At 45.9% G+C, this 72,089-nt stretch overlaps 1 protein-coding gene across 4 annotated transcripts; it reads right to left on the minus strand.

Annotated features, from left to right (window-relative positions):
• Window positions 1-23,365: 23,365 nt before the first annotated feature.
• Window positions 23,366-57,751, minus strand: FBXW9 (F-box and WD repeat domain containing 9). Of its 4 annotated transcripts, none has more exons than XM_056570332.1 (11): window positions 57,617-57,751; window positions 50,508-50,969; window positions 48,079-48,215; window positions 47,810-47,938; window positions 41,261-41,373; window positions 30,091-30,182; window positions 28,870-29,018; window positions 27,311-27,424; window positions 26,781-26,870; window positions 26,364-26,429; window positions 23,366-23,808 (listed from the first exon to the last, which is right to left on the minus strand). In XM_056570332.1, the coding sequence occupies exons 2-11, from the start codon at window positions 50,920-50,922 to the stop codon at window positions 23,734-23,736; spliced, it is 1,380 nt and encodes a 459-aa protein (XP_056426307.1). In that variant the 5' UTR covers window positions 50,923-50,969; window positions 57,617-57,751; the 3' UTR covers window positions 23,366-23,733. The 4 variants fall into 4 exon arrangements, with proteins under 4 accessions (XP_056426307.1, XP_056426308.1, XP_056426310.1 ...); XM_056570333.1 differs by having other exon boundaries at window positions 57,545-57,622; XM_056570335.1 differs by lacking the exon at window positions 57,617-57,751 and adding an exon at window positions 57,551-57,612.
• Window positions 57,752-72,089: the final 14,338 nt, after the last annotated feature.

Consider the following 72,089-nt stretch of genomic DNA (forward strand, 5'->3'; position numbering starts at 1 on the left):
TTGTTCATGGTTGTGTATCTGATGGCTTCTTCAGGGGTAGAGGAATTGTCTGCTGTATCGAAGTGGGTGGAATTTGGCTTAAAGTCACAAGGGGTGATGTTTTCTGGGGACAATGTGGCCTGTATTGTTTGTTCTGTATATGTCTTGTCTTGGGTTCTTTTGTGAGGGGGTTGGTTTAAGCATTTGTGGTGGTGGTGGTGGGGGGGGGCTAGCCTGTGTGTTCCTTATGTTACATATATGGAGCTTTTCATAGGAGTATGCATGTTGGATCCTTTGCTTCTCTTAAATGGGCACAGTTGCTATTGCACTCCTTATGGTACATAAAAAAAAATCTTTCTAATGTACTTTGTTTAAATAAATTAAGTTTTCCATGAACTTTAGGAAGGCAAAGTTTGATCAACTCAGAGAAGCCCTTAACAATATAAAATGGGATAATGTCCTCAAAAACAAGAATACGGACACTAAATGGGAGACTTTTAGGAATATCTTAAATTCTCACTGTAAGATGTATATACCTTATGGGAATAAAAGGGTCAGAAATAAAAGAAAGTCAATATGGATGAATAAAAATGTTAATGGGGCAATAAATGACAAAAATAAAGCATTTAAACTACTAAAACAGGACAGCAGTGAAGAAGCATTAAAAAGCTATAGAGAAAAATTTTAAATATGTAAAAAACAGATAAAAGCCGCAAAAATAGAGACAGAAAGACTCATTGCCAAAGAGAGTATAACTAATCGCAAAATGTTCTCTAACTATATAAATAACAAAAAGGTTAAAAATGAAAGTGTAGGCCCTTTAAAAAATGATGAGGAAGAAATTATAAACGGGGATCAGGAAAAAGCAAATATATTAAACAAATTCTTCTCCACTATATTCACCAAGGAAATTGAAATGCCAGGTGAAATACAGCGAGATAAGGTAAACTCCCCAGTACAGGTCACCTGTCTAACTCAGGAAGAAGTACAGGTCACCTGTCTAGCCCAGGAAGAAGTACAGGTCACCTGTCTAACCCAGGAAGAAGTACAGTGCAGCCAATCATAGCTCATCTCACACTGAACTACTCTAGGCTGTGTGTAGCAGAGTGAGGGAGGAAGTTCTCCCCTGTATGGCTTCAGATGATGTCACACCTGCTGGGTAACCCACCTTCCCAGTCTGTGAACCTGACTGAGACTGAGCAGAAAATACAGAGCAACATAAAGGTAGAAAACTCACAAATAATAAAAATTAAGACAGGGGGTGGTTTATCATGATGGGGGCAGTGAACTGGGAGGATTATAGCATTTAACAAGATCCTGAGAGATACTCTTTAAATTGAAATGAAAACAATACTTAAAAAACAATACTATCACTACCAAAGTGACAACCTTACTTCTAGATGTGCCCTCTTTTCTCATTTTACCCAACAGTCTCTGCAAGACCTGAATATCACCTTTGCCACCATGTTCCTTGGTAGAATCCTGGCAGATCTTCCATTTTCTCTTGTAAAACTGGTCATACACCTTCACCAGACCCCTCTGATGGTGGCTTATCTCTAAGAACAAAAGATTGGGCTGTTGTAATCCAACATACCTGATCCTTCTCTTCCTGATAATATCTGTCAGGGTAGAATTGGGAAACCACAATAGACAGTTGGCTGCTCCCCCCCCCCCCACACATCTTTCCCTGACTCTAATCCTACCTTATTTTATTTATTTCTAAAACCCCTTTTCCTACCTTTTTCAATCCCTTGTTTTGTGCTAATTTTGCTGCCCTCTGTGAGAGAGAAAGGGAGAGTGGTCCATTCCGCCCTTCCTCTGCCGTCCTGCTTGAAATCACAGGGGGTAGGGGTGTTGACAGGCTCTGTGGGCCGTCCTGCCTGCCATGCACAGTGCTGCTACCGCCTGTCTGATTGACAGGCAAGTAGTTGTACTGTGCTTTTCAGTGTCCCGGCTGCACTGAGAGTTTGGACTCATGCTGCCTGGCCGGCATGAGTCCCAAATCAATGAGCCCCCTGAGACCCCTGGTGGTCAGTTTTTAAAAGTAAAAAAAAAAAAAATATATATATATATATATATATATATATATATATAAAGATACATTATTGTTACACATATGGTATTAGAAAGTTGTTTCTAATACATTGATTTATTTTTTTTTTGGTGACAGGTGCACTTTAACCCCTTAAGGACCAGGCCATTTTACACCTTAAGGACCGGAGCGTTTTTTGCAATTCTGACCACTGTCACTTTAAACATTAATAACTCTGGAATGCTTTTAGTTATCATTCTGATTCTGAGACTGTTTTTTCGTGACATATTCTACTTTAACTTAGTGGTAAAATTTTATGGTAACTTGCATCCTTTCTTGGTGAAAAATCCCAAAATTTGATGAAAAAAATGAAAATTTAGCATTTTTCTAACTTTAAAGCTCTCTGCTTGTAAGGAAAATGGATATTCAAAATAAAACATTTTTGGGTTCACATATACAATATGTCTACTTTATGTTTGCATCATAAAATCAATGAGTTTTTACTTTTGGAAGACACCAGAGGGCTTCAAAGTTCAGCAGCAATTTGGAAATTTTTCACAAAATTTTTAAACTTGCTATTTTTCATGGACCAGTTCAGGTTTGAAGTGGATTTGAAGGGTCTTCATATTAGAAATACCCCACAAATTACCCCATTATAAAAACTGCACCCCCCAAAGTATTCAAAATGACATTCAATAAGTGTATTAACCCTTTAGGTGTTTCACAGGAATAGCAGAAAAGTGAAGGAGAAAATTCACAATCTTCATTTTTTACACTCGCATGTTCTTGTAGACCCAATTTTTGAATTTTTGCAAGGGGTAAAAAGGAGAAAATTTTTACTTGTATTTGAAACCCAATTTCTCTTGAGTAAGCACATACCTCATATGTCTATGTTAATTGTTCGGCGGGCGCAGTAGAGGGCTCAGAAGGGAAGGAGCATCAAATGGTTTTTGGGGGGCATGTCACCTTTAGGAAGCCCCTATGGTGCCAGGACAGCAAAAAAAAAACACATGGCATACCATTTTGGAAACTAGACCCCTCAGGGAACGTAACAAGGGGTAAAGTGAACCTTAATACCCCACAGATGATTCATGACTTTTGCATATGTAAAAAAAAAATAAAAAATGTTTTACCTAAAATGCTTGGTTTCCCAAAAATGTTACATTTTTAAAAAGGATAATAGCAGAAAATACCCCCCCAAAATTTGAATCCCAATTTCTCCCGATTCAGAAAACACCCCATATGGGGGAGAAAAGTGCTCTGCTGGCGCACTACAGGTCTCAGAAGAGAAGGAGTCACATTTGGCTTTTTGAAAGCAAATTTTGCTCTGGGGGCATGCCGCATTTAGGAAGCCCCTATGGTGCCAGAACCGCAAAAAAAACCCACATGGCATACCATTTTGGAAACCAGACCCCTCGGGGAACGTAAAAAGGGGTAAAGTGAACCTTAATACCCTACAAGTGTTTCACGACTTTTGCATATGTTAAAAATTTTTTTTTTTTTACCTAAAATGCTTGGTTTCCCAAAATTTTTACATTTTTAAAAAGGGTAATAGCAGAAAATACCGCCCAAAATTTGAAGCCCAATTTCTTCCGATTCAGAAAACACCCCATATGGGGGTGAGAAGTGCTCTGCTGGCGCACTACAGGTCTCAGAAGAGAAGGAGTCACATTTGGCTTTTTGAAAGCAAATTTTGCTCTGGGGGCATGCCGCATTTAGGAAGCCCCTATGGTGCCAGAACAGCAAAAAAAAAAACACATGGCATACCATTTTGGAAACTAGACCCCTCGGGGAACGTAACAAGGGGTAATGTGAACCTTAATACCCTACAGGTGATTCACAACTTTTGCATATGTAAAAAAAAAAAAAAAATTTTTTACCTAAAATGTTGGTTTCCCAAAAATTTTAGATTTTTAAAAAGGGTAATAGCAGAAAATACCCCCCAAAATTTGTAACACAATTTCTCCCGAGTACGGTGATACCCTATATGTGACCCTAAACTGTTCCCTTGAAATACGACAGGGCTCCAAAGTGAGAGCGCCATGCGCATTTGAGGCCTGAATTAGGGACTTGCATAGGGGTGGACATAGGGGTATTCTACGCCAGTGATTCCCAAACAGGGTGCCTCCAGCTGTTGTAAAAGTCCCAGCATGCTTGGACAGTCAGTGGCTGTCTGGTAATACTGGGAGTAGTTGTTTTGCAACAGCTGGAGGCTCCGTTTTGGAAACAGTGGCGTACCAGACGTTTTTCATTTTTATTGGGGAAGGAGGGGGGCTGTGTAGGGGAATGTGCATATGTAGTGTTTTTTACTTTTTATTTTATTTTGTGTTAGTGTAGTGTAGTGTTTTTGGGGTACAGTCGCACGGGCGGGGGGTTCACAGTAGTTTCTCGCTGGCAGTTTGAGCAGCGGCAGAAAATTTGCCTCAGCTCAAACTTGCAGCCGGATACTTACTGTAATCCTCCGCCCATGTGAGTGTACCCTGGGGAACATCCAGCTGTTGCAAAACTACAACTCCCAGCATGTAGGGTCTATAAGTGCATGCTGGGAGTTGTAGTTTTGCAACAGCTGGAGGCTCCGTTTTGGAAACGGTGACGTACCAGACGTTTTTCATTTTTATTGGGGAGGGGGGCTGTGTAGGGGTATGTGTATATGTAGTGTTTTTTTACTTTTTATTTTATTTTGTGTTAGTGTAGTGTAGTGTTTTTAGGGTACAGTCACACGGGCGGGGGGTTCACAGTAGTTTCTCGCTGGCAGTTTGAGCTGCAGCAGAAAATTTGCCGCAGCTCAAACTTGCAGCCGGATACTTACTGTAATCCTCCGCCCATGTGAGTGTACCCTGTACATTCACATTGGGGGGGGGGAACATCCAGCTGTTGCAAAACTACAACTCCCAGCATGTACAGTCTATCAGTGCATGCTGGGAGTTGTAGTTTTGCAACAGCTGGAGGCACACTGGTTGTGAAACACCGAGTTTGGCAACAAACTCAGTGTTTTGCAACCAGTGTGCCTTCAGCTGTTGCAAAAGCTACAACCCCCAGCATGTACGGACAGCGGAAGGGCATGCTGGGTGTTGTAGTTATGCAACAGCGGGAGGCATACTACTTTGGCTGGGGATGCTGGGGATTGTAGTTATGCAACAGCTGGAGACACACTGGTTTGCTACTTAACTCAGTGTGCCTTCAGCTGTTGCAAAACTACAACTCACCGACAACCAACGGGCATGCTGGGAGTTGTAGTTATGCAACCAGCAGATGCACCACTACAACTCCCAGCATGCACTTTAGCTGTTTGTGCAAGCTGGGAGTTGTAGTTACACAACAGCTGAAGGTACACTTTTCCATAGAAAGAATGTGCCTCCAGCTGTTGCAAAACCATAAGTCCCAGCATGCCCATAAGTGCATGCTGGGAGTTGTGGTGGTCTGCCTCCTGCTGTTGCATAACTACAGCTCCCAGCATGCCCTTTTTGCATGCTGGGAGCTGTTGCTAAGCAACAGCAGGAGGCTGTCACTCACCTACTGCTGCTGCTTGATCGCCGCACAGGTCAGTCCCGCCGCCGTCGTCGCTCCTGGGGCCCCGATCCCAACATTAACGCCGGGGATCGGGGTCCCCAGCACCAGGGAGGGGTGCATGTTCCGCACCCGCTCACGTCCTCCGGAAGAGGGGCGGAGCGGGTGCGGGAGTGACACCCGCAGCAGGCGCCCTGATTGGTCGGCCGGGAATCCGGCCGACGAATCAGGGCGATCGTGAGGTGGCACCAGTGCCACCTCACCCCTGCAGGCTCTGGCTGTTCGGGGCCGTCTCTGACGGACCCGATCAGCCAGTAATTCCGGGTCACCGGGTCACTGGAGACCCGATTGACCCGGAATCGCTGCAGATCGCTGGACTGAATTGTCCAGCGATCTGCGGCCATCGCCGACATGGGGGGGCATAATGACCCCCCTGGGCGATATGCCGCGATGTCTGCTGAACGATTTCAGCAGGCATCGGGCACCGGCTCCCCTCCGGCTAGCGGCGGGGGCCGGGAATGGACAGGACGTACTCCTACGTCCTTGGTCCTTAAGGACTCGGAAACGGGGGCGTAGGAGTACGTCCATTGTCCTTAAGGGGTTAAAGGAAATCTGTCATCAGAATCCCCCGCACTAAACCTGTTACACAGGCTTGTAGTGCGGGTGATCCTGATTAAAACGCTCCTTACCTGGTTAAAAATGGTTCAGCGGTTCTTCAGATATCTATATTTTTAGTTTTCTGTTATTCCCTGGCTTGGGACTCAGTGGGAGGTGTTATCATCTCGGACTCGGCCACACGTCATTCTAGCTGGGCGGAGCGGGCGCCCGGCTCATGAATATTCATGAACTTATCCTCCTGGTCTAACTCCTTTTTCTAGGTCTGGTGGGGAGGGCCGCGCATGCGCCGCGTTCCGTACACCCGGAAGCGGCGTTCTCCCCCCGGCTTTTCACTCATGCAGCCCGTCTTCTTACTTGTATTGGGCCGCAGCGCGAGTGAAGCCGGGGGGAGAACGCCGCTTCCGGGTGTACGGAACGCGGCGCATGCGCGGCCCTCCACACCAGACCTAGAAAAAGGAGTTAGACCAGGAGGATAAGTTCATGAATATTCATGAGCCGGGCGGCAGCTCCGCCCAGCTAGAATGACGTGTGGCCGAGTCCCAGATGATAACACCTCCCACTGAGTCCCAAGCCAGAGAATAACAGAAAACTACAAATATAGATATCTTAAGAAGCGCTGAACCATTTTTAACCAGGTAAGAAGCGTTTTAATCAGGATCACCCGCACTACAAGCCTGTGTAACAGGCTTAGTGCGGGTGATCCTGATGACAGATTTCCTTTAATGTGTATAGAGACCTTAAAGGGGTACTCCCCCGGAAAACATTTTTTTTACGTTCAATAGTTTTTTTATTAATATTTTTGAAAGTATATAAAACAAACAAAGAAAAATAAACAATGACAGACGCAGCTGTCCAAAGTATTCCAAAGTGCAGAAAGCATAAATCTATAGTAAAGAATTACAATAAACAAATAAAGAGAACAGTAAAAGGAAGGACCACATGTTTGTAATCAGTGAGCGGAGGCAGCACTCATATGCGGAGTACGAATAGAGAGTAATGGGATATGGAAGAAAATATTTTTTTTAATCAACTGGTGCCAGAAAGTTAAACAGATTTGTAAATTAGTTCATGAAAGTGCAAGATGGAGTCAGCTCATCACAGTCCTCCGCACGGCATGGAGCCTCCAATAATAGAAATAGAAAAACAGGTGCCAGCGGTAAGATGACATTCTCCTTTATTGTATCCAAATTCAAACATCGACATGGACAGTCTCAGAAACATTAGCAGCTTGATAAAACCCAGGAAACACTCTGCAGGACGCGTTTCAGGTCATGTGACCTTTCTTCAGATGAATGATAGGTAGTGGAGAGGTGTGGATTTATATATGGCTAAAGGAAACCCGTGCACTCAAAGCACACAAGGGATTAACCCTATTCATTCCTAAGCCTGATTCACCTGTCCACTTAAAATCATGTCTATAGTATGACAATATGTTCCATAATGGAATCATAGAATATAAGCTCAAAAGAGAAAGAAACAAAACACATAACAAGGCAAAACATATAGAAAGTGCATCTTATACAGTGGTCCCTCAAGTTACAATATTAATTGGTTCTGGGACGACCATTGTATGTTGAAACCATTGTATGTTGAGACCATAACTCTATGGAAACCTGGTAATTGGTTCTGAAGCCACCAAAATGTCATCCAAAAATAGGAAAAAATGAGGATTAAAGATAAATAAGTAGATAACTAATACAGATAAAACAAGTCCTTACATATAAAAGTAAGAAAGGTCTGCTGGGAGCTGTAAATCACTGACTATTTCAGTGTTTCCCAAAAAGGTTGCCTCCAGTTGTTGCAAAACTACAACTCCCAGCGGCCAAAGGCTGTCCGGGCATGCTAGGAGTTGTAGTTTTGCAACAGCTGGAGGCAACCTCTTTGGGAAACACTGGTCTATGTAGAGGACAGAAGCTTCTTCGGGGTCCTGTACAGTACAGGCAATGTCCTAAAAAAAGGAAAATGGAGCCGCCCTCACCTGATGCCCAAAGGAGCAGCTAACCCTGGCAGAGGTAAAGAGTACAGAACATGTAATACCTCCCAGTACTGTAGGGGGCGCTACCAGACACCAGTCAGTGCATGCACTTTAGGAATACAGGGATTTTACCAGTGAAATATCCATTCTGATTGGTCGGTTCTTCCAGCCATTGACACATTTCGCAGATTCCATAGCATTGTATGTTGAGTCTGGTTTCAAGTTACAATGGTCCAGAAAAGACCATTGTATGTTGAAACTATTGTATGTTGAGGCCATTGTAAGTTGAGGGATCACTGTAGTAAAAATACATCTAATAGTGCAAAATAACATCAGATCTTAGATTGAGTCCGTGAGGCTGGAACGTATGTGGTGAATAAATCCAAAAAAACTCTCTATTATGGAGGATTTTAATTCGGTCCCCTCCCCTATCAGGTAAATGTACAATTTCAATGCCATGAAACAGAAAATCCGAAACATTACCTGAGTGCACCATTATGAAATGTTTGGATACATTGGAATAATTAACATGTACCGTACTATATACTGTCACGATGCCGGCTGGCAGGTAGTGGATCCTCTGTGCCAGAGAGGGATTGGCGTGGACCGTGCTAGTGGATCGGTTCTAAGTCACTACTGGTTTTCACCAGAGCCCGCCGCAAAGCGGGATGGTCTTGCTGCGGCGGTAGTGACCAGGTCGTATCCACTAGCAACGGCTCAACCTCTCTGACTGCTGAAGATAGGCGCGGTACAAGGGAGTAGACAGAAGCAAGGTCGGACGTAGCAGAAGGTCGGGGCAGGCAGCAAGGATCGTAGTCGGGGGCAACGGCAGGAGGTCTGGAACACAGGCTAGGAACACACAAGGAAACGCTTTCACTGGCACAATGGCAACAAGATCCAGCGAGGGAGTGAAGGGGAAGTGAGGTATAAATAGGGAGTGCACAGGTGAACACACTAATTGGAACCACTGCGCCAATCAGCGGCGCAGTGGCCCTTTAAATCGCAGAGACCCGGCGCGCGCGCGCCCTAGGGAGCGGGGCCGCGCGCGCCGGGACAGGACAGACGGAGAGCGAGTCAGGTACGGGAGCCGGGATGCGCATCGCGAGCGGGCGCTACCCGCATCGCGAATCGCATCCCGGCTGGAGACGGTATCGCAGCGCACCGGGTCAGTGGAGCTGCCCGGAGCGCTGCGGTAGCGAGAGAGAAGCGAGCGCTCCGGGGAGGAGCGGGGACCCGGAGCGCTCGGCGTAACAGTACCCCCCCCCTTGGGTCTCCCCCTCTTCTTAGAGCCTGAGAACCTGAGGAGCAGACTTTTGTCTAGGATGTTGTCCTCAGGTTCCCAGGATCTCTCTTCAGGTCCACAGCCCTCCCAATCCACCAAAAAGAACCTTTTTCCTCTGACCGTCTTGGAGGCCAGTATCTCTTTCACTGAGAAGACGTCAGAAGAACCGGAGACAGGAGTGGGAGAAACTAATTTGGGAGAGAAACGGTTGATGATGAGTGGTTTAAGAAGAGAGACATGAAAGGCATTAGGAATACGGAGAGAAGGAGGAAGAAGAAGTTTGTAAGAGACGGGATTAATTTGGCACAAGACTTTGAAAGGACCAAGATAGCGTGGACCCAGTTTGTAACTGGGGACACGAAAGCGGACATATTTAGCGGAGAGCCATACCTTGTCTCCGGGAGCAAAAATGGGGGGAGCTCTTCTTTTCTTATCGGCAAACTTTTTCATGCGAGATGAAGCCTGTAAAAGAGAATCTTGGGTCTCTTTCCATATGGTGGAAAGATCACGAGTCACTTCATCTACAGCGGGCAAACCAGAGGGCAAGGGAGTAGGGAGGGGGGGAAGAGGGTGACGGCCGTACACCACGAAAAATGGGGATTTGGAGGAAGATTCAGAGACTCTAAAGTTATACGAGAATTCGGCCCATGGTAGAAGATCTGCCCAATCATCCTGGCGGGAGGAAACAAAATGTCGTAAATAATCACCCAAGACCTGGTTAATTCTTTCTACTTGTCCATTGGATTGAGGATGATATGCAGAAGAAAAGTTTAATTTAATCTTGAGTTGTTTACAGAGAGCCCTCCAGAATTTTGACACGAATTGGACGCCTCTATCCGAGACTATCTGTGTGGGCAACCCGTGAAGACGAAAAATGTGTACAAAAAATTGTTTAGCCAACTGAGGCGCTGAAGGAAGACCAGGAAGAGGGATGAAATGTGCCATCTTGGAGAATCGATCAACGACCACCCAAACAACAGTGTTGCCACGGGATGGGGGTAGGTCTGTAATAAAATCCATACCAATCAGAGACCAAGGCTGTTCAGGGACAGGCAGAGGATGAAGAAAACCAGCGGGCTTCTGGCGAGGAGTCTTATCCCGGGCACAGACAGTGCAGGCTCGCACAAAGTCCACGACATCCGTCTCCAGAGTCGGCCACCAATAGAAGCGAGAGATGAGTTGCACAGATTTCTTGATGCCTGCATGACCTGCGAGATGGGAGGAGTGACCCCATTTGAGGATTCCGAGGCGTTGGCGTGGAGAGACGAAGGTCTTTCCTGGAGGAGTTTGCCTGATGGAGGCTGGAGAAGTGGAAATCAGGCAGTCAGGAGGAATGATGTGTTGCGGAGAGAGTTCAACTTCCGAGGCATCCGAGGAACGAGAGAGAGCATCGGCCCTAATGTTCTTATCGGCAGGCCGAAAGTGAATTTCAAAGTTAAATCGGGCAAAGAACAGAGACCACCTGGCCTGGCGAGGATTCAGCCGTTGGGCAGACTGGAGATAGGAGAGGTTCTTGTGATCGGTGTAAATAATAACTGGAAATCTTGATCCCTCCAGCAGATGCCTCCATTCCTCAAGTGCTAATTTAATGGCTAGAAGCTCTCGATCCCCGATGGAGTAGTTCCTCTCCGCCGGAGAGAAGGTCCTAGAAAAAAAACCACAAGTAACAGCATGCCCGGAAGAATTTTTTTGTAGAAGGACCGCTCCAGCTCCTACAGAGGAGGCATCAACCTCCAATAGGAAGGGTTTAGATGGGTCAGGTCTGGAGAGCACGGGAGCCGAAGAAAAGGCAGACTTGAGCCGTTTAAAGGCGTCTTCCGCTTGAGGAGGCCAAGACTTGGGATTGGCATTTTTTTTGGTTAAAGCCACGATAGGGGCCACAACGGTAGAAAAATGTGGAATAAATTGCCTGTAATAATTGGCGAACCCCAAAAAACGTTGGATAGCACGGAGTCCGGAGGGGCGTGGCCAATCTAAGACGGCAGAGAGTTTGTCTGGATCCATTTGTAGTCCCTGGCCAGAGACCAAGTATCCTAGGAAAGGAAGAGATTGGCATTCAAACAGACATTTCTCTATCTTGGCATAAAGTTGATTGTCACGAAGTCTCTGAAGAACCATACGGACATGCTGGCGGTGTTCTTCTAGATTGGCAGAAAAAATCAGGATATCGTCCAGATATACAACAACACAGGAGTATAAGAGATCACGAAAAATTTCATTAACAAAGTCTTGGAAGACGGCAGGGGCGTTGCACAGGCCAAAGGGCATGACCAGATACTCAAAGTGTCCATCTCTAGTGTTAAATGCCGTTTTCCATTCATCCCCCTCTCTGATGCGGATGAGATTATAAGCACCTCTTAAATCCAGTTTGGTAAAGATGTGGGCACCTTGGAGGCGATCAAAGAGTTCAGAGATGAGGGGTAGGGGGTAGCGGTTCTTTACCGTGATTTTATTAAGACCGCGGTAGTCAATGCAAGGACGTAGAGAGCCATCTTTTTTGGACACAAAGAAAAATCCAGCTCCGGCAGGAGAGGAGGATTTACGGATAAAGCCTTTTTTAAAATTTTCCTGGATGTACTCCGACATAGCAAGAGTCTCTGGGGCGGACAGAGGATAGATTCTGCCCCGGGGTGGAGTAGTGCCCGGGAGGAGGTCAATAGGACAATCATAAGGCCTGTGAGGAGGTAGAGTCTCAGCTTGTTTTTTGCAAAAAACATCCGCAAAGTCCATATAGGCCTTAGGGAGACCGGTTACAGGGGGAACCACAGAGTCACGGCAAGGGGTACTGGGAACCGGTTTTAGGCAGTCCTTGAAACAAGAGGGCCCCCAACTCTTGATCTCCCCAGAGGACCAATCCAGGGTTGGGGAATGGAGTTGAAGCCAGGGTAGTCCAAGGAGGATTTCGGAAGTGCAATTGGGGAGGACCAAAAATTCAATCTTCTCGTGATGAGGTCCGATGCACATTAGAAGGGGCTCCGTGCGGAAACGTATGGTACAGTCCAATCTTTCATTGTTTACACAATTGATGTAGAGGGGTCTGGCGAGACTGGTCACTGGGATGTTGAACCTGTTGAAGAGAGAGGCCAAAATAAAATTTCCTGCAGATCCGGAATCCAAGAAGGCCATAGTAGAGAAGGAGAAGGCAGAGGCAGATATCCGCACAGGCACAGTAAGACGTGGAGAAGCAGAGTAGACATCAAGGACTGTCTCACCTTTGTGCGGAGTCAGCGTACGTCTTTCCAGGCGGGGAGGACGGATAGGACAATCCTTCAGGAAGTGTTCGGTACTGGCACAGTACAGGCAGAGATTCTCCATGCGGCGTCGTGACCTCTCTTGAGGTGTCAGGCGAGACCGGTCGACCTGCATAGCCTCCACGGCGGGAGGCACAGGAACGGATTGCAGGGGACCAGAGGAGAGAGGAGCCGGGGAGAAAAAACGCCTTGTGCGAACAAAGTCCATATCCTGGCGGAGCTCCTGACGCCTTTCGGAAAAACGCATGTCAATGCGAGTGGCAAGATGGATGAGTTCATGTAGGTTAGCAGGGATTTCTCGTGCGGCCAGAACATCTTTAATGTTGCTGGATAGGCCTTTTTTAAAGGTCGCGCAGAGGGCCTCATTATTCCAGGATAATTCTGAAGCAAGAGTACGGAATTGTACGGCGTACTCGCCAACGGAAGAATTACCCTGGACCAGGTTCAACAGGGCAGTCTCAGCAGAAGAGGCTCGGGCAGGTTCCTCAAAGACACTTCGAATTTCCGAGAAGAAGGAGTGTATAGAGGCAGTGACGGGGTCATTGCGGTCCCAGAGCGGTGTGGCCCATGACAGAGCTTTTCCAGACAGAAGGCTGACTACGAAAGCCACCTTAGACCTTTCAGTAGGGAACTGGTCCGACATCATCTCCAAGTGCAGGGAACATTGGGAAAGAAAGCCACGGCAGAATTTAGAGTCCCCATCAAATTTATCCGGCAAGGATAGTCGTAGACCAGAAGCGGCCACTCGCTGCGGAGGAGGTGCAGGAGCTGGCGGAGGAGATGATTGCTGAAGCTGTGGTAGTAGCTGCTGTAGCATCACGGTCAGTTGAGACAGCTGTTGGCCTTGTTGCGCTATCTGTTGTGACTGCTGGGCGACCACCGTGGTGAGGTCGGCGACAACTGGCAGAGGAACTTCAGCGGGATCCATGGCCGGATCTACTGTCACGTTGCCGGCTGGCAGGTAGTGGATCCTCTGTGCCAGAGAGGGATTGGCGTGGACCGTGCTAGTGGATCGGTTCTAAGTCACTACTGGTTTTCACCAGAGCCCGCCGCAAAGCGGGATGGTCTTGCTGCGGCGGTAGTGACCAGGTCGTATCCACTAGCAACGGCTCAACCTCTCTGACTGCTGAAGATAGGCGCGGTACAAGGGAGTAGACAGAAGCAAGGTCGGACGTAGCAGAAGGTCGGGGCAGGCAGCAAGGATCGTAGTCGGGGGCAACGGCAGGAGGTCTGGAACACAGGCTAGGAACACACAAGGAAACGCTTTCACTGGCACAATGGCAACAAGATCCGGCGAGGGAGTGAAGGGGAAGTGAGGTATAAATAGGGAGTGCACAGGTGAACACACTAATTGGAACCACTGCGCCAATCAGCGGCGCAGTGGCCCTTTAAATCGCAGAGACCCGGCGCGCGCGCGCCCTAGGGAGCGGGGCCGCGCGCGCCGGGACAGGACAGACGGAGAGCGAGTCAGGTACGGGAGCCGGGATGCGCATCGCGAGCGGGCGCTACCCGCATCGCGAATCGCATCCCGGCTGGAGACGGTATCGCAGCGCACCGGGTCAGTGGAGCTGCCCGGAGCGCTGCGGTAGCGAGAGAGAAGCGAGCGCTCCGGGGAGGAGCGGGGACCCGGAGCGCTAACATATACCTTCTCAGGTGTTCCTGGATTCTTTTTTCAATGGCCTTTTCGTGCTGCCAATATAGGAGATGTTACAGCTTCTGCAACATATCCTATATACAACATATGTAGACTGGTAATTTATGAATTGATGGATGGCAAAGGTTTTGGACGTGGTCATGTTAATGGTGGTGGTTTTAACTGTGTGTTCACATACAACACACCTCGCGTTGCCGCATTTGAAAAAAAACCCTCATAGACAACCGGGATTGGAATTGAGTGAGGACGGAAGTGCGCTTGAAGATAGCAAATTGGCTAGATTAGTGGCGCGTCTGCTGGAAAAATTTATTCCAGACTGTAAGTATTTGGTTTTCTTGATCTTATTGAATTCCAAGCTGTAAGACGTCACAAAAGTTGGTTTGAAAAGGGAAGGTGAGGAGGGAGAACATAGAGGTTTAATAGTAAGAAGATCTTTTCTGGACTTACAGTGGGGATCAAAAGTTTGGGCACCCCAGGTAAAAATTTGTATTAATGTGCATAAAGAAGCCAAGGAAAGATGGAAAAATCTCCAAAATGCATCAAATTACAGATTAGACATTCTTATGTGTCAACAAAAGTTAGATTTTATTTCCATCATTTACACTTTCAAAATAACAGAAAACAAAAAAATGGCATCTGCAAAAGTTTCAGCACCCTGAAGAGTTAATATCTTGTACTGCCCCCTTTGGCAAGTATCACAGCTTGTAAATTCTTTTTGTAGCCAGCCAAGAGTCTTTCAATTCTTGTTTGAGGTATCTTTGCCCATTCTTCCTTACAAAAGTCTTCCAGTTCTTTGAGATCTCTGGGCTGTCTGTCACGCACTGCTCTTTTAAGGTCTATCCATAGATTTTCAATTATGTTGAGGTCAGGAGATTGTGAAGGCCATGGCAAAACCTTCAGTTTACGCCTCTTGATGTAATCCCCCGTGGATTTCGAGGGGTGTTTAGGATCATTATCCATTTGTAGAAGCCATCCTCTCTTTAACTTCAGCTTTTCACAGATGGCATCAAGTTAGCATCCAAAATTTGCTGAAATTTTATTGAATCCATTTTTCCTTCTACTCGTGAGATGTTCCCTGTGCCACTGGCTGCAATACAACCCCAAAGCATGATTGATCCATCCCCATGCTTAACAGTTGGACAGAGGTTCTTTTCATTAAATTCAGTTCCCCTTCTTCTCCAAACGTACCTTTGCTCATTCTGGCAAAAAAGTTAAATTTTAACCTCATCGGTCCACAGAACTTGTTTTCAAAATGCATCAGGCTTGTCTATATGTTCATTTGCAAAGTTCAAATGCTGATTTTTGTGGTTAGGACGTAGAAGAGGTTTTCTTCTGATGACTCTTCCATGAAGACCATATTTGTACAAGTATCTCTTTATAGTGGAATAGTGTACCACAACTCGAGTGTCTGACAGATCTTTCTGGAGGGATTGTGCAGTCAAACGTGGGTATTGAATAGTTTTTCTCACAACCCTGCGAGCTGTTCTGTCTGATATTTTTCTTGGTCTTCCAGATCTTGCTTTAACTTCCACTGTTCCTGATGACTGCCATTTCTTAATTAGATTCCGAACAGAGGATAGTGACATCTGAAAACGTTTTGCTAGCTTCTTATAGCCTTCTCCAGCTTTGTGAGCGTCAACTATTTTCAGTTTCAGATTTCTAGACAACTGCTTAGAAGAACCCATGGTGCTGATTGTTGGGGCAAGATCAGATGAGTCTGGGCATTTAAAACCTTTGAGATTGACATCACCTGGTCTTCCCCCCCTAGATGATGACTGAGAACAATCCATGACACCGGCAGGTCTCAGCTTTGTAAAGGGGGCAGTGCATGCTATAAATTCTGCAGGGTGCCCAAACATTTTTTTCTTTTCTGTTATTTTGAAAGTGTAAATGATGGAAATAAAATCTAACTTGTCTTGACATATTATAAGAATGTCTAATCTGTAATTTGATGCCTTTTGGAGAATTTTCTATCTTTACTTGCCTTCTTTATGCACATTAATAACAATTTTTGCCCAAACCTTTGATTCCCACTGTAAGCTGCAGCCTACGTTTGGCTCTATTTAGGGACCAAGGCTGATAGCCTCTGTCACGTAAACGATGACATACAACATCAGACTCAATTTGATAGGCCTCCTCAGATGACCAGTTTCTCTGAGCCCAAGTCAGCTCACCCACAGGGACGGCAAGAACCATATGTTTTGGATGGCACGACTCGGCTTGGAGAATGGTGTTGCCCGAGGTAGGCTTCCTATATGTGGTAGTGTGAACATGGCCCTCATCTGCTTGTAGCAGAATGTCCAAAAACGGAGTGGCCGTCTTGTGCCATGAATAAGTAAAAAAATAAATTGTGTGGATTGGTGTTTTTATAGTTGATAAAGGTTGACGCCTCCTGTTCTGAGGATGACCAAATAACAATCACGTCATCCACATACCTTCCATATCATACAATATGGGAAAAAAATGGATTAAGATCACAAAATGTGTATAGCATTTCCCACCAGCGAACAAAAATATTTGCCACTGATGGGGAGGACTTTGAAGCCCCCATTGAAGCTTCCGTACACTGGACATAAAATTATTCTTGAAAACTAAAGAAATTGTGAGACAGAATGTCATCACTCACCATATCTTCATGAACTGCTTTCTTTATTAGAAAATACTCGCATACATATTATGGGGTAGACCAGCGGTGGGGGGGATGTACAGCAAGGCTACAGCAGCTGTTTTGCACGTCTTAGTGCTTCATCAGGCCCTAGGGGTAGACAAGCGGGCTACACCAAGGCTACAGCAGCCGTTTCACACGATGAAGCACTAAGACATGCAAAACGGCTGCTGTAGCCTTGCTGTACCCCCCCCCCCGCTTGTCTACCCCTAAGGCTGATGAAGCACTAAGTCATGAGTAACGGCTGCTGTAGCCTTGCTGTACCGCCCCTGCTTGTCTACCCTTAAGACCCGATGAAGCACTAAGACATGCGAAACGGCTGCTGTAGCCTTGCTGTACTTCCCCCTGCTTGTCCACCCCACATAATGAATGTGAGTATATTCTAATAAAGAAAGAATTTCATGAAGACATGGTGAGTGCCCATGGGGTGGACAAGCAGGGTGGGGGTACAGCAAGGCTACAGCAGCCGTTTCGCATGTCTTAGTGCTTCATCAGCCTTGGGGTGGACAAGCAGGGGGAGGTACAGCATGGTTACAGCAGCCGTTTTGCACATCTTAGTGCTTCATCGAGCCTTAGGGGTAGACAAGCAGGGGGGTACAGCAAGGCTATAGCAGCTGTTTCACATGTCTTAATGCTTCATCAGCCTTGGGGGTGGGCAAGCAGGGGGGGTACAGCATGGCTACAGCAGCCGTTTTGCTCGTCTTAGTAATTAGTTTGGCCTTAGGGGGTAGACAAGCAGGGGGAATACAGCAAGGCTACAGCAGCCGTTTTGCACATCTTAGTGCTTCATAGTGTGAAACGGCTGCTGTAGCCTTGGTGAACCCCCCTGCTTGTCTACCCCTAAGACCCAATGAAGCACTAAGACGTGCGAAACGGCTGCTGTAGCTTTGCTGTACCTCCCCCTGCTTGTTCACCCCATACTATGTAAGTGAGTATATTCTAATAAAGAAAGAAGTTCATGAAGACATGGTGAGTGCCGACTATCTGTATTTCATATGAACATTGTGCTATCTACTGCTGGATTAATAGACAGAGAACCACGTTATACCTCTACCCATATAGTTTGGGTGCCAGATTGTGCAGCGGCAGTGCCGGACTATCGGTCTTCTTTTGGGATTAGCATAAAGATTGTTAGTAACAATTACTATATGTTCTTAGCTAACAAGAATACAACTAACGTGTTCCTCCATCAAAACTGAAAACATTTCCAACAAATGCTCCTTCCAATATGTAGGCCAAGTTCTTGTGTAGAATCGTCTCTCCCAACAAGCTCTACAAGGTATACAGTCTCCCAATGTAAATACTGATTCAGAACTTTGAAGGAAGGTCTAACCCTACCCCTTCTTAAAAGAATCAAATTGCAGATGGTTCATTCAGCCCATAATTTACAGATTTTTCTAGCCTCTAAAACGTATCCACTATCAATGGGAATCCCACAGGGGTATTAGAACAGAGCCTTGACTTTCCATACCGCGTCGGTGTGTGGCCCTCCAAGCACTGTCTATGGGGGCACTGGAGATACCCAAGTGCAGCCCTCCTGAAGATGATGTTGGGTTACAGAAGCATTAGGAATGGTGGATATAAACTACTGGATCATTTTTGTCTAGGGGAGATAAGCCACTGCCAGAAAAGTTTACCCCCTCAGGCCCAGATTTATCAAGCCGCGTGAGAGAAAAAATGGAGTGATTTTCCCATAGCAACCAATCACAGCTCAGCTTTCACTTTACCACAGCTCATTAGCTGAGCTGTGATTGGTTGCTGTGGCTAAATAACTCAGTTTTTTCTCTCACACAGTTTAATAAATCTGGGCCTCTCTCTCCGTTCTGAACACATGAATGCTAGACTGAGCCGAGCATGCTTGCGTATGAGGGGAAGATCAGGAGAGAGAGCTGTTAGCTGACAGATATCTTATGTATATGGTCCTCCTGTTTGTCCACCCCATACTATGTATGCGAGTATATTCTAATAAAGAAAGAAGTTCATGAAGGCATGGTGAGTGCCCAATGGGGTGGACAAGCAGGGCAGGGGTGGGGTACAGCAAGGCTACAGCAGCCGTTTCGCACGTCTTAGTGCTTCTTAGAGCCTAAGGCCCGATGAAGCACTAAGACGTGCGAAACAGCTGCTGTAGCCTTACTGTACCCCCCCAACCATTAGTCTACCCCTAAGGCCCGATGAAGCACTAAGACGTGCGAAACGGCTGCTGTAGCCTTGCAGTACCCCCCACCCCCACCCGTTTGTCTACCCCTAAGGCCCGATGAAGCACTAAGATGTGTGAAATGGCTGCTGTAGCCTTTTCTCTTTAATATGGGGTGGACAAACAGGAGGGCCATATACATAAGATATCTGTCAGCTAACAGCTCTCTCTCCTGATAGGCCCGATGAAGCACTAAGATGTGCGAAACGGCTGCTGTAGCCTTGCTGTACCCCCCCCCCCCCTGCTTGTCTACCCCTAAGAGAGAGAGAGAGAGCTGTTGGCTGACAGATATCTTGTGTATATGGCCATCTTTAGTCTTTTCTGCAACATTTCTCAACTTTCCTCTTTCCCATAAATACCAGCCCTTTCACTCCCTATTAGCCTCAACCAGAGATCCAAATATATTTTACTAAACCCAAGCACTTTTAATGGGGTACTCCAGTGGAAAACATTTTCTTTTTAATTAACCACTGCCAGAAAGTTAAACAGATTTGTTCATTACTTCCATTTAAAAATCTTAATCCTTCCAGTACTTATCAGCTGCCTTTATCTTCCAGAGGAAGTTGTGTAGTTCTTTCCACTCTGACCACAGTGCTCTCTGCTGACACCTCTGTCCATGTCAGGAACTGTCCAGAGCAGGAGAGGTTTGCTATGGGGATTTGCTCCTACTCTGTACAGTTCCTGACATGGACAGAGGTGTCAGCAGAGAGCACTGTGGTCAGACAGAAAATAAATTAAAAAAGAAAATAACTTCCTCTGTAGTATACAGCAGCTGAGAAGTACTGTAAGATTAAGATTTTTTTAATAGAAGTAATTTACAAATCTGTTTAATGTTCTGGCACCAGTTGATTTAAAAAAAAAAAAGTGCTTTCCACCGGAGTACCCCTTTACGAAGTACTCCAGAGAAAGAAAAATATTGTTTTTAAATTAACTGGTGCCAGAAAGTTATACAGATTTGTAAATTACTTATATTTAATAATCTTAATCCTAATCTTAATCAGCTGCTGTATGCTCCAGAGGAAGTTTTGTAGTTCTTTCCAGTCTGACCACAGTGCTCTCCATGTCAGGAACTGTCCAGAGCAGGAGCAAATCCCCATAGCAAACCTCAGGACAGTTCCGGACAGAGATGGCAGCAGTAACCGCTGTTTCTGACCTAAAATAGCACTTCTTGCAGGGCATACAGCAGCTGCTTAGTACTGGTACTTTACAAATTTGTAATAACTTTCTGGCACCAGTTGATTTTAATTTTTTTTTTTTTTTATCCAAATCACCCCTTTAAAGGGGTACTCCACTGACCCAGCATTTGGAACATTTTGTTCCGAACGCTGGGTCCAGGCTGTGGGGGTCGTGATGTCACGGTCACACTCCTTGTAACATCATGTCACACCCCCTCAATGCAAGTCTATGGGAGGGGGCGTGGCAGTGGAGTACCCCTTTAACATTACTGGGAAGAATGCCCTGCTCTTGCTTGTGTGCCATTATTTGGGATTATCTAGTTCTAGAGAAAAAATTTTAAAGGAGAGTCGTAAGTCTATAGCAAATCAACAAACACTTTATTTGAAAATATAAATACATAAAAAAATCAAGAGTAAGATTATGGAAGAGCAGACAAGGCTAATATGGTCTATAATAAAAGTGTGCAAAGCGCCATCACACACAACAAATGACATCTATCAGCATAAGTCAAATAAAGTGCCACATGCACATGTATACATACTGCATAATAAGAATAATACAGTACAAAATCAGTGCAGGGATAAACAGACAATTAAGGGGTACTCTGCTCCTAAACATCTAATCCCCTAGCCAAAGGAAAGGGGGATAAGATGTCTGATCACGGGGGTCCGGCCGCAGGGACCCCAGCGATCTCCGTACAAATACACAGGGGGTTTTGAACATAATGTTCAGAACGCCGGTTCTCTGCAGAGAGATCGCAGGGGTCCCAGCGGCCGGACCCCCGCGATCAGACATCTTATCCCCCTTTCCTTTGGCTAGGGGATAAGATGTCTAGCAACGGAGTACCCCTTTAAGTACAAAGAGCAATTCCTATGCCAGTATACAGACCAGTGATAGCCAACTCTTACAAGTGTTTCATGCTTGCGCCTCTCAGAGGGGGGGTCTCTAATCTCTGTATTGTGGCATATGAATTTTTCTTTGAACTTTAAAGGGGTATTCCAGGAAAAAACTTTTTTTTATATATATCAACTGGCTCCAGAAAGTTACACAGATTTGTAAATTACTTCTATTACAAAATCTTAATCCTTTCAGTACTTATGAGCTTCTGAAGTTGAGTTGTTCTTTTCTGTCTAAGTGCTCTCTGATGACAGGTGTCTCGGGAAACGCCTAGTTCAGAAGCAAATCCCCATAGCAAACCTCTTCTAAACTGGGCGGTTCCCGAGACACGTGTCATCAGAGAGGATTTAGACAGAAAAGAACAACCTTAACTTCAGAAGCTCATAAGTACTGATAGGATTAATATTTTTTAATAGAAGTAATTTACAAATCTGTTTAACTTTTTGGAGCCAGTTGATATATATAAAAAAGTTTTCTTCCTGGATAACCCCTTTAAGTGGTATTCCAACGTCAGGTAAAAAAAAAAAAAAAAAAAAAAGTTGCAGAAGCATAGAGCACTGCCTACATGTCTGCCCCACTTCTGAAAGAAATCTATTTGTTTTGTGTTTCTTTGGGTCTCTTTCTGTTAGATAATCCCTGTGCTTCCTGGTTAAGTTGCTCAGCACTACAACTCCCAGAATGCATGGTTTTCCCTTAGCTCTTCATCACAGCCTTCCCACCATGCTCACACCCCTCCCTCATGCCAGTTCCCCACCCACAGCTGCTACAGAACATTACTCTATAGAACAGACTCTCTAAACAAAGCGAGTCTGCAAAAGCCGCTGTATTCAATCCCTGTCAGCTCCTCTGCCTGTTGCATTGTTAAGCACAAGGCAGCATACTGTAAACACACTTCATTCTTCCTAAATGTCCCAATAAAGATATATATATATATATAAATAAATATATATATATATATATATATATATATATATATATATATATATGTAAAAGTGTAGATGATAGGGAGATTATGTAGGCTGTAGGGGTTGGTCAGATGTGATGACATCACTCAGGGGCATGGGTAGAGCTGAGACAAAATCCAGACACGCCTCCTGAGACAGCATTTATTATTATTATGCACAGAGTTATGCATTGTCTCGGGAGACAGGGAGCTGTTGAAACAACATCACACTGACAAGGAGAGGACTACACAACTTCCTGTCAGGAGAGAGGAATGAGCCAGAGAACTGCTGAAACGACACCACAATGACAAGGTGAGGATGGCAGAGCGAGCTCCCTGGGTAGCTGTGTGTGTCCGCAGCAGGGAGCCGTTCTGCCGTCACTCTGTGACTGCCGGCAGCGCATCTACAACATGAAATACGATGCAGATTATACCGACCACAGCAAAAATAGTGTGAGGTGCTTCACTGTATCCCTCAAACCAGGGGACGCTCTATTATAGGCAGTCCTTACCCCAGGAGGAGAGACAGTGCTCTATCCACTCTCTATAATCAGTGTTTCTCAACCAGGGTACCTCCAGCTGTTTCAAAACTACAATTCCCAGCATGCCCGGACAGCCGTTGGCTGTCCGAGCATGCTGGGAGTTGTAATTTTGCAACATCTGGAGGCACCCTGGTTGGGAAATACTGCTCTATATCTTACTACGTGTTCGTACTCAGAAGAGGATGCTAAAGGGGGCGTCTCTCTCTGCGTCTACTCTTTGGGGAGAACCAGATAGAGGCAGATGCAGCAACCAGTTATCCGTCTCCGCCTGAATGGCCGCTGGAAAGGGCCTTGCCTAGTACGGACCCAACGTGACCACTGCTGCTACGGCGCGCCGCAACAGTCACATTGTATTGACGGAGAGCGGGAGGCAGTCCTGCAGCTATCACAACAGCTGGGACTTGTAGTTCTGTAACAGTTGGTCTTACAGTAGCCATCTTCTTGGGTTTCCAAAGAGACTCCAGAATGGTTCCATCTTCTCTTTTCTTGGGTGGGTAGAGCTTGGGCAGGACTCCCTACTCCATAGGCCAGTGTTTCCCCAGCAGGGTGCCTCCAACTGTTGCAAAACTACAACTCCCAGCATGCCCAGACAGCCTTTGGCTGTCCGGGCATGCTGGGAGTTGTAGTTTTGCAACAGCTGGAGGCACCCTGCTTGGGAAACACTGTCATAGAAGTAGCCCAAAGGTCGTGAAAAGAGGGTGTAGAACAAATCGGCACCAAGACACCCCCCTGTCTTTATTGGGATGTATGTGATGGCATGACCCACTACTTAAGGGGGGAATTATTTTAACAATTCCAAGAGACAACATCTCCTTGATTTACTTTGCTGCTTTATCTAAGGTTCATGCAGGAAAACCCAAGAGAGAAAAAAAAAACCTATAGAAGGAGAAGCACCAGAGACACCAGCCTTGCACCATGGACACATTTAATGGTTTCGATGCTGGTCATTTCATGTTATTCAATATTTTTGTTTCTGTTACAAGGCAGAGTAGTGACATATGTAAAGTGCTGATGAGTCTTACTCAGGAAATCTCCATATCTCCACCGCCTGTCCACCGGAGGCTGCAGCCACTGTTCGCCCAGCTACACTGACCTGAGTGAAATAGAAAGATGGAAAAAATATGAAAAGTGGCTGCCGGATGGACAAGAAATGGATCTACGAGAGAGGATGATGCTACTAAAATGGCTACTAGAAATACATTTATTAATATACAAATCCATAAACCATCATCTATCCGGAGAAGTCAGGGTCTGACTGCTGGGTCCCCCGACAAGCCTTAAAGGGGTACTCCGCTGCTCAGCGTTTGGAACAAACTGTTCCGAACGCTGCAGCCGGGAGATTGTGATGTCATAGCCCTGCCCCCTCATGATGTCACGACCCGTCCCCTCAATGCAAGTCTATGGGAGGGGGCGTGACGGCTGTCACGCCCCCTCCCATAGACTTGCATTGAGGGGGCGGGGTTGTGAAATCATGAGAGGGCGGGGCGTTAAATCATGAGGGGGCGGGGCTATGGCATCACGAGCGCCCGGCACTGGCTCCAGCGTTCCGAACAGTTTATGCCAAATGCTGAGCAGCGGATTACCCCTTTAAAGGAGTACTCCGGGATACCACAGCGGATAAGTGTCAGATCTGCTGTACGCGGCCCCGGCTCTCCTCCTGAATGGGGCATGTTCGACCACCGTATGAAGCGGCAGCCTAAAAATCCCCTCAATGCAGCTCTACAGGAAAGCCGGAGTGCTGCACTCGGCAATCTCCAGCTTTCCCATAGAGCTGCATTGAGGAGTCGTGTAGGCTGCCGCTTCATACGGTGATCGAACATGCCCCATTCAGAAGGAGAGTCGGGGCCCCGTACAGCAGATCTGACGCTTACCCACTGTGGTATCCCGGAGTACTCCTTTAAAGGGGTAATCCGCTGCTCAGCGTTTGGAAAAAACAGTTTTGAACGCTGGAGCCGGTGGCGGGAGCTTGTGACGCCATAGTCCCGCCCCCTCATGATGTCACGGGGCATGAAATCATGAGAGGCGGGGCTATGGCATCACAAGCTCCCGACACCGGCTCCAGCTTTCAGAACAGTTTGTTCCAAACGCTGAGCAGCGGATTACCCCTTTAAAGGAGTACTCCGGGATACCACAGCGGATAAGTGTCAGATCTGCTGTACGGGGCCCCGGCTCTCCTCCTGGGGCATGTTCGACCACCGTATGAAGCGGCAGCCTACACGCCCCCTCAATGCAGCTCTATAGGAGTGCGCTGCACTCGGCAATCTCCGGCTTTCCCATAGAGCTGCATTGAAGAGGCGTGTGGGCATGTTAGTGCAGTGATCACCGCGCTCCATTTAGGAGGAGAGCAGGGGCTCTGTAGGGGAGATCACAGGGGGGCCCAGTGGTCGGACCCTCCGCGATCTGACACTTATCCCCTATATGTTTTTGTGTCACGGAGTACCGCTTTAAAATAAGGAAACAGCAGCAAGAGTAAATTACTGTGGCTCATTCAGTTTTTCCCTGCACAGCAGTGCAGACACCACTGAATAGCTGTCAGGGTGTAAAAGCAAACTGTACTTTCTCTGGCTATGATGGGGGTTTATCAAACTTATAAAATCACCTTTTTATTCCCCAGCTAAGTGTCAAGGAGGCGGAGCCTAGCTGTTCAAGTGTCACAGCATGCTACACCTCCCGGACCATCCTTTACTGACACACAGGGCTTTGTAGGTCAATCAAGCAGGGGCAGGGTGGTTAGGGAGACCAAGAAAGAGTGCCAGTAAAATGCACTTGAGCAGCTCAGCTCCACCTCCTTGACACTTGGCTGAGAAAAAAGAAGGCAATTTTATAACTTTGGCAAACTTCAATCATCTCATCTCCAGGGAAGGTACAGTTTGCTTTTATATCCTTACAGCTATCCTACTATGTCTGCAGCTCTTAGCCGCAAATACAGCTGACAGCTTCCCTTTAAAGGGGTACTCCATTGGAAAACATTTTTTTTAAATCAACTGGTGCCAGAAAGTTAAACAGATTTGTAAATTACTTTTATTAAAAAATCTTAATCCTTCCAGCATTTATCAGCTGCTGTTATGATCCACAGGAAGTTGTTTTCTTTTTGAATTTCCTTTCTGCCTGACCACAGTGCTCTCTGCGGACACCTCTGTCCATATTAGGAACTGTCCAGAGCAGGAGAGGTTTTCTATGGGGATTTGCTCCTACTCTGTACAGTTCCTAAAATGCACAGAGGTGTCAGCAGAGAGCACTGTGGTCAGGCAGAAAGGAAATTCAAAAAGAAAAGAACTTCATGTGGATCATAACAGCAGCTGATAAATACTGGAAGGATTAAGATTTTTTAATAGAAGTAATTTACAAATCTGTTTAACTTTCTGGCACAATCTGTTTTTCCAGTGGAGTACCCCTTTAACTCTGCCCAGGGCGTGGTTAAGTAGAGAAGAAAAAATTCTATACTTACCCCTTCCCCACCTCGCTCCCGCTATCTCTTGCTCAGCCAATCAGTGGCCACAGCAGTGTCCCACCTCAGCCACTCATTGGCAGAGCATAAAGTGCAGCGTGGCGAGGAAATTCAGGAATTTCCTGACCTGCAGTTGTCCAAACGTTATTATGAAATCCTAGTCTTACAACCCCCCGATCCTCACAAGATGACCTTCTTACCCCGTTGACTACAGTGTTGTGCGTGTGTGTGCTGAGCGTCCTAGGCGGATCAGTAGGAATGTGAACCTGGAAACAGAAAACAGCATTAGGATTCATTAGTCTGTAGTAGAAACATGAGATTTAAGGTTCTGTTCACATCATGTTTAAAACCAACATTGCGGTATATGTCAGAAAAATCTCCCAACATATACCCGCAGTAGAAGATGGTGATGTATCCTATAATGCACAAAAACCACAAAAAACATCCTACTGACATATACTGGACCGACAAAGGCCACCTAAACACTATTTTTGGTGGACAGAGCCTTATAGATATGATAACAGTATATGCTGGGAGCTTTTTATGGTCTATATGCCATACATAGGCTCCAAACGTGATGTGCACACAACTTTATACAGAACATATGGAACACTTACCTTCATGGTTTTATCTGTGGATGTGGTGTAGAGGGCACCTGCCGAATGCCAGATACCAGTCACTTGGGATGCATGTCCTACATCAAAACACTGAACAGATGGGAGGGTCAGAGAGGGGATTGGGAAGGAAAGGATAGAAAATGGCAGAATGAGGAAAGGGGAAATGAATGGTAGGTATGGAAGAGAAAAAGAAGGGAAAATGGAGGAGAGAAGGAGAGAAGACACAGGTAGGAAGAAAGAGAATGGTCCAGTAATGAAAAGAAAATACATAATCCTATAGATCACCCTACTATATATACATACAAACAGGGATACCGTGAGCCAATGCTGCACTACACAGCACATTATTAGTGTAAGCTGTATACAGTGGCCAGGTTATATTACCCTCCAGCCCAGCTGTACTCATAATCTGGCCACCAAGTCAATATTTAGGTATTATTAGCATACTAATAATATGGCAGGGCCAGATCTACAACACTGCATGCAGATGGCACTACTGTCTACTGACAGAACACCGTCATTTCTAGTACCCGCAGCTGCTGGAATGTCCCTCCGTGGCTCCCGTATACGTAGATAAGGCCTTGGTTGTCTCCAGCCCATAGCTGTGGAGCTTCATAGGACATGCAGAAGAGGTAGTTTTCCAGCTGGGGAAGGAAGAAAGGAAAATAAATTCAGCATGATCACTGGCATCTGCCCATTCTCATCAAGGTCATAGCTATAGAAATCATTACTGTACAACAGTCTGCCAAGCACAGGACCAGGACTATGAAAAATGATCAAATAAGTCATCCAGGAAACCAACCCCCGGCACCATAAACCGTTCTAGACCATCATTTTCTAATGAACAGAGACAGCAGACAAAAAAAAAACATGTAAGGCCGGGTTCACACCACTTTTTGCACTACAGTTCCCTTATCAGGTTTTTGATAAAAAAAACGGATTCCTCAAAACCTGACTTAGGCTGCGTTCACATCTCGTTTTTGCAATATGGTTCCCGTATCCGGTTTCAGTGCAAAAAACGTATGGAACCGTATTGCAAACTGTATGTATAGACATGTCATAGAAAACCATATGCCAAAAGTAGCATCCGGTTGTATACGTTTTGGATCGTTTACGGTTTTATTAGTTTTTTTCTACCACGGTTTCATGTCCGGGTGAAAAACCAGATAAAACCCGTATAGGTTTTTTAAAAAAATGGTGGTCCATGGGAACTGTACTGAACCGTATGTGTGTACGGTTCCATCCGGTTTGCACAATACAGTTTTGCAGTTTGCACATGCGCAGTACACACCAAAAGTTCTTCCTACAAATAGAACAAGAAGAACTTTATTTAATTAAGGACAAACATAAAACCGTAGCCGTTTTTTATTTTTATTTTTTTTAACTTATTAAACCGTATGCAACCGGACGTCCGTTTTCAAACCGTATACGGTTTAAAACCATACAGAAGTATATACCGTTGTATATGGTTTGGTTTTGAGACATACGTTTTTTTACAAAAATCTGATACGGGCACTGTATTGCAAAAATGAGATGTGAATGCAGCCTAAATTGTATTAAAACATGTGTACAAATTTTTATCTGTATACAGTTGGAAACCGTATACGATTGGAAAAATGATGTCCGGTTGCATCCGTTTTTTAAGAAAAAAAACCATATACGTTTTTAACTTTTCATTCCATTATGAATAAAGTTTCACTTGTTTGATTGAAATTCTAAGGAAAAAACTGTGCAAAGTCAAAAACCGTATGGTGTAAACCGTATGGAACCGTACGCACATACGGTTCTGTACGGTTCCCATTGACTCCCATGTTGAAATAAATTTATACGTTTCAAAACGGTTTTTCACCTGGACCAAAAACCGTGGTAAGCTACGGTTTTGGGTATGGGGAAAAAAACTGAAAAAACAGTACAGGATGCAAAACGGACACAACCTGATGCATTGTTTGGCATACGGTTTACAATACGGTTACGTACGATTTTCAAATTGAAAACGTATACGGGAACTGTATTGCAAAAACCTGGTGTGAGCCCAGACTAACATGAGGGCGCTGGGGTTTGCATGTATTTTATAGAACCATATTCCAACCTGTATTCTCTGTAAAACTGCATTAACCCTGCGGTCGAACACAACCAAGGTCCTGTCCTCGCTTCCAGATACGATGTGACGGTCGTCAGCCACAAGGCATAAGACTGGACTGGAATGTATCTTGCGGGACTTTATCAAAGGTGTAGAAGCTGAAAACAGAATTAGTAAAAGTGTTACTGTACCTTTAAATGGTACTACAAACTTGAACCTACTATATAATGCTAGTACTTTTAATGAGATGCTGTGGTATTGCTGAATAAAGGGGTACTCCGACCCTAGACATCGTCAAAGGATAGGGGATAAGATGTCTTATTGCGGGGAGTCCTGCCGCTGGGGACCCCCGCGATCTGCACCCGGCGTTCGTTTAAAGCCTTAAATGCAGCACAAAAGGGTTGTGAAGTCACGGGCGTGCCCCGCTTGTGATGTCACGGCCACGCCCCCTCAATGCAAGTCTATGTGAGGGGGCGTGGCAGCTGTCACGACCCCTCCTATAGACTTGCATTGAAGGGGCATGGCTGTGGCGTTACGAGCGGGACGTGACCATAACGCAGTGTTCTCCAAGCAGAGTGCCTCCAGCTGTTGCAAAACTACAACTCCCAGCATGCCCGGACAGCCAACGGCTGTCTGGGCATGCTGGGAGTTGTAGTTTTGCAACAGCTGGAGGCACCCTGGTTGGGAAACAATGCCGTAACATCACAAGCCTGGATGTCTGTTGTGCCGCAGCTGAGATTGCGGGGGTCCCCAGTGGCGGGACCCACGCGATCAGACATTTGGATAGGGGATAAGAAGACTAGGGGCGGAGTACCCCTTTAAGGAACATAGTAGTGGTGGAATGTGGTACTACAAATAATAGGCTACAAGATACCATACTGTATACTACAGATACACCCAGGGGCAGGTGAAGTCAAGCGGTGGTAGGGTCAGGCGGTGCCCACCTGCTGTCAGAGTGGGGGCGGCACAGAGGTGACAAGAATGATGGTTATGCTGGCTGGGTAATTAAAGGAGTGGTACCGTCCACTGCCGGCTGCCAGGGTTACAGATGGGCACATAGAGTTAAACCCCTTTCCAAGCAACCACGTACATTTACGACATGCGAGGGAGGGAGTATGACGCGTGCTCAGAAGCCAGGCCTGCATTATATACCCAGCGGGTGCCAGCTGCTATCTGCAGCCGACATTAGCCATGCCGCAACTAATAACATCTCACATAACATAGTCTCACCTCTTGGATCATACACACTCACTCTCTTGTCGTAGGATCCCGCTACCAAGATGTCCGGTAGATAGGCCAGGCAAAGGATTGCAGCTCGCCCCCTGCAGAGAGATTAGGGTAAAATCTAATAATTCTAATGGTAAAGTTTAATTGTGACTCATGGACATAATGTACTAAACATAAAGCTATCATTACTCCACTTGCTGAAGCACTGTATGCAGCATATTGTTCCCTATGATCAGCAATCTCAGGCTGGGGTCATTGGGGGACATGTATCAAAGATTTTACCCCTGTTTTGTGTTGGCAAAATTTTGTGCAAGCTGTTTTTTTTGCGTCTTTTTTTGCGTACATTCTGGTCGAGCATTTCCTCCAGATGTGTAGATTTCGGTGTACCTTGGAGTGATATACAGTGGTCCCTCAACATATGATGGTAATCCGTTCCACGCGGACCATCGTTTGTGTAAACCATCGTATGTTGAGGGATCCGTGCAATGTAAAGTATAGGAAAGTAGTCTACAACCTGCGGACCTCCAGATGTTGCAAAACTACAACACCCAGCATGCCCGGACAGCCAACGGCTGTCCGGGTATGCTGGGAGTTGCAGTTTTGCAACATCTGGAGGTCCGCAGGTTGAAAACCACTGTTAGAGGAAGTTGTACTCACCTGTCCCCGCCGCTCCGGACCGTCACCACTCGTCACCGCTGCCCGGTATGTCACTGTCCATCGCTGTCGCAGCGTCCCCGACGCTCCGACAAGGCCTTTGCTTCCCCAGCATCCGCGCTCTCCGTCGCCGCCATCACGTCGCTACGCACACCGCTCCTATTGGATAACGGGACGGCGTGCACAGCGACATGATGACGTCAATGGAGAGCGCCGACGATGCAGGGATCCCGAAGAGGACGCGCCGGAGCCCCGAGGACAGGTAAGTGATCGTCAGCGGACCACACGGGGCACCGTAAACGGCTATCCGGTGGTAGCTGAAGCAGTCTGCGCTGCCGGATAGCCGTTTATGCCATGGCCCCGACATACAAAAGCATTGTATGTTGATGCTGCCTCTGAGCGGCCATCGTATGGCGAAATGATTGTATGTCGGGGCCATCGTAGGTCGTAGGTCTAAATCATCGATTCTATTTTTCAAAGAGTGGAGGTATGAGGAGATTACTATATTTGCCCGCAATTTATGAAACACATTGCACTTGGTTGATACATTTAGCACTTCTGCGCATAATTTAGAATTCGGCAAAAGGGGTAAACTGCTTGTACCATACACAAATAGTGATACATGTCCCCCAGTGTGAATGTAGTAAGAAGTATTCACTGGAGAACAAATGAGGAGAGGTCACCTAAGTCCTGAGTAAAGGGTATGAATACTTATGTCACTGCAAGATTATAGTTTTTTTTTTTTTACTTTTTTAATAAATTAGCAAAGATTTGTAACAATCTGCTCTCATCATGGGGTATTGAGGGAAGAATAATGGGGGAACTGGAATTATTTCTTATTTCAGCACGATGAGCAACATAACAAAGTGTGAAAAAAGTAAAAGGGTCTAAAGACTTTACAAATTAATTGTGTTAATGAGTCTATATGAATGTATAATATTATAAAGAGGGCGGCAACTAACAACTATTTTATTGATTTTATTCACAAGTTTGTCAATTGAATAATCAATTAATCGGATAAAAAAAAAAAAAAAAAAAAAAAAACAAGATTAGGGGACCGCATCGTGAAGAGTTAACAACAGGGGAAAAGAAAGGAGACAGCACCTTAACCCCTTAAGGACCAAGGACGTACCGGTACGTCCTTGGTCCTGCTCTTCTGATATAACGCGGGGTTACACAGTAACCCCGCGTCATATCATGGCGGGCCCGGCATCATAGTGAAGCCGGGACCCGCCTCTAATAGCGCGCAGCGCCGATCGCGGCGCCGCGCGCTATTAACCCTTTAGCCGCGCGCTCAAAGCTGAGCCGCGCGGCTAAAAGTGAAAGTGAAAGTTCCCGGCTAGCTCAGTCGGGCTGTTCGGGATAGCCGCGGCTAATCGCGGCATCCCGAACAGCTGACAGGACAGCGGGAGGGCCCCTTCCTGCCTCCTCGCTGTCCGATCGCCGAATGACTGCTCAGTGCCTGAGATCCAGGCATGAGCAGTCATGCGGCAGAATCGCTGATCACTGGTTTCTTATGAGAAACCAGTGATCAACATAGAAGATCAGTGTGTGCAGTGTTATAGGTCCCTATGGGACCTATAACACTGCACAAAAAAAGTGAAAAAAAAAAGTGAATAAAGATCATTTAACTCCTCCCCTATTAAAAGTTTGAATCACCCCCCTTTTCCAATAAAAAAAAAAACACAGTGTAAATAAAAATTAAAATAAACATATGTGGTATCACCGCGTGCGGAAATGTCCGAATTATAAAAATATATCATTAATTAAACCGCTCGGTCAATGGCGTGCGCGCAAAAAAATTCCAAAGTCCAAAATAGTGAATTTTTGGTCACTTTTTATATCATTTAAAAATGAATAAAAAGTGATCAATAAGTCCTATCAATGCAAAAATGGTACCGTTAAAAACTTCAGATCACGGCGCAAAAAATGAGCCCTCATACCGCCCCATACACAGAAAAATAAAAAAGTTATAGGGGTCAGAAGATGACAATTTTAAACGTATTAATTTTCTTGCATGTAGTTATGATTTTTTCCAGAAGTCCGACAAAATCAAACCTATATAAGTAGGGTATCATTTTAATCGTATGGACCTACAGAATACATATCAGGTGTCATTTTTACCGAAAAATGTACTACGTAGAAACGGAAGCCCCCAAAAGTTACAAAACAGCGTTTTTTTTTCAATTTTGTCGCACAATGATTTTTTTTCCCGCTTCACCATAGATTTTTGGGCAAAATGACTGACGTCATTACAAAGTAGAATTGGTGGCGCAAAAAATAAGCCATCATATGGATTTTTAGGTGTAAATTTGAAAAAGTTATGATTTTTTAAAGGCAAGGAGCAAAAAACGAAAATGCAAAAACGGAAAAACCTCCGGTCCTTAAGGGGTTAAACAGAGGGTTACTAAAAAAAGGGAAAAATAAAAAAAAAACATAAATGAATAAATAATATATTTATATATATATATATATATATATATATAGATATAGATATATAGATATAGAAAAAATAAATAAATAAATATATATAAGAAAAAAAAATATATATATATATATTTTCTTTATTTGTATTCATAAATATATATATATATATATATATATTTGTGCTCGGGGCCACAAATAGCGAGCCTACCTACTTAATACTAACTCAACTATGGCTAGGCAGTCTGAACTGTGCCATATACTGCCGCGTAAGGGTACACCTTGTAAAATAAGAGGGCATACCTTAGAAGAAGTAAAAGAAAAGAAGGGAGGGCAGGGTGGGACAACGCGAGAGCCGCGGCGCACTGAACACAGGGAGCCGCGGCTTTTAAGCGCAAGTACCGCCCCTCCCACAAACACAGGTTAAGTTACTCAGTCAATTAACCTTCGCACTTGTGCTCGGGGCCACAAATAGCGAGCCTACCTACTTAATACTAACTCAACTATGGCTAGGCAGTCTGAACTGTGCCATATACTGCCGCGTAAGGGTACACCTTGTAAAATAAGAGGGCAAAACTCACACCAAACAGGCAACTCAGAAATCAAAACAAGCTTTATTAGTAATTACAACACAAGCGATTCAAAAGCACACTGCATCTCCAATTTCGGGTTTGGAACATAACGTATGTACGCACTGGACTTCCAGCGACCTAACTTCCTGATAACATGAGCAGGAACACCATGACGAGAGGCAGACGCGGCTGCCCCTATGCGTAGAGAATGACCGGATATGACCGAAGCATCATGGCCTAAGGACTTAACTAAAACACGTAAATAACGAACAAAAACTGAGGAAGTAAGGGCAATGTTATTAAACAACAACAAAGGACATTCTGGACTGTCATGAACACGAAGAGCAAGTAACGAGTTAAAGACCAGGACCGGACACCATTTGTGAGAGGTTTTAAAATATTTGACGTGCACCTTCTGACCGGGAAGTGATGTCTTAGTGTCGTTCAGAACGAGAGTGAAATGATCCATGGCTCGCTGCAATTGCCCCAACTTGAGAAATGGAGTGGTACTAGTTCTACTCGTGAACTCGCCCGGCCTCAGAAAGCCATAGAAACCTAAGAAGAGGGCTGCTTTTAGCGTTAAACTATTACCTAAACCAAACGGGGAGTGATCCAGGGCATCTGCCAGCTCCCTAAACAGTGACCCCGAGATGGGCTGCCGGCCTGGCGGCTTTGGTACTCTACTTTTGGCAACCCCCTTAAGGGCAGCCTTAACTGCATGCATGGTAAACAATGATGCCCGATCCGGGAACTTCAAAGTAACAAAGTGTTGTATGCCTGCTAAATAAATCTTTATGGTGTTATATGCTAGCCGTAAGGAGGAGTGGCAAAACCCTATAAAGGCTAAAATAAAAGATACTGAAAGGACATCGTTATGCGGGTGAGACTGACAGAACTTAGTAAACAGATTAAAGGCCGTACGGTAAACTTTCTGAGTGTTACGGGAAAGTGAACTATTAATCAAGTCCTGACCTACAGACAAATAGGCATTTAATTCAAAACCAAATCGTGGAACGCTGGAACCATGCATCCTGATGGATCGGCCTCTGGCATTACCTGGAAGAAAAGTGCAAAATTGAGCCTAGACAGTGCATCAGCAGCCATGTTCCTAACACCATCTATATGAGCACTAGAGAAGTGAAAATTGTGTAACAAAGATAACCATACCAGTTTACGCATCAAAGACATGACCTGTGGGGACGAGGATCTACCTTTAAGCAGAATATACACCGTAGCTTCATTATCAGAAACAAACAGTACTGACTTCCTAAACCATAGGTGACCCCACACACTGGCAGCTGCAACTATAGGGTACAACTCAAACAATGCTGAGGACCTGCTAAAACCCGGAGACTGAAATACCTCAATTGGCCAAGCACTGGCCAACCAATGATTCTCCCAAATGGCTGCAAAACCCACTGAGGAGGAAGCATCGGAAAAAACTAAAGGAGAAGCATTATCGATACCAGGGGTGAAAAAGGATACCCCATTCCAGTTAGTCAAAAATGTATGCCACATAGCAAAAATCGGCAATCGCTTGTTTATCAAATATGACTACGTCGCTTTGGCCAGGCACAGAATTCATAGCGTCTAACAACCTGGAAACAAAACTCCTACCCTGTGGAATTACACGCATGGCAAAGTTCAGCATGCCGAGAATGGATTGCAGCTGTACCTTGGTCACCCGGGGTGAATTGACAAGATCATGCATGGCCTGTCTAATACGTGAGAGCTTGTCGAGCGGTAATCGGGCTTCCATGACCTGTGTGTCTAGAACAATACCTAAGAAAGTCAGTGACTTGCAAGGGCCCTCAACTTTTTTGTCTGACACCGGAACCGCCAGTTGCTGGAATACTGCTAACGAGGTTGTCAAGTCCCTGGGGCACACGTTACCTGGCTCAATAAACAAAAAATCGTCCAAGTAGTGGATGACATGGGAACAGTCAAACCTGTTTTCCAGGAGCCAGTGTAGGGATTGCGCAAATTTATCAAATAACCAAGGACTACTCCTGGAACCAAAAGTTAACTTAACAGCAAAATAATACTTGTCGCGCCATTTAATACCGTGCCACTTCCATAGCTGAGGCATAATAGGCAGGAGCTTAAAGGCATCGGAAATATCGATCTTAGACAGCCACGTGTTACCGCCCATGCTCAGTATGACCGCTATTGCCTCATCTATGGAAGCATATTTCAGAGAGAACTCTTCAGCGGGAATAAGAGAGTTTAAACTAGGTGTGTGTGCAGAGTAAGGGGCGGACAAATCATAAATTAAACGAAGTTTATTACTGAATTTCCCAGCCACCAACCCCAATGGACTAACTCTCCAAACGTCAAAGGGGGGCTCATCAAACGGACCAATAACAAAACCCTTGTCTATTTCAGCTTGTATCAGGGTATCAACAGCCCTAGGGTCCCTTAGAGCAGAACGTAAATTGTCACACTCATACGTAGCAGAGGGTAAAGTAATGAAACCTGTGTGGAAACCTGACCGGAATCCATTAATCAAAAACTGAACAAAACACCTATCTGGATGATCAGCAAGAAAATGTTCTAAACACAACACGTCTATCACTGCTAGTCATGCTTTCGACTTCTGTGGACAACTGGCCTTAGGATGGGCCCTGAAACAGAATGCACAGACATGTAAAAGTCTACACTGGTTATAATTGCAAGACCCAAAATTGAAATTATTGCAAATTTGAGATTTACCAAGATACTTGATGGGCCTACCTAACTTGTCAATCAAGCCCGAGTGTTTCTGATTCCTAGGCTGAAATGTGGGTGAAGACGTGCCGGGATTTACCTCGGATGAGGAATTAACAGTATTGCACCATTCAGTGGTATGGGCGATGGACTGACACCGAGAGCAAACGGGGGCTTTAAGACCTGCAAAATGATTGCAGAAAATCTCGGTGTCAACCAACGCCCAATTAACTGTATAGTTGTACTGCACTAGAGCTGCCGCCGCCTTAGCTGAAAATGACTTATGATAATCATAAAACGTGAACCCACCATATTTATGAGCTAACTCTGTGACTTTGAACAGATACATGTCAAGCTCTTCACGTCTTTCTGGCTTGACTGAGCATAAAACGTCACGATAAATGGCGAACGCCATACTGAATTCAGCTAATGTAAGCTTGCGACTTAACCTTACATCTTTTGCTTTCAGAATGACCGACACCTCACCGCAAGCAATAGTCTTGTTCTCGGAAACATCATGAGACGCAATAAGCAAGGAAGCGAGATTAACATCCTTACCATCAAGAATGTCCTTCTTCAGATTAGTCGGGATAAAATGAGCTGGCGCGACATTTGGCACGAGCATATTAAGTCCAACCGGTAACACTGAAGCCTGCGGGGTAGCCGAAACCTGAGGGGGAACGGAAGTGTGTGGAATGGCCGAAGTCAAACCCACCACTGGGGCCGGAGCGGGAGCCTCCGAACTCTTACATTCCAAGGTATCAACTCTAGAGCACAGCGAGTTAATTAACGTATGCAACTGCAAGATGGACGTATTGAGTGTCTGCATGGACACTTCTTCACTGCTAGGGCCTGCTTGATCGCAGGGTCCCGAGTGCTCAGAGACCAATAAACGATAAAGTTCCGCCTTGCGGGCAGTAGCCGGGAACGGGATGCCTTTGCGGACGAGTTCAGCCGTCAGTTTAGGAATGGTCCAGTTACGAAGAGATGGGATGCTACCCAGATCCGATGTTCTAGCGACATTGTCCAGAACAGAAGCTGCATCTTCAATGTCTGATGCGTGAGACATTTCTGAAATTAGATATACCACAATCAAATCCTGACCCAAGGGACAACCAAAAAAAAAAAAAAATAAAAAAAAAAAAAAAAACGAAATACACCTGTCAGAGCAAGACTAACCCAGAAATCAAAACCACTGCCACCACAGAATCGGACTAGAAAGTGAAGAGTACCGAGTGGTGACTAGACACATGCTAACAGCGTGACACGTAAAGTTACTCGTGACTAACGAACCCCTTGGCCCAAAGACGTGATGAGCAGGGGATAAAGAGCACACCCAAGGACGTGATGGGTAACGAACTAAGACATGAATACCTGGACTTCCGGAAGCCTAAAACAGACCGCACCTTGACAACTGGGTTATGACGGTCAATCTCGACACGAACAGGCGCTGGAACAACGTAGAAGCTGAAACGAGGCGAGACCACCAGGATGAACACTGCGAGCCAAAAGGAGAACCGTATGAAGAGAATGTTTACCATAACTAACCCAAAAAAAAAAAAATGGACTGCACATAACTGTACCGAGGGTGGTAAGCCAACACGAAGTTCACGACAGCAGACGTTTAAGCCACAAGAGCGTGTGTGGACAACTGCTGAATAAACACACAGGCATATAACTTAACAACACATAGGCTAAGGCAGATCCACACGAGGACCCAAAGACGAGTTGAGTCGGTGGAAAGGCTGGAATAACGTAGAAGCTGAAGCGAGGCGAGACCACCAGAATGAACACTGCGAGTTAAAGGAGAACCGTATGAAGAGAATGTTTACTGTAACTAACCCAAAAAAATGGACTGCACGTACCTGTACTGAGGGTGATAAGCAAACACGAAGTTCACGACAGCAGACGTATAAGCCACAAGAGCGTGCGTGGACAACTGCTGAATAAAACACACCGGCATATAACTTAACAACACACAGGGTAGGGCAGATCCACACGAGGACCCAAAGACGAGTTGAGTCGGTGGAAAGGACATGAACCGAGCCCCAAAGGGCGAGTTGGGGGAAGAGAAAAGAACCTGCATAAACGTAAATATTTTTTTTTTTTTTTTTAAATTAACACCTATATACATATATGCAAAATTCCAAATATACCCTTTCATCTCTTTTACCTAAAAACGACCGGGCCAAGGACAGCGAAGTAGCGTAAAGATGAACTTTGAGCCTACAGCCACACAGCATTACTGAGCTAGTAAGACAATAGTCTAATGAAGGAGGTAGAACGTGAAAACAAGAACAAGGGCAAGGGTAAACCCACCACATAACTAAACAGGTACAGGTGTGGATCAACACCTACAAGGCGCTTAGTGAGGCTATGACGAAGGATTTAGCTAGTAACATGACAAAAACACTTAACCAGGTAAAAGAGTAACCATAGGAGCACAGGAACAACAGAACAGCAGCGCACATTGAAGACCATGCTACAAGCCAGGCAAACTAATTTAGGAACAACCGCCTTATTCACTACCACAACAAGTTAGAGTAAAACGGTACCAAACAACGAGCAAAGTAAATAACTACGACTAGCAATAAATATCATGAAGCAATAAATACCATGAAGACAGCGGCGAAACAGCGGAAGGCAAATTGACCATGTGAGAACAGAATTATAGTACCAGACAATAGCGGAGCATATAATGGTAGTGTATCAGCAGCGTATGCAACAGACTCATGAGTTAAAACATGACTAATACGGACCAATGTATGCGGCCGAAGTGTAGATACGAGAAGCAATAGTGTAAAACACATGGAATATGAAACAGATTAGGTATATGAGAAGCAACTGCGGAACAAACGCGTCAACCAGTGAAATAAACAGCAGGGACATTTGTGACACATTAATGAAGCGTGACCAGTAGACAACGAGTACTGACACTAAGACTAACACCTGGAACTACAAGACTATAATACCTACAGTATATAAACAAGCACCCAACATGCAGAGCTGAGCCGCAGGAACAGCTGTGACACATTAAAGAAGCGTCCTGACCAGTAGACAACATGTACTGACACTAAGACTAACACCTGGAACTACAAGACTATAATACCTACAGTATGCAAACAAGCACCCAGCATGCAGATCTGAGCCGCAGGAGGTGTGTAACGAACTGGCTGCCGGCTGAGACTGGTGACCGAATAAGAAAGCCGGCATGCGTAAGGCAGCGGAACGGGACGGGAGAATACCGCGGAGCTCCGAAGGACATATGCTCTGCAAGGTAACTCCCGCTGTCACCTCCCCCAGCCAGCACCAAACATCTGAAAAGAAACCCCCCGACATGCGCCGGGAGCGCACAACGTAGCTCAGCAGCCCGCTACGGCTGCTGAACAACAACACCAACATGCTAAAGGCAGGGCACGGGGGACTCATACGAGACACGTGCCCCCCGGACTCCTGCAGTCACTCTCCGGACCTTAACTAACCTGAAATGACGTGCGCACAGGAACGAACACGAGGCTGGAGAGACTCCCCACGGCGTCTGACGTCACGGACTCCAAACAACGCGAGAGCCGCGGCGCACTGAACACAGGGAGCCGCGGCTTTTAAGCGCAAGTACCGCCCCTCCCACAAACACAGGTTAAGTGACTCAGTCAATTAACCTTCGCACATATATATATATATAGCTGCAACTAATGATTATTATCATAATCGATTAGTTGTTTCAGCCCTAGCTCTTACCCTCTGTTTACCTGCTTAACAACAGGGGGAAAAGAGAGGGGACAAAACCTCATACAGAGGGTTATTAAAAAAAGAAAAAAAAGAAAAAACACACATAAATGATTTTATATATATGAAAAAAATGATACATGTTTTTTCCTTTTTATTTATTTTTAGTCATAAATATATATATCTGCAACTAATGATTATCATAATCAATGTATATATATATATATATATATATATATAAAGAAAACAAAAACAGCAGCACTCCGTTTAAGATGAATTAGTGCACGGCTTTATTCATGAGGATTAGCTATGTTTCGGCTGTCTCCCACAGCCATTATGAAGTGTGAGACAGCCGAAACGTAGCCATGCACTGATTCATCTTAAGCGGAGTGCTGCTGTTTTTTGTTTTCTCGCTTCAGCGGAGCCCCTGACCAGGACTCTGCAGCCTGCACCCGGACATGTACAATAAGAGTGCTGCTTTCCTTTGGACATATATATATAATGCACACACCAGCAAACCGTCTAAAGTATATTGTGTATGGCAGATGTTGGGGCAGTCACATATCAGCAGACCGGGCACTCACAAAATGATGAGATCAGTTAACAAAGGCCGAAACGCATCCTTCGAGTCGCAACACCATTTCTTTATGTGTGAATAAACACCAAAGGTGATTTAGCATAATTTGGTGAGTGCCGGGATTTCTTTACCTACCTTGCTGACTACTTATTCGTAGGCACCACACCACTGTGACGAGTGCCGGCTCCCCGCTACCTCTACATATCAGCAGACCCACCGAGCTGAGTATGCAGGTGTAAGGAGGGGTGGGTCAGCAGACAAAGCTGCCTAATGTATATAACCATAAAGCGTTGGAGCGCCATTTGAGACTCCATTCGAGAGTTTTAAAAAAATGAGCTGCACAACGGACACTGGCTTTAATGGGATCTATCTGGTTTTCCGTCTTGTGTCCATCGTTTTGCAGGACTTGAGAGGAGAAAAAAAAAACCAATTCTTGCAGTATTTTTGTATCGGCTCATGTCCCGCGGTATTAATAGACTCAGCCTTATATGTAAGAGAGAAGAGAGTATATTACCGAATATCCTGCACCATCTGACCTTCTGCTCCGATATCCCAGATCTTCATGGTGCTGTCCCAGGACCCCGAGCACACACGATTCTCACAGGCAGCAAGTGACCAGGCCCAGCCCTATGAGGAAAGTCACATAACAGCTAATGTAACTTTATGCATAGCAGCAAAATAATAAGTAACTATGGGGCCCGCAGAAATGTATATCAGAGTTTCGCAACCAGGGTACCACCAGCTGTTGCAAAACTGTTTTGCAACAGCTGGCAGCATTTTGGTTGGGAAAAGGAGATTTTTTAACACTTACCGTAAAATCTCTTTCTCGAAGGATCCATTGGGGGACACAGACCGTGGGTGTATCTTGCTGTCTCTAGGAGGTGTGACACTATGGTAATAAAAAAAGTCGGCTCCTCCCAGCAGGATATACCCGACTTCAGGCTCTGAGGTAATCAGTTTAAGTTCTAGAGCAATAGGAGGAGACCAATAGGTCAAGGAAAAAATCCCAAAACTGTCCGAGAACCAGAAGAAAAAACATAACTGAACACACCCTCAGACAGAGAACCAAAGGAAAAATCCCAAAAAAGGGCGGGAGCTGTGTCCCCCAATGGATCCTTCGAGAAAGAGATTTTACGGTAAGTGTTAAAAAATCTCCTTTTCTCTATCGGCTCCATTGGGGGACACAGACCGTGGGATGTACCAAAGCCGTCCCTTGGGTGTGCAGATAAGTAATCAGGCAGACGGCCGATCCACTGTTGCCTGCAACACTTTACGCCCCAGCCGATGCGAAAGTATGAACTCGGTAAAACCTCGAGAAAGTGTGCAAAGACGACCAGGTAGCCGCCTGCAAATCTGCGAGGCCGAGGCTCTATTCTGGAGAGCCCAGGATGCCCCAACAGAACGAGTGGAATGAGCCACAACCTTGAAAGGAGGAATCTTCCCCTTACAGTGATAGGCTTCCGAAATGGCAGACCGAATCCATCTAGAAATGGTGGCCTTGGAAGCAGGTTGTCCCTTGCGACGACCTTCCGTAAGGACAAAAAAGGAACCACACTGACGAAATGAAGAGAGATGGAAGGATAAGCCCGAACAGCCCGGACTACATCCAGCTTGTGTAGTAAGTGCTCCTTAGGATGAGAGGGAGCAGGACAAAAGGACGGGAGGACAATGTCTTCATTGAGATGAAAGGCCGAGACCCCCTTGGGCAAAAAGGAAGGAACTGGCCGGAAACGACCTTGTCCTGATGGATCACCAGAAACGGAGAATGGCAGGAAAGAGCTGCCAATTCAGACACCCTCCGGATGGAGGTGATAGCAACAAGAAACGCCACTTTTCAAGAAAGGAGGCGGAGAGACACCTCTCTAAGGGGCTCCAAGGGTGCACCCTGGAGGGCACGCAGAACCAATTTCAAGTCCCAAAGGGGAGAGGAGGACCGATAAGGAGGAACAGCGTGCGCTACTCCTTGAAGGAAGGTCCGGACATGAGAATTAGAAGCCAGAGGCCGCTGGAAAAGAATAGCAAGGCCGAAACCTGACCTTTAAGGGAACTGAGAGACAACCCCAGTTCCAACCCCGACTGCAAAAAGGAGAGAAGACGGGAAACCGAGAAGGTTACCGGAGAGAAGCCCTGAGCCGCACACCAACGAAGATAAGACCGCCAAGAAACGGTGGTAAATTCTTGCGGAGGAGGGCTTACGAGCCTTGAGCAAGGTGTGAATGACTGGGAAGAAAACCCGCGGCCCTCAGAACCACGGTCTCAACCGCCACGCCGTTGAATGCAGCGACTGCAGCGGGTGGCAAAGAGGACCCTGAGCGAGTAGGTCCGGACGGAGCGTAAGGCGCAGGGGAGTGTCGTCCAGGAGCCGGACTACGTCGGCGTACCACGACCTTCGGGGCCAATCTGGAGCTACCAGAATGGCGGGGACGTCCTCTGCTTTGATCTTCCTCAGCACCCTGGGAAGGAGCGGAAGAGGAGGGAACAAATATGGTAGGGCGAACCCCGCCCAAGTTCACGGCAGATCCTGAGGGTCCCGGGACTTGGACATCAACGGAGGGATCAAGCGATTGAGCCGGAACGCGAAGAGGTCCACGTCCGGAATACCCCAGAGGTCGCAGAGCTACACGAAGACCTCCGGATGAAGGGACCACTCGCTGGGGTTGGGTGAGGACCGACTGAGGAAGTCCGCTTCCCAGTGGAGCACTCCCGGAATGTGAATCGCGGAGATGGCCGGAACCTTGTTCCCCGTCCAAGTGAGAATCTTGGTCACCTCGGCCATGGTTGCCGAGCTGCGAGAGCCGTCCTGTCGATTTATGTACGCCACAGAAGTGGCGTTATCTGACAGAATGCGGACAGGACGGGACTGAAGACGGAACTCCCAAAGAATAAGAAAAGAAGAATCGCCCGCAATTCCAATATGTTTATCGGAAGAAGGGTCTCCAGGGGAGACCAGAGTCCCTGAACCGTCCTATCCCGGAACACGCCGCCCCAGCCCGACAGGCAGGCATCCGTTGTAACCACCTGCCAGAGAAGGGGAAGAAACGACCGCCTTTGGAGGATAAAGGGGGAGCGGAGCCCCCAGAGAAAAGACTGACGGACCCTGCGAGGAGAACAATCTGACGATCGAAGGATAGAGGAGACCTGTCCCATCGAGAGAGATTCGCCAGATGAAGAGGGTGGTAATGAAACTGGGCAAAGGGTACGGCCTCCATAGTTGCCACCATCCGACCCAGGACCTCCATTACAAGTACGGATGGAGACTGATACCTGGGACCGAAGGGAGCGGACCCCCGACCGGAGAGCCAGACGTCTGTCCCGAAAGACCAATTCGGGCAGAGGCCGTGAAGAATCGAAGTCCCGGAAAGGTTAGAGACTGGGTAGGACGGAGGACTGACTTGTCCCGGTTGATCATCCACCCAAAGCGAGTCAGAGTGTGGAGAGTGACGTCCAGATTCTCCAGAGTCTGGGCTCCGGTTGGAGCCTGATGAGAAGGTCGTCAGGTAGGTGTCCCCGATATTCCCCTTGACCGTAACAGGCCCATCACTGGTGCCAGTATCTTGTAAAGACCCAAGGCGCTGAGGCTAGACCAAGGGGGAGGGCTACAAATTGAACGTACCCTTCTGGAAACGCAAAGCGGAGGTACCGATGATGGCCCGGAAATAACGACACATGGAGGTAGGCATCCTTGATGTCCACCGATGGAAGGAACTCTCCTTGTTCCAGGGACGCCATTACCGAACGGAGAGATTCCATTCTGAAAAGGCGGATGGGAAAGAGACGGTTGAGACGCTTGAGATCCAGAATCGGCGCACAGAACCGACCCTTTGGGGACCACAAAAAGATTTGAAAGGAACCCCGAAAAACGTTCCCCTGGAGGAACGGGGCCGAAAACCCCTGGAGAAGCAGGGATTGGAGAGCCGCAGAGGAGGAGACCGGGGGGCCCGGAAACGTAAAAAGCAATCCCCCAGAAGGGAGGCGAATTCGATCCGGTAACCGTTGGACACCACGTCCCTGACCCAAGAGTCCTGAATATATGGGATACAGATGACTCGGAAAAACAAGAGACGGCCTCTCACCCGAAAAGAATCAGCGGGTGGGGGCCTCACTGCATGCAGAAGTGGGTTTGCGATTGTCCGATATGGGGGGAAAACGGCTGGACCGGTTGGAGTCCTACTTCCAAGACGGGTGTGCCCGGAACGAGGGAGCCTTCTTGTCCCCCGAGGGCGCCTGTCCGGACCCTTTACTGGGGCCAGAGGTCCGAAAGAACCGAAGGAAAAACACTTCCTTTGGGAAGGAGGGCGAGCCTTATTTTGAGGTAACAAGGAACTCTTACCTTCCGATGCCTCAGAGATAATCTCATCAAGGCTTTTGTCAAAAAAGACGGCCACCCGTAAAGGGAAGCTCAGTGAGAGGCCTTCCGGAAGCGGCATCCGCATACCAAGCCTTAAGCCAGAGATCGGCGGAGAGCCGCTAGGTGACCCACAGCAAAGGCAGAACAACGGGCTGCCTGCATGGAAAATGCGCACAGAAAATCCCCAACTTTAGCGCTTGGAGAGCCAGATTAGGAAGATCCTCTGGGGGAGAATCCTGCTAAGATATCCTGATGGGGATTTTGGCACCACTCCGACAGGGCCTTGGACACCCATGTCGAGGCGAAGATGGAAAGAAGAGAAGAGCCAGTTGCTTCTGAAGCGAACTTCGCTAAGATTCTACCTTCTTGTCCGTGGAACCCTTGAAGGCGGCGGCATCTGCCAGAGGCAGTGTAGTCGCCTTAGAGATCCGGGAGATTGGTGGGTCCACAGAGGGAGGAGAAACCACCTAAGCGACAAATACTTGTCAAAAGGATAACGTAGTCGCCTTCTTGAATTGTCTTGATTCCCGGGAACCTCTTGTCTGAATGTCTCCCTGCGGATACCAGAATGTCGTCAAAGTCAGCGTGAGAGCTGAACTATTGAGGTGCTGGCTTAGCACGATGAAAGGATACTCCTGGATTGACATCCGAAGATCCTGGGTCCTCCAAGTGAAAGGTGTCTCTTATGGCTGTAACCAATGAGTTCACCGTTGCAATAGAGTCCGAGCGGTCCTCTGAGTCAGATGCCGGCTCGGAAGCATCGTCCGCCAGTTCACCAGGGGAATGAATGAGCAGAGGTAGCCCTGGAAGTGGGTGACCCAGACTGGGTACGCAGCTCTGGCGTGGCAGAGCGGAAACCCGAGAACGTCCTCTGGAGGAGCGACGTTTGTGTCTGGATGACAGAGGGGGGGGGGGGGGGGGGGCGGGCTCCGCGAGGGGAACGCTCTCGTCTATCTGAAGACTCAGTGCAGACGAGGCACCCCTAGCACTCTTGTGAGAGCGTGAAGTTCCAGGAGACGAGAAGCGGCCCTCCCAGGGGTCCTGCAAGAGAAGACCCCTTAAAGGCGGACACCACTTCCCGTGAGACCTCAGCCACCGAACGGGAGAATTGGGTCAAGTCAGCCATATACCGGGTCAGGGAAGAAACCCAGGCTGGAGGAGCAGCTGAACCCACCGGGACCAGGGGGGCACCAGGGAGCACCCGGGGGTCTGGGGGAGCAGTGGAGCAGACAGGGCAAGAGGTCTAGGCAGAGCCAGACATTTTAGTATCACAGAGCTACAGATATAATAAGGCACTGAAATTCCAGGTTTCTGCGTAGAGGGAGAATATCCCTAGAGAGGAGACCTGTCCCATGAACTTTCTCCCCTAGACTGCGTCCCCTGTTAGCTGCAGAGAAAACCCGCTCCCTGCAGTCAGAGATAACTGAACAGGTCAGCCAATAGGAAGGGAGGGGCGTGACAGAAGCAAGGCACACGGTAACAGGCCCCTTCACATAGAAAAATCGCGCCCACTGCGCTGATTGGACGCTGCTTCGCGCCCCTGAGAGCTCCAGCCCAGTGGCGGAGCTACAGACGGCCAAAGAAGAACCGTCATGGCGCCTGCTCCTTGTCCCGAGCGCCATGTCTAGTCCGCATAGCGCTCGGGGGAATAGGGCGGGAGGCTTAAACGCCGGCAGAGACGGCCGGCAAGAGTGAAAGTAAGCCGGCGCTGAAGCGCCCGGCTCGTAGCAGCACCGCGGCTGTCAGCCGCGAGCGAATAAGGCGCTGAGGGAAAACGAAAGTAAGCCGGCGCTGAAGCGCCCGGCTCGTAGCAGCACCGCGGCTGTCAGCCGCGAATAAGGCGCTGAGGGAAAACGAAAGTAAGCCGGCGCTGAGAGCGCCCGGCCCGAAACAGCGCAGCGGCTGACAGACGCATATAAGGCGCTGGGGTAGTAGAACCAAGCACCCACACACACACACAACATAGTAAAGTGCCCCAAAACACATGCCCTACATATATTCCCCCTTAGGTGCCACTGTTCCCCCAATAAAAAATGCAGCCCCTTTATAAACCAGCCCCATAAACTGAAGGTGGGCCAAAAACAGGGGGTCTCCAGAGGTTGCGAGCTCTGTACCTATGGAGAAAAAGGGGGGGGGGGGGAAAGTACTTACCTCAGTCAGAAGAACTTACCTAATGAAGTCTTCAGTGAAGTCTTCAGTCAGCTTTAGTTAACTGCATCACGCCTGGCTGCTATGCGTGAGCGAGGCGAGCAGGGAAATAGGGGGACCCGGACCCGTGAGGTACCAACCCAGGCGCTGACCGTTGGCGAGGGGGGGTTAACAGCGCATATACGCAATGTCTGTGCCCCCTCACTCGCAATGGGGAAACAGGGAACCGCAGTCCCTGAGTCCCCACCTGAAAACAGAAAAGAAAAGGAATAAAAAAACTAACACGTCCCTAACTAGGAAAACAAATAATCAGAAGACCTGGTCTGGAGCAACCCAGACCACGTCCACCTCCTCAGACACTAAGCTTAAACTGACTACCTCAGAGCCTGAAGGCGGGTGTATCCTGCTGGGAGGAGCCGACTTTATTTATTACCATAGTGTCACACCTCCTAGAGACAGCAGCATACACCCACTGTCTGTCCCCCAATGGAGCCGATAGAGAAACACTGATCTATATGATCCTACAGCGCCCTCTGGAGTAACAGAAGTGTACTGCAGCACCAATACCTTATGGGTCCCAGTCTTGTCTTTCCCCAAGGGCTTCACTAGAACTTTCTCTTTCTCTTTTCCCAGGTTTCTTAGATTCCACAGGCAGACATTTCTATCTCGTGACCCAGAAAGGCATAAAGATCCTCCCTGAGTAGAGAGAGGAAACAAAGAATTCAGGTAATATATACAAAGAAATGTTCTTTATGGGAAGGGTGGGCATAGATGTCAATCACAGATCACTAATACAGAGGTAAAGAACACGTACAGTACACACATATACAACACACCTGTAATAGGAGAACCGCATCTACAGAGGCGTAATGACCGTCAGCCAATGAGAAACATTCTGCCTTCCCATTATCTGACCAATGAGAGAGCTGCTCCTCCAACTCTATACAGGCCGACGGCCAATCAAAGTTCTGTTCTGTGAAGAGAACGAGAGGAGAGTGAGAGAAAACCTATATATACAGATGCCTGTGTATTAGGATGAGGAGAGGTCTGTGTGTCCTGATGTCTGTGTATTAGGATGAGGAGAGATCTGTGTGTCCTGATGTCTGTGTATTAGGATGAGGAGAGATCTGTGTGTTCTGATGTCTGTGTATTAGGATGAGGAGAGATCTGTGTGTCCTGATGTCTGTGTATTAGGATGAGGAGAGATCTGTGTGTCTTGATGTCTGTGTATTAGGATGAGGAGAGATCTGTGTGTCTTGATGTCTGTGTATTAGGATGAGGAGAGGTCTGTGTGTCCTGATGTCTGTGTATTAGGATGAGGAGAGATCTGTGTGTCCTGATGTCTGTGTATTAGGATGTGGAGAGGTCTGTGTGTCCTGATGTCTGTGTATTAGGATGAGGAGAGATCTGTGTGTCCTGATGTCTGTGTATTAGGATGAGGAGAGATCTGTGTGTCCTGATGTCTGTGTATTAGGATGAGGTGAGATCTGTGTGTCCTGATGTCTGTGTATTTGGATGAGGAGAGATTTGTGTGTTCTATCTGTGTATTAGGATGAGGAGAGATCTGTGTGTCCTGATGTCTGTGTATTAGGATGAGGAGAGATCTGTGTGTCCTGATGTCTGTGTATTTGGATGAGGAGAGATCTGTGTGTCCTGATGTCTGTGTATTAGGATGAGGAGAGGTCTGTGTGTCCTGATGTCTGTGTATTAGGATGAGGAGAGATCTGTGTGTCCTGATGTCTGTGTATTAGGATGAGGAGAGATCTGTGTGTCCTGATGTCTGTGTATTAGGATGAGGAGAGGTCTGTGTGTCCTCATGTCTGTGTATTAGGATGAGGAGAGATCTGTGTGTCCTGATGTCTGTGTATTAGGATGAGGAGAGGTCTGTGTGTCCTGATGTCTGTGTATTAGGATGAGGAGAGATCTGTGTGTCCTGATGTCTGTGTATTAGGATGAGGAGAGGTCTGTGTGTCCTGATGTCTGTGTATTAGGATGAGGAGAGATCTGTGTGTCCTGATGTCTGTGTATTAGGATGAGCAGAGATCTGTGTGTCCTGATGTCTGTGTATTAGGATGAGGAGAGGTCAGTGTGTCCTGATGTCTATGTATTAGGATAAGGAGAGATCTGTGTGTCCTGATGTCTGTGTATTAGGATGAGGAGAGATCTGTGTGTCCTGATGTCTGTGTATTAGGATGAGGAGAGATATGTGTGTCCTGATGTCTGTGTATTAGGATGAGGAGAGATCTGTGTGTCCTGATGTCTGTGTATTAGGATGATGAGAGATCTGTGTGTCCTATCTGTGTATTAGGATGAGGAGAGATCTGTGTGTCCTATCTGTGTATTAGGATGAGGAGAGATCTGTGTGTCCTGATATCTGTGTATTAGGATGAGGAGAGATCTGTGTGTCCTGATGTCTGTGTATTAGGATGAGGAGAGATTTGTGTGTCCTGATGTCTGTGTATTAGGATGAGGAGAGGTCTGTGTGTCCTGATGTCTGTGTATTAGGATGAGGAGAGATCTGTGTGTCCTGATGTCTGTGTATTAGGATGAGGAGAGATCTGTGTGTCTTGATGTCTGTGTATTAGGATGAGGAGAGGTCTGTGTGTCCTGATGTCTGTGTATTAGGATGAGGAGAGGTTTGTGTGTCCTGATGTCTGTGTATTAGGATGAGGAGAGATCTGTGTGTCCTGATGTCTGTGTATTAGGATGAGGAGAGATCTGTGTGTCCTGATGTCTGTGTATTAGGATGAGGAGAGATTTGTGTGTCCTGATGTCTGTGTATTAGGATGAGGAGAGGTCTGTGTGTCCTGATGTCTGTGTATTAGGATGAGGAGAGATCTGTGTGTCCTGATGTCTGTGTATTAGGATGAGGAGAGATCTGTGTGTCCTGATGTCTGTGTATTAGGATGAGGAGAGATCTGTGTGTCCTGATGTCTGTGTATTAGGATGAGGAGAGATCTGTGTGTCCTGATGTCTGTGTATTAGGATGAGGAGAGATCTGTGTGTCCTGATGTCTGTGTATTAGGATGAGGAGAGATTTGTGTGTCCTGATGTCTGTGTATTAGGATGAGGAGAGGTCTGTGTGTCCTGATGTCTGTGTATTAGGATGAGGAGAGATCTGTGTGTCCTATCTGTGTATTAGGATGAGGAGAGATCTGTGTGTCCTGATGTCTGTGTATTAGGATAAGGAGAGGTCTGTGAGTCGTTATTTTGGTGTTATAGAAGGAGAGGTAAATGTATTGCAGGATTTTGTAGTATAACTCACGTTCCACCACCGGAAAATTAGTGCTGACTTTTTTCTGAACCCTCACCCTCCATGTCATCTCTTGTGACACGATGTCTCTGAAGGTGCGGCACACCAATGGCAGCACACTGAGGATAAAGCGTGCATCCAGATAGGACAGAATGTACAAGATGAGCTCAAGGGGAAGAAGTAACAGCAGTGACGTCACGTCTCCATCTTCCCCCGATACTGGAGATTTCTTCATGTCCAGGCTGCCATACTGAATGTCCTCCTCCTGAGCTCCCGTAGGTAGAGAGTGTGGCGGCCGGCTGGCTTTATCTTGTAGGGTCACAGTACTGAGAACCCTTGACACATAATCCATGGCTTGTCTTTCTATGTCTTCTGAGGCTTCCCCATCAGAGTCATTTTCAGACTCTGCCTCCCGCGCACTTGCCATGTTGACTATGGGCGAGGGACCTTCAGCAGCTATCTCTGCATCTATACCTAGGAAGTGAAAAGAGGGAGCACATTAAAGGGGTATTCCAGCTTTATACATCTTATCCCCCACCCAAAGGAAAGGGGATAAGATGTCTGATCGCAGGCGTCCTGCCGCTGGGGACCCCCGCGATCTTGGTGCAGCCCCTGTCATTCTGTGCCAGGTGCTGCTTCCAAACGGGGATGTGACGTCCGTCACGCCCCCTACCATAGACATGAATGGAGGGGGCGTGGTGTGACGTCACTAGGGGGCGTGACCATGACGTCACCCCCCCCCCCTCCTATAGACATGAATGGAGGGGGTGTGGCATGACGTCACTAGGGGGCATGACCGTGACGTCACCCCCCTCCTATAGACATGAATGGAGGGGGCGTGGTGTGACGTCACTAGGGGGCGTGACCATGACGTCACCCCCCCCTCCTATAGACATGAATGGAGGGGGTGTGGCATGACATCACTAGGGGGCATGACCGTGACGTCACCCCCCTCCTATAGACATGAATGGAGGGGGAGTGGCATGACGTCACTGGGAGGGGGGGGGGGCGTGAGTGTGACATCACGCCCCCTCCCATAGACATGAATGGAGGTGGCGTCACCGCGACTTCACATCCCTGTCTCGGGAGCAGCACCCAGCACAGAATGACAGGGGCTGCACCGAGCGGCAGGACCCCCATCACACATCTTATCCCCAATCCTTTGGATAGGGGATAAGATGTATAAAGCCGGAATACCCCTTTAAGTGTTTTCTAGCGCAGTTAAAGGGGTACTCCGGTGGAAAACTGGTTTTTATCAACTGGTGCTAGAGAGTTAAACAGATTTGTAAATGACTTCTATTTTAAAATCTTAATCCTTCCAGTACTTATTAGCAGCTGTATGCTACAGAGGAAATTCTTTTCTATTTGAATTTCTTTTCTGTCTTGCCCACAGTGCTCTCTGATGACACCTCTGTCCATGTCAGGAACTGTCCAGAGCAGCATAGGTTTTCTATGGGGATTTTCTCCTGCTCTGGACAGTTCCTGATACGGGCATCAGGTGTCAGCAGAGAGCACTGTGGTCAAGACAAAAAAGAAATTCAAAAAGAAAAGAATTTCCTCTGTAGCATACAGCTGCTAATAAGTAGTGGAAGGACAAATATATTTTAATAGAAGTAATTTACAAATCTTGTTTAACTTTCTGGCACCAGTTGATTTAAAAAAAATAAATAAAAATGTTTTCCACCAGAGTACCAACATCAATCATCAATCATTTCACCATAAAATCTACGGCAAAACCAGAAAAAAAATATTTGAGGAGCAAAATTGAAAAATGTATTTTTTATTTTTTTGTCACTTTTGGCCACTTCTGTTTCTATGCAATGCAATTTTCGGTAAAAATTACACCTTACCTTTATTCTGTAGGTCCATACGGTTACAATGATACCTAATTATTTTACTACTTAAAAAAGATTATAACTACATGCACCAAAATTAGTATGTTTAAAATTGTCATCTTCTGACCCCTATAACTTTTTAATTTTTCAAAATACGGGGATGTTTGATGGCTAATTTTTTTGCGCCGGGATCTGAAGTTTTTATCAGTACCATTTTTATTTTGAGGGGACTTCTTGATCGCTTTTTATAAAAAAAATTTAGGGTATACAAAATGACCAAAAATATGCAATTTTGGATTTTTTTTTTTTTTTACATATACACCATTGACCGTGCGGTTTAATTAACATAATATTTTTATAGTTTGGACATTTACGCACGCGGCAATGCCCCATGTGTTTATGGTTGTTTATGTTTCTTTTTAAATGGGAAAGGGGGGTGATTCAAACTTTTATTAGGGAAGGGGTTAAATCACATTTTTTAATATTTTTACTATTTTTACATCATTTTTTAGTCCCCATAGGGAACTATTACATGCAATCTTCTGATTGCATACACTGTTTAATGCTATGCCATAGCATAGCATTGATCGGTGTTATCGGCGCTCTGCTGATCCAGCCTGGATCTCAGGGATGGTGCAGCAGAGTGCCGATCAGACAGAGATAGAGGCAGGTAGGGACCCTCCCCCGTCCATTCAACTGTTCGGGACGCCGCGATTTCACAGCAGCGGTCCCGAAAAGCCCGACTGAGCTGCTGGGAATGGTTTAGTTTTGTTTTAGAAGCGGCGATTAACTTTGATCACCGTGTCTAAGGGGTTGATGCCGGGCATCACCGCGATCAGTGATGTCCGGCAGTAGCCACGGGTCCTGGTGGCTAATTGCCGCCGGGACCACCCGGCTATTACCCTGGGTCAGCCCGTGACCCTGCGTTATAGTACGGGAGTGGGACCAGGGCGTACAGGTATGCCCTTGGTGTACCTGTCATACTGGCTGAAAAAAAAAAAAAGTTGATATGTCTTAGGGACCTGCCAAAAGTTTTCATCAGTCAGGATCTGGGTGTTCAGACCTTGACCGATTATGAGCTGGGAGAAGCGCGCACTTAACACGCTTTCTCCCGGCTTTGTGTCATGTGACCTGGAAGGACTCATAATGTAAGTCTATGGGGCTGTCCAGGTCTCATAGACACAGAGCTGGGAGAGGTGTGCACAGCAGTGACGCTCTTTTAAAACCCGCTCTGAATAAGTGGACCCCCCCCCCCATATACTTACATTATGAGTCGGTCCAGGTCACATGACAGAGCCGGGATAGAATGTGCTAAGGGGCCGTTTCTCCTAGCTCGTAATAGGTCAAAGTCTAAACACTCTAATTCCGACTGATAAAAACCTGGAGAAGCACGCGCTTGGCACAACTTCTTCCGGCTCTGTGTCACATGACCTGGCCAACCTTGAGAGAGGAGACAATTAAGTTTCTTTTCAATCTGGGACGGTCTCCAATGATTATGAGGGTTGGGGGATGTTTTCTCGTGATCGTGTGAGAAAATGCTGTGTATGTATTTTAAAGCAATATAATCTATGACGTTTATCTAGTGCAGTGGTCCCCAAACTGTGGCCCTCCAGATGTTGCAAAACTACAACTCCCAGCATGCCTGGACAGCCAACGGCTGTCCAGGCATGCTGGGAATTGTAGTTTTGCAACATCTGGAGGGCCACAGTTTGGGGACCACTGATCTAGTGTATAAAAGATGGGTAGCCATTTTCCATAAACAGATCAGCACATTATTGTCTTGGTACCAGCTTGTCTGTGTATTCATTCTCAGTCGTGCGCAATGTTGCCGTGTTGGGTGAGTTCACACCACGGTTTGTCCCCACGGTTTGAGTGTACGGAAACCGTCTTCACAGACAATGCATTGGAAACCGTATGCAACCTGATGCATCCGGTTGCGTGCGGTTTATTTGTAATACGCTTCCCCCCCCCCAGTACTCCAAAAATCGTATTGTAACCATATACGGTTTTTGTAACATGGAAGTAAATGAGAACCGTAGTGAACTGTATGCGTCTACGGTTCAATCCGGTTTTCCCTATACGGTTTTTTAACTTTTCACAATTGAAACTTTATTTAAAAAAGAATAAAGGTCGACCACGTTTTTGCCTGTGGTCGGGAAACTGCATACGGCCGAAACAGCAGCTGACCGGAGGCTGCGGTTCACTCCGGGCGGCTCATAGACATACATTAACAACGGTTCCCGAATACCGCTGAGTGCGGGCGCCGCCATTAAGCCCCGCCCACCCCTCCTCCCAGCCGTATACGGGAGCCGTAGTTCAAATCGTAGTGTGAACCCAGCCTTACAAAAAATTTAAAAACACACACATTAACCCCTTCCTTATTAAAAGTTTAAATCACCCCCAAATTCCATATAAAAAATCTATAAACATAATAAATATAAACATATGTGGTATCGCCGCGTGCGAAATGTCCGAACTATAAAAACATATCATTAATTAACCCCTTAACGACGCAGGACGTATATTTACGTCCTGCGCCGGCTCCCGCGATATGAAGCGGGATTGCGCCGCGATCCCGCATCATATCGCGTCGGTCCCGGCGCTCATCAACGGCCGGGACCCGCGGCTAATACCACACATCGCCGATCGCGGCGATGTGCAGTATTAACCCTTTAGAAGCGGCGGTCAAAGCTGACCGCCGCTTCTAAAGCGAAAGTGATAGTGACCCGGCTGCTCAGTCGGGCTGTTCGGGACCGCCGCGGTGAAATCGAGGCGTCCCGAACAGCTGACCGGACACCGGGAGGGCCCTTACCTGCCTCCTCGGTGTTCGATCGGCGAATGACTGCTCCGTGCCTGAGATCCAGGCAGGAGTAGTCAAGCGCCGATAACACTGATCACAGGCGTGTTAATACACGCCAGTGATCAGCATGAGAGATCAGTGTGCGCAGTGTTATAGGTCCCTATGGGAGAATAATGATCAGTATAAGAGATCAGTGTGTGCAGTGTTATAGGTCCCTATGGGATAACAATGATCAGTATAAGAGATCAGTGTGTGCAGTGTTATAGGTCCCTATGGGATAACAATGATCAGTATAAGAGATCAGTGTGTGCAGTGTTATAGGTCCCTATGGGATAACAATGATCAGTATAAGAGATCAGTGTGTGCAGTGTTATAGGTCCCTATGGGACCTATAACACTGCAAAAAAAAAAAAAGTTAAAAAAAGTGTTAATAAAGGTCATTTAACCCCTTCCCTAATAAAAGTTTGAATCACCCCCCTTTTCCCATAAAAAAAATAAAACAGTGTAAAAAAATAAATAAATAAACATATGTGGTATCGCCGCGTGCGTAAATGTCCGAACTACAAAAATATATCATTAATTAAACCGTACGGTCAATGGCGTACGAGCAAAAAAATTCCAAAGTCCAAAAAAGCGTATTTTGGTCACTTTTTATACCATTCAAAAATGATTAAAAAGTGATCAAAAAGTCTGATCAAAACAAAAATCATACCGATAAAAACTTCAGATCACGGCGCAAAAAATGAGTCCTCATACCGCCCTGTACGTGGAAAAATAAAAAAGTTATAGGGGTCAGAAGAGGACATTTTTAAACGTATACATTTTTTTTTCCGTTTGGCCATGCATATTTGGGTAAAATGACTGATGTCACTGCAAAGTAGAATTGGCGACGCAAAAAATAAGCCATAATATGGATTTTTAGGTGGAAAATTGAAAGGGTTATGATTTTTAAAAGGTAAGGAGGAAAAAACGAAAGTGGAAAAACCCTGAGTCCTTAAGGGGTTAAACCGCACGGTCAATGGCGTACACGCAAAAAAAATTCTAAAGTCCAAAATAGCGTATTTTTGGTCACTTTTTATACCATAAAAAATTGAATACAAACCAATCAAAAAGTCCGATCAAAACAAAAATGGTACCGATAAAAACTTCAGATCACGGCGTAAAATATGAGCCCTCATACCGCCCCATACGTGAAAAAATAAAAAGTTATAGAGGTCAGAAGCTTTTTGGTGTATGTGAAGAGAGAAATTTCTGAAGATGTGACCTGCACAAAATGTATCAAATGCTCTGTGACTATTTAAACAATTTGGTGTTCCTACACATTACAGCACACAAAAAGAAGGCGTAAAAAAATGCTTCACTTACACCTACAATGATAAATGCCGGTCAAAGTGTCATTTTTACAAAATGGCGTTTTTTCATCAATTTTGTCGCACAATGATTATTTTTTCCATTTCTCCGTAGATTTTTGGGTACAATTACTGATGTCATTACAAAGTAGAATTGGTGGCACAAAAAAACCAAAAAACTCATATGGTGTTTTAGGTGCAAAATTGAAAGGGTTGTGATTTTTTAAAGCTAAGGAGGAAAAAACAAAAGTGCAAAAACAGAAAAATGCTTGGTCCTTAAGGGGTTAAGCACACAGTTTGGTCCGGTTTTGACTAAAAAACCTGATCAAAAACCGTTGGGACAAATAGTGGTGTGAACCCGCCCTAACCTCGTAGCCTAAAACTAACATAACCATGGTGTCTGCAGTCCATGGGTACACTGTGCGGCACCCCACTCACCAACAAGCATCTCACCACTAGAGATGAGCAAACTTACAGTAAATTCGATTCGTCCCAAACTTCTCGGCTCGGCAGTTGATGACTTATCTTGCATAAATTAGTTCAGCTTTCAGGTGCTCCCGTGGGCTGGAAAAGGTGGATACATTCCTAGGAAAGAGTCTCCTAGGACTGTATCCACCTTTTCCAGCCCACCAGAGCACCGGAAAGCTGAACTAATTTATTCAGGATAAGTCATCAACTGCCGAGCCGAGAAGTACGTGACGAATCAAAATTACTGTAAGTTCGCTCATCTCTACTCACCACACATACACCCTTTGCTGCCCACAGTAACTGATGACAATGCGTCATGCAGATGAAATTAAGCGCCGCACTACTATTGGTCACTAGGGGCAACAGTTTTTTTTTTGTTTTTTTTAAACAACCAATCACGGTGCAGTTTTTGTTTTTCATGTAGCAAAATACGAGATGAAAGCTGCTCTGTGATTGGTTGCTATTGACAACACAGCCAGTATCTCTTTTCATAATTTCATAACTCTCCCCCCTGTAGTGACTAGCGTCAGATTTCCCCCATCTGATTATATGCGGTTTAATATACAATTAATAAGAACAATCCTAATGTACAAGTACCATAACCTGTATCCGGCGATTACAGTCCTTCCCCGCCATTTATACAGTCCCTGATATCACAATTCTACACACCTGTCTCCTAGGACACCGCCCATGCTTCCGGCGCGGGGCAATGACGTCACAGCGACGCAGGTAATGGGGGGGAAGCTACTGTAGAGCGGCGTCCGGATGTTACTATGGAAACAGTCAAGGAACCAATAAGCGAGCGAGCGGGAGGCGTGGCTTGTAAACCTGGCTATCACTGTTGCGGTGTGCTTCTTGTGGTGCGAGAGCGCACCCTGCTGGTGGAAAGGTGGCACAGCGTAAGGGAAATGGGGAATTTACAGCAATTGATGTAGTTTACATTCTAGGGGTAAAAATGAGGGACATACAGATCCTATTTAATGTATCAGTAATACCTACATCAGTGTTTCCCTACCTGGGTGCCTCCAGCTGTTGCAAAACTACAACTCCCAGCATGCTGGGAGTTGTTGTTTTGCAAGAGCTGAATGTTGTTTTGCAAGGGCTGAATGCATCCTAATTGGCAAACACTGATAGGAGGCATTGATGCATTAAATGGGTTCTGTCCAGACATGCTGGGAGTTGTAGTCTTGCAACAGCTGGAGACACACTGGTTGTAAAACACTGACCGACGTGGTTCAGCTAGTCCCCCATCTATCCACAACAGTGATGCCCAACCTGGGGGGGTCTCGGGAGTTGTAGTTTTGCAACAGCCAATCATGCCCACATACCACGCTAACCTCTGGCCACAGTGTGGTTTTTTTTTGTCCCAAAAAACGCCATACAGCTAATATAGTTAAAAATAAATAAATAATAAAATAATTATAATAGTAAAATAAAAGGAAAGTAGAATACCAGCCTAACCCCTTAAAAGGGATACTCCGGAGCTAAACATCTTATCCCCTATCAAAAGGATAGGGGATAAGATGTTATATCATGGGGATCCCGCCACTGGGGACCCCCACGATCTCTCGTACAGCACCCCCATTTTTCAGCTGCACAGAGCGAGGATCGCTATGTGGCTGATGACGGGCGGTGCAGGGGACGGAGTATCGTGACGTAACAGCTCCGCCCCCTCCCATAGACTTGCATTGAGGGGGCGGGGCCGTGATGTCATGATACTCCCTCCCCTGCACTGTCCATCATCAGCCACAGAGTGATTCCCCCCGGGGGTGCTGCAGGAGAGATCGTGGGGGTTCCCAGCAGCAGGATCCCCACAATCTAACATCTTATCCCTTATCCTTTTGATAGGGGATAAGATGTTTATCGCTGGAGTACCCCTTTAAGGACAATGGACGTAAATGTACATCCTGATGCGCTGGGACTTAGCGCACCAGGCCGTACATTTATGTCCTATACATGACGCGAGCACCAAAGTGATGCTCGCATCCTGCACAGCAGGTCCTAGCTGCTAGCAGCCAGGGACCCGCCGGTAATGGTGGACATCAGCGATTGCGTTGATGTCCACCTTTAACCTCTCAGATGCCGTGATCAATACAGATCACGGCATTTGAGGAAATATGACGCTTTAAATTGCTGGTCGGATCGCCCACGGCATGGCCGACCATCCAAGATGGCGGACGGAGGTCCCCTCAGCTGCCTCCACCGCTCTCCCGGGGTCTTTTTCTCTGGTCTGACATCGAGCAGAAGAAGATCGCTAATAATAGTGACCAGTGCCATAGCTATGCATAGCACCGAACAGTATTAGCAACCTAAAGATTCCCTTTCACCCTACCAGCAGCACAGATAGTAGGATCGATGGAATTTTTATTGAATAATAAATTGAATTAAAGTTAAACTACACCCATATTAGTCCCTTATAAAGGAGGGGAACACCCTTAGCCTTGTGTTTTATTTTTCTGTCCTCCCGTACAGTAGGACTGATGGTGATTCCTTCCTTTTTATGGGAACTTCTGCAGTGTTTTTATTCTGTTCTTAGAAACCTGCATTCTTTCATTCCAATCTTTTTTTCCCCAATTTATTTTATAGGAAATCTATCCTCATTTTTACCAGCCGAAGTTGCTGACTGATTTTCTTATTGGTTTTTACTTTTACATTAAGACCTCCTTGTAGGTCTATAATGCTGAGCTCCTGTTCATACAGTGGTCCCTCAACATACGATGGTAATCCGTTCCAAATGGACCATCGTTTGTTGAAACCATCGTATGTTGAGGGATCCGTGCAATGTAAAGTATAGGACAGTGGTCTACAAACTGCAGACCTCCAGATGTTGCAAAACTACAACACCCAGCATGCCCGGACAGCCAACGGCTGTCCGGGCATGCTGGGAGTTGTAGTTTTGCAACATCTGGAGGTCCGCAGATTGAAGACCACTGGTATTGGAGGTTATACTCACGTGTCCCCGACGCTCCGGACCGTCACCGCTGCCCTGGATGTCGCCTTCCATCGCTGTCGCTGCGTCCCCGGGGTGTCCCCGACGCTCCGGCAAGGCCTCTGCTTCCCTGGCATTCTCACTCTCCGTCGCCGCCATCACGTCGCTACGCACGCCGCTCCTATTGGATGACGGGACGGCGTGCGCAGCAACGTGATGACAACGATGGAGCAACGACGATGCAGGGGATTCCGAAGAGGACGCGCCGGAGCCCCAAGGACAGGTAAGTGATCGTCAGTGGACCACACGGGGCACCGTAAACGGCTATCCGGTGGCAGCTGAAGCAGTCTGCGCTGCCGGATAGCCATTTATGCGATGGCCCCGACATACAAAAGCATTGTATGTTGATGCTGCCTCTGAGAGGCCATCGTATGTTGAAATGATCGTAGGTCGGGGGGGGGGGTCACTGTACGTCTTTTCTTCCTGCTGGATTTACCTGCAGGTCGTAGCTCCTACATGTACGTGCGTCCAGCTGCATAGCTATTCTCCCGTTGACAGCAGCTTTGTTTTCCTGTCAGTCGATTGACTGACGGTAGCGTATCAGCCTTGGCTACGCCGAGCCAGGAGTTGCGTGCGGCATCCTGCACTGGCCGCCGCCATCTTGCAGAAGTGACATCACTAACCAGTAGGGTCACTTCCCTTACCTCTCTACTCGGACCGAGTGGAGGAGGCGTTCTTATGCTGTTGCCTCCATTCTGTATACTTTTAGTGGAATTTTGAATCCATTTCTGTGTACAGTGTTATCTCCGCCTGGAGTGGGTAGAGTCTATACTTTGTCACCAAAATTTGTATTTAACCCCTTAAGGACCAGACCAATTTTATTTTAGCATTTTCGCTTTTTCCTCCTCGCTTTCTAAAAATCATAACTCTTTTATATTTCCATCCATAGACCCATATGAGGGCTTGTTTATTGCGTCACCAATTTATCTTTGTAATTACATCAGTTATTTTACCATAAAATGTCCAGCGCAACCAAACAAATATTATTTATGTGGGAAAATTGAAAAGAAAACCGAAATTTACCAAATTTTGGAAGGTTTTCTTTTCACGCTGTACACTTTCTGGTAAAAATGACAGGTTTTCTTTATTCTGTGGGGCAATACGATTAAAATGACACCCATGTTATATTCTTTTCTATAATTGTACCGCTTAAAAAAAATCTCAAACCATTTTAACAAAATTAGTATGTTTGAAATTTCCCTATTTTGACCACCTATAACTTGAATTTTTTCGTATATGGGGCAATATGAGGGCTAATTTTTTGTGCCATTTACTTTTGATAAATGTTTTATTAATTTTTTTGGAATAAAATGTGACAAAAAAGCAGCAATTTTGGACTTTTAAAATTTGTTTACGTTTACGCCGTTCACTCTACGGGATAATGAACAATATATTTTAATAGTTCAGACTTTTATGCACGCGGCGATACCAAATATGTGTATAAATTATTTTTTAAAAAATTTTGAGGGGTAAAATGGGAAAAACGGACGTTTTACTTTTTTAATTGGGGGAGGAGTTTTTTCAAATATTTTTTACTTAAAATGTTTTCACTTTTTTTTTTTACACTTTTTATGTCCCCACAGGGGATGATTCATAGCAATCAGTTGATTGCTAATACTATTCAGTGCTATGTATAGGACATAGCACAGATCAGTATTATCGGTGATCTTCTGCTCTGGTCTGCTTGATCTCAGACCAGAAGACCCCGGGAGATGGCCGGAACCAGGTGAGGAGACCTCCTTCCGCCATGCCATTACAGTATATAACTAATAACTATTCATTTTAAGGTTGAAAATACACACTGCACACCTTGTACATACACGTACATGCCGGCGTACCCACTAAATTATAAAATTAATGTTGTGTTAAAATAGAATAAGGCACAAAATAATTGTGTAAGAATTTTTACAGACTACGTAAATAACTCATATGTGGCACTAATATTTTTCTTCCTTTCATTTTGTTTTCCTTTCTGACGTAAACTCCAGCCTCAGCGCAGCAACGCGATGACTCCGCTCACCGTCACAAAATGCGGCTCAAAATTAAACAAAAAAGCCTCAAGAGTACGGCCATTCATGGTGCGGCATAGTACGTTTTTAATATTTTTATAATTTCGGAGGTGGGTGGATGGGTTTTTGCGGGATAGTCGGAGTGCAGCTATTTAGTGCCAGGCAGGCCAGTCAGGATGTCACCTAATGCGGTACGCCACGCCTCGCCTCGCACCCCCCCCCCCCCCCCCCCCCCCGTCACTCTCTAGCAACGCTACTGGTAATAAAGGGTAGATAAAGAACATCGGCTATTAACGTAAGCGCAAACTTTTCTGCTTTAAAAAAATACTTTTGTAAGTGGGTTTCTGGGTTTTGCTTACATGTGAATTATCTATCAAGGTTGTGCGACTATTTGATAAATAGGTCGCATGTAAGAAAAAAGTAATTAATAAAGAATTGTCATATAAAAGCCATATGTATGAAAAGAATAATACATTTCCTTCAATTTGTTTTCCCTTAGTCCTAACAGCAGCAGCACAGAAAAATCCCTCCCTAAATTATATCGACTATAATTAGTGTTATAATTAGGGTTAATGTTGTTTTTTTCTCTTATATATTATACAAGGGGCTGAGGATGTTCCCCTCCTTTATAGGGGCTAATGTGTGTGTGTTTTTTTCCCCACTTTTATTCAATTTATTACTCAATAAAAATTCCATCGGTCCTACCAGTTCGCGTGGGTGGAATACGATTAACGATTGATATAGATAGTCCCCTATAGGGACATACAGCGTAAAATAAATGTAATAAAAAAAAAGTTAAGTCCATCCCCCAATAAGATCTAAATCGCCCCAATTCCCTATTTAACTTATAAAAGCATATAAAAAAAAAAAACTTATTTGGTAAAGGCACATGAGCAAATGTCCAATCAAAATATGTTAATGTTCCTGTACGGTGAAACATTCAAAATTGCTGCTTTTTGGCCACAGCACGTCCTAAAAAAACGAATATAAAACGTTATTAAAAAGTCACATATATGCAAAAGTGGTACCAATAAAAACCCAAGATCACGGCACAAATTTTTTTTCCATCATTCAGCCCCCTATATGGTAAAATTTGAGAGTTAGAGGGGTCTGAAGCGGGCGATTTAAAAGTTGTTTAACCCCTGAAGGACCAAGCCCATTTTCACTTTAAGGACCAGGCCAATTTTATTTTAGCATTTTCGTTTTTTCCTCCTCGCCTTCTAAAATCCGTAACTCCTTCATATTTCCATCTACAGACCCATATAAGGGCTTGTTTTTTGCGAGACCAATTGTACTTTGTAATGAAACTGCTCATTTTACCTTAAAATGTACGGCAAACCCAAAAAAACATATTTTGTTAGGGAGGAAATTTAAATGAAAACCACAATTTTGCACATTTTGGAGGGTTTTTCGTTTTCACACTGTACAATTTACGGTAAAAATTACATGTGTTTTTTATTCTGTGGGTCAATAGAATTAAAATGATACCCATGGCTAGATACTTTTATATTTTTGTACCGCTTAAAAAAAAAATCTAAAACTTTTTGTACAAAATCAGTAATCTAAAATCGCCCTATTTTGACCACCTATAACTTTTAAATTTTTCCGTATATAGGGCCGTATGAGGGCTCATTTTTTGTGCCATCATCTGAACTTTTTATCAATACCACATTTGCATATATAACTTTTATATAATTTTTTATTAAAAATGTTTTTTATAAAATGTGACAAAAAAAAGCATCATTTTTGGACTTTTTAAAAATTTTTACGCTTACGCCGTTCACCATACGGGATCATTACCATTATATTTTGATAGTTCGGACATTTACACACGCGGCGATACCAAATATGTTTATAAAAAAAAAAGATTTACGCTTTTTGGGGGTAAAATGGGAAATACAGACTATTTTTATTGGGGGAGGGGATTTTATTTTTTTTAACTTATTTTTACATTGTTCAACTTTTTTTTTTTTTTTTTACACTTTTTATGTCCCCATAGGACATTGCACTGATCAGTATTATCGGCTATCTCCTGCTCTGGTCTGCTCGATCTCAGACCACAGCAGGAGACGCCGGGAGACGGCCGGAGCCAGGTGAAGGGACCTCCGGCCGCCATTACAGATGATCGGATCGCTGTGGAGGGCGCCTGCTTAGAATGCCTACCTGATGCAAAGGACCGAAAGGAAGATGACTTCCGACAGGGATGGGATTAGCGAGGTTTGCTCTGCGGCAGCAGAGAGCTTTTACCTCCAGTCGCTTCGGATATGATCTCGTTAAGACGCTTCCCAAAAAGCCAAGTACCGGAGAAGGGCAACTCCGTGAGAGATTTCTTCAAAGCGGAATCTGCGTCTCACACCTTCAGCCACATGGAGCAACCAAGTTACCAGAAGCAAAAGCCGTAGGTCCACTAGGTCCTCCGGAGGGGCACCTGAAAAGATACCTTGACGAAGCTGGGAAGCCCAAACAGAAACGGCCTTGGACACCTAGGTGGAAGCAAAGGTGGGGAGCAGGGACAAACCTGCCGCTTCAAAGACAAACTTTGGTAGGTTCTCGATCTTGTCCGCCAGGTCCTAAAGGACGATGTGTCCGCTAGAGGCAGAGTAGTATATTTCGATAGTTGAGAAGCTGGAGGATCCACGGCAGGTGGTGTTCACAACTTGGAGACCAGGTCCTGAGAGAAGGGAAACTGAGCTTGAATCTCCTTGTTCCCCTGAAAACGATTGTCCGGATGCTTCCATGCACGTCCAGCAAGGCGTCAAATTCATCGTTAGAGCTGAAGGCCTTGGGGGAAGGACAAGAGCGGTGAAATTAAACTTCTGGAGCAGGATCCGAAGTTCCTGAGTCCTGCAGATGAAAAGTGTCCCTGATGGTTGTCCACCATATCAGACACTGCAGAATGATCCTCTTGATCTGAGATGGAATCCAATACCTCATCCGCTACTTCCCCGGGAGAAATTGATTGTGTGGAGGTAATCTTGAACCGAGGTGTAGTGGACCTGGAACGGTGGGTCAGAGACCTGTGATGGTCACCGGGGGACAATAAAAAAAAAAAAAAAGGAAATCTTTGGACAGCTCAAAGACAGAAATACATATGAAAAACTGAAGTATAATCCTCTGAATACTTTTCATGTGCAGTTGAATAACATAATGGAAAAAGCTCTAGAACTAGGTATTATAACTAAAACAATTAAAGATTAACTTATAACCAGGAGTCCACAAATTCCGACTTTTTATGTAATACCCAAGATACATAAATATTCTCTTAACCCCCCAGGACGCCCAATAGTGTCAGGTGTGGAGGGACTATGTGACCCCATATGCAAATGTATAGATTTTTTTTTCATTTACAGCCACTTGTAGAGTGTTTGCCATCTTTTGTTAAAGACATTTTAATTTTGTGGGAAAATATTTTGACACAATTTTTTAATGTTTAAAAAACAATTGTATTTACAGAAAAAGGGGCACTGCCATGGGGGGCCTCCTGCACCCCTCGTACACAAACCTCTTTCTCGGATACCAGTGGCAGCCGACCAGTTTTTTTGGCAAGGGTCGGTGCCCCAACTGGAAAAATTCATGGAGGGTCTCGATCAGAATAATGTGAAATTGGTCCCTAAATACAGTCAACAATCTTTAGATTTTTTGGACATACAGATCAAGAAAAATGACAATGGTTTTCTGTCTACAGAAGTTTTTAGAAAAAGTACAGCCACCAACTCTCTTCTACATGTAAGCTCTGTTCATACACCTTCCACCATAAGGGCAGTACCGACTGGCCATTTTCTACGGATTTGTAGAATTTGTTCTTCAGATCAAAACTTTAAAAATAGTCAGCTGCTAATGGAAAGATTTATACAGAGAGGTTATAGAAAACGGAGTGTGAAAAAGCTCATCAGAGAGCACCACATACACAAAGATCTCCTTAAAGGTATGAGAAAAGAAAACAAAAAATTCCCTGAAACTGTGAGATTCATTTCCACATTTCAAAGGGGTATTCTAGGAATTTTTTTTATTTGACTATGCTACAGGGGCTGCACAGTTAGTGTAGTTCATAATATAGTGTCTGTACCTGTGTGTGACTGTTTTCTCACAATTCTTCTGTGATTTTTCACCCCAATATTTATTTTTACCAGCCTACAAAATGACTGTTGTCTCAGATTTTTCCCAGCTTGCAATGCAGCTAAGACCTGACTCACTAGTCAGCTGATGACAGGGAGCCTGTCTGCTTCAATGGGTGGAGGGATTAATCTGCAACTAATGCAACAGCTGCAGGCAACTTGATTGAAAACCACAGGTCTTTTGTTTCAATGGGTGGGGTGGCTGATGTGTGAGAGGGAGGAAAATGGAATTGTGGGATGTGTAGTAAAAAAAAAAAAAGAAAAGTCAAACAGGAAATACAAGTTCACAAAAAGCTAGCCACAGTGTTCTGGTAATCTCACAACATAGCCATTTAGCCCAAAGACAAGCGCAGATCCTTCCTAAGCATGTCCATTACTGTCTGTCAGGTACGTACTAAAATCACCTTATGCTGGAGAACCCCTTTAATTGTGAATGGGATGCAGTTAGAAATTGTTTACAAGACAATTGGGGCATTTTACAAACTGACCCACAAATTGCCTCAGTAGTACCACAAAAAGTCCAGATGACGGCTAGATGCAATAACACTTTACGTGATACCCTTGTGAGGAACCACTACGTGCTAAGGTTACAAACCCATTTGGATCGAGAGGTCCGAGACTGGGATGTTTTTCCAGTGGAGACTGTCGGGCATGCTGCAATATTGAGAGAGCAATGGAATTCACATCAGCAGAAGGATCATGCAGTTTCTCTATCCGCCAGTATGTCTTGTCCAGTAGCTCCGTTATTTATTATGCAACATGTACAGGCCAGAAAATTTATATTGGTTTAACATCTAGAGAACTAAGAGTAAGAATAAGAGGGATTTTACGGGACATACTGGCGGCTAGAGGAACTAATGATATTTCAACTTAGAAGACATTACCGAAACATTTTAAATTGTGTCATCAATGTGATCCTACAAAATTACGTATCAGAGGCATGGAAAAACTTAAAAGGGGCACTCCGCTGCTCAGCATTTGGAACAAACTATTGCGAACCCTGGAGCCGGAGCTCGTGACTTCATAGCCCCCTCAATGCGGGGCACGATGGAGGCCGTAGGAGGGCAACAACCCAGCAGCAGGACCGCTACCTCCGCCTTTGTGCAAGGAGAAGCACTGCCAGAGTCCTGCAAAATGACCTCCAGCAGGCCACAAATGTGCATGTGTCCACTCAAACGGTCAGAAACAGACTCCATGAGGGTGGTATGAGGGCCCGATGTCCACAGGTGGGGGTTGTGCTTACAGCCCAACACTGTCCAGGACATTAGCATTTGCCAGAGAACACAAAGATTGGCAAATTCAACACTGGTGCCCTGTGCTCTTCACAGATGAAAGCAGGTTCACACTGAGCACATGTGACAGGTAATGGTCTGGGGTGGCATTTCTTTGGGGGGCTGCACAGCCCTCCATGCACTTGCCAGAGGTAGCCTGACTGCCATTAGGTACCGAAATGAGATCCTCAGACCCCTTGTGAGGCCATATGCTGGTGCGGTTGGCCCTGGGTTCCTCCTAATGCAAGACAATGCTAGATCTCATGTGGCTGGAGTGTGTCAGCAGTTCCTGCAAGAAGAAGGCATTGATGCTATGGACCGGCCCGCCTGTTCCCCAGACCGGAATCCGATTGAGCACATCTGGGACATCATGTCTCGCTCCATCCACCACAGACTGTCCAGGAGTTGGCGGATGCTTTAGTCCAGGTCTGGGAGGACATCCCGCAGGAGACCATCTGCCACCTCATCAGGAGCATGCCCAGGCATTGTAGGGAGGTCATACGGGCACGTGGAGGCGCCACACACACTATTGAGCCTCATTTTGACTTGTTTTAAGGACATTACATAAAGTTGGATCAGTCTGTAGTGTGATTTTTTCACTTTAATTTTGAGTGTGACTCCATATCCAGACCTCCATGGGTTGATACATTTGATTTCCATTGATAATTTTTGTGTGATTTTGTTGTCAGCGCATTCAGCTATGTAAAGAGGAAAGTATTTCATACGATTAGTTCATTCATTCAGATCTAGGATGTGTTATCTTAGGGTTCCCTTTATTTTGTTGAGCGGTGTAATAAAACATAGGGAAACCCACTTAGGATCCCTAGGAGAGGGGGCCGGGAAAAGGTAAAGGCACAAGGAAAGAAGGGGGGGGGGGGGGGGGGAACACTCTCCTTAACCCGTACACTCACCTAGGATGTCTTCAGCCAGCTATGGTCACCTGCTTCATATCAGGCTGAAACAGCACGACGAGCAGGGAAGTGAGGGAGACCCAGACCCAAGGTGCAACCCAAAGGGAAGGGGTTAACGGTGCATACTCTTTGCCCCATGCCCTTAGCCACATTTGGAGGGAACAGGAAGCACCATGCTCCCGAACCCCCACCTAAAAACAATAAATAGGAGAAGAAAAAAATCTTAATAGTCCCTAGCTAATAAATAAAAAAAAAATAAAGAAAGAAGACCAGGCCTGGACAACTCCAGACCTGTGTCTGCCTCCTACTGACACTAAGCTAAAACAGATTAGCTCAGGGTCAGTAGGCGGGGTATATCCTGATGGGAGGGGCCAACTTTTTATTGCCTAGTGTCTGCAAGATATACCTATGGTCTCTGTGCCCCCCAGTGGAGCCAACCAAGAAATACAATAAATTCCATTAATTCAGGAAAAACCATATTCTGAAGCAGCAGATGTAGTAGATAGAGATGAGCGAACTTACAGTAAATTCGATTCGTCACGAACTTCTCGGCTCGACAGTTGATGACTTATCCTGCATAAATTAGTTCAGCTTTCATGTGCTCCCGTGGGCTGGAAAAGGTGGATACATTCCTAGGAGACTCTTTCCTAGGAATGTATCCACCTTTTCCAGGCCACTGGAAAGCTGAACTAATTTATGCAGGAAAATCATCAACTGCCGAGCTGAGAAGTTTGTGACGAATCGAATTTACTGTAAGTTCGCTCATCTCTAGTGAAGATGTTCCCCAAGTGGATGTGTGCAGAACCATAAAATGTTATATATTAGTTACTCAGTTATTTTACAGAGGGGGAGAGTTCTCAAAACCTGTCCAGAGGGAAAGTTGCTGAGTTGCCATAGCAACCAATCAAATCACTTGTTAAAAATGAAAGAAGCGATCTGATTGGTTGCTATGGGTAACTCAGCATCTTTTCCTCTGGACAAGTTTTGATAAATCTCCCCCATAAGGCCTACAAGTCTGCAGGAGCCATAGAAGTCCCCAGGACCAGTGTCTATAGCAGTGTTTCTCAACCAGGGTGCCTCCAGCTGTTGCAAAACTACAACTCCCAGTTTTGTAGTTTTGGAACAGCTGGAGACACCCTAGTTGAGAAAAACTGGTCTATAGTTTAGGACTGCCCTGATATTTGTGTCATATTAAAGGGGAGATTCAGAATAAGAAAAAAAACATTACGGCTTTCTTCTACAAACAGCGCCACTCTTGTCCTTAGACTGAGGCTGGTATTACAGCTCGGTTTCATTGAACGGAGCACACAGCCTGAGGCCAGCTATGGTGTTTTTTTTTTAACCCCTTAGGGACCGTGCAAATTTTTGTTTTCCCCCCGTTTTTTAACCCCTTCATGACCCAGCAAATTTAGATTTCTGGCTCAATTCATTTTTTCCTCCTCACTAGAGATGAGCGAATTTGAGGTTTTTTTTTCCTTCCTCTGGATCAACTCAGTAGGGACTCATTAGTAGAGATAAGGGAACTTATAGTAATTTCGATTCGTCACAAACTTCTCGGCTCGGCAGTTGATGACTTTTCCTGCATAAATTAGTTCAGCTTTCAGGTGCTCCCGTGGGCTGGAAAAGGTGGATACATTCCTAGGAGACTCTTTCCTAGGACTGTTTCCACCTTTTCCAGCCACCGGAGCACCTGAAAGCTGAACTAATTTATGCAGGATAAGTCATCAACTGCCGAGCCGAGAAGTTTGTGACGAATCGGATTTACTTTAAATTCGCTCATCTCTACTCCTCACCTTCTAAGACCAAAGATTTGGACTTATTTTTTGCCGATATCTTGCTCCCCAAAAAAATGGGAGCATAAGAGCCCTTCAGAGCCATATAAAAGATGGATGATACTGAATTCCACTTTAAAGGGGTACTCCACTGCCCCTGCATTCAAAACATTTTAGTTCCTAACGCTGGATGCAAGGGGGGTTGTGACATCACAACCACGACCCTTGTGACATCACACCACGACCCTTGTGACATCACACCACGCCCCCTCAATGCAATTCTATAGGAGGGGGGAGTGGCAGACTTGCATTGAGGGGGCGTGGCTGTGACATCACGAACCCCGCACCCAGCATTCGTAACTATATGTTCCGAACGCAGGGGCAGTGGAGCACCCCTTTAAAAAGGAAAATTATCAGCCAGTTCACCCACACTAAACCCAATATATGGGTGATAGTGCGGGTGAACTGGAGCCCAACGAGGCGTCATTTTACTGTGTACCCTGGCCACTGAGTTCTTCCCTGATAAAGTTATGTTTGTCCTGTCTGTAGTAGCACTATGAAAGCGGTCCCCTGGCGTCCATATTTCTTTGGGTCCCGGAGAAGGGGCCTAAGCCTGCCCCTGTAGTTTGCATATTCATTTTCTTCACATGCTCTGTCTGCAGAGCGCATGCGCTTGAAGATTTCACGCAGCTGATTATGCGAGAGCGGTGCGTCCCTGGAGAGCGCTCGCCACAGAAGTCGGGAGTAGCGAGGGCCCGGCGCATGCGCAGTTACATGCTGCGCGCTGGGGGCATGTGAAGAAAATGAATACGCAAACTACAGGGGCAGGCTTAGGCCCCTTCCTCCGGGACCCAAAGAAATATGGATGCCTGGGGACCGCCTTCAAAGCGCTACTACAGAGAGGACAAAAAGAACTTTAGTGGGGGGGAACTCGGCGGCCAGGGCACACACTAAAGTGACCAATCGTTGAACGCCAGTTCACCCACACTATCACCCAGTAACATAGTTCATAAGGTTGAAAAAAAGATCGGAGTCCATCAAGTTCAATCTATAACCCTAATGAGTAGAGATGAGCGAACTTACAGTAATTTCGATTCTTCACGAACTTCTCGGCTCGGCAGTTGATGACTTTTCCTGCATGAATGAGTTCAGCTTTCAGGTGCTTCGGTGGGCTGGAAAAGGTGGATACAGGCCCAGGAAAGAGTCTGCTAGGACTGTATCCACCTTTTCCAGCCCACCGGAGCACCTGAAAGCTGAACTAATTTATGCAGTCATCAACTGCCGAGCCGAGAAGTTTGTGACGAATCGAAATTACTGTAAGTTCGCTTATCTCTACTAATGAGTCCCTACTGAGTTGATCCAGAGAAAGGCAAAAAAAACAACTCATACTAGAGGTAAAAATTCCTTCCCGACTCCAAATATGGCATCAGAATAAATCCCTGGATCAATGTTCTGTCCCTATAAATGTAATATACATAACCAGCGATGTTATTACTCTCCAAAAATGCATCCAGACCCCTTTTGAATTCTTTTACAGAGTTCCCCATGACCACCTCCTCCGGGAGAGAGTTCCACAGTCTCACTGCTCTTACAGTAAAGAACCCCCGTCTGTGCTGGTGTAGGAACCTTCTTTCCTCTAGATGTAGAGGATGTACCCTTGTTATAGATACAGTCCTGGGTATAAATAGGTCATGGGAGAGATCTCTGTACTGCCCCGATATTGGGTTTAGTGTGGGTGAACTGACTGACAGTTTTCCTTTAAGCCCATCCATGATTATTGTCTGGAATTGCAACTTCCGTATATACTCGAGTATAAGCCGAGTTATTCAGCACGATTTTTCGTGCTGAAAACGCCCCCCCCCCCTGGCTTAAACTCGAGTGAACACTCCGCTTGTCAATCCCTTCTCAGTGGTCTTCAACCTGCGGACCTCCAGATGTTGCAAAACTACAACTCCCGGCATGCCCGGACAGCCATCGGCTGTCCGGGCATGCTGGGTGTTGCAGTTTTGAAACCTCTGGAGGTCCGCAGGTTAAAGACCACTGCTGCCTTCGTCATCATCCAGCCCCCCCACCAC

The sequence above is a fragment of the Hyla sarda genome, chromosome 4 (genome assembly GCF_029499605.1).
Source record: "Hyla sarda isolate aHylSar1 chromosome 4, aHylSar1.hap1, whole genome shotgun sequence".
NCBI classification, from domain to species: domain Eukaryota; kingdom Metazoa; phylum Chordata; class Amphibia; order Anura; family Hylidae; genus Hyla; species Hyla sarda.

What these genes read in the sequence shown, in the direction of transcription:
- FBXW9 (XM_056570332.1), bottom strand. Translation starts at nt 50,922, where the DNA reads ATGGCAAGTGCGCGGGAGGCAGAGTCTGAAAATGACTCTGATGGGGAA. An exon ending in CAGATGGTGCAGGATATTCG is followed by an intron (nt 30,183 to 41,260) that starts GTAATATACTCT and finishes ATCTCTCTGCAG; the next exon opens with GGGGCGAGCTGCAATCCTTT. An exon ending in CCACAGATAAAACCATGAAG is followed by an intron (nt 26,430 to 26,780) that starts GTAAGTGTTCCA and finishes TTCTGTTTCCAG; the next exon opens with GTTCACATTCCTACTGATCC.